Source organism: Cydia fagiglandana, chromosome 4, assembly GCF_963556715.1.
Source record: "Cydia fagiglandana chromosome 4, ilCydFagi1.1, whole genome shotgun sequence".
NCBI classification, from domain to species: domain Eukaryota; kingdom Metazoa; phylum Arthropoda; class Insecta; order Lepidoptera; family Tortricidae; genus Cydia; species Cydia fagiglandana.
Window position 1 is genome coordinate 1725017 of NC_085935.1, and position 61459 is coordinate 1786475.

General features: G+C 38.3%; 4 protein-coding genes across 5 annotated transcripts; 1 reads left to right on the forward strand and 3 right to left on the reverse strand.

Moving 5' to 3' along the window:
• Positions 1–1579: 1579 nt before the first annotated feature.
• Positions 1580–13569, reverse strand: LOC134663430 (sodium/potassium-transporting ATPase subunit beta-2). Its single transcript, XM_063519796.1, has 7 exons — positions 13401–13569; positions 8418–8558; positions 7581–7700; positions 6738–6931; positions 5875–5964; positions 4227–4410; positions 1580–3416 (listed from the first exon to the last, which is right to left on the reverse strand). Exons 1-7 carry the CDS (start codon positions 13531–13533, stop codon positions 3307–3309), a joined length of 972 nt encoding a protein of 323 aa, XP_063375866.1. The 5' UTR covers positions 13534–13569; the 3' UTR covers positions 1580–3306.
• Positions 13570–16631: 3062 nt separating this feature from the next.
• On the reverse strand, positions 16632–17456 carry LOC134663348 (uncharacterized). Its single transcript, XM_063519711.1, has one exon. The coding sequence runs from the start codon at positions 17385–17387 to the stop codon at positions 16632–16634; it is 756 nt and encodes a 251-aa protein (XP_063375781.1). The 5' UTR covers positions 17388–17456.
• A 12765-nt stretch (positions 17457–30221) lies between these two features.
• Positions 30222–38825, forward strand: LOC134663446 (sodium/potassium-transporting ATPase subunit beta-2-like). 2 transcript variants are annotated; one of them, XR_010098143.1, is made up of 7 exons: positions 30222–30381; positions 33597–33851; positions 34146–34225; positions 35576–35791; positions 37032–37200; positions 37748–38528; positions 38563–38825. XR_010098143.1 is itself a non-coding variant. In XM_063519816.1 (6 exons), exons 1-6 carry the CDS (start codon positions 30222–30224, stop codon positions 37849–37851), a joined length of 984 nt encoding a protein of 327 aa, XP_063375886.1. In that variant the 3' UTR covers positions 37852–38825. The 2 variants fall into 2 exon arrangements, 1 of the variants encoding a protein (XP_063375886.1); XM_063519816.1 differs by having other exon boundaries at positions 37748–38825.
• Positions 38826–41998: 3173 nt separating this feature from the next.
• On the reverse strand, positions 41999–58038 carry LOC134663448 (sodium/potassium-transporting ATPase subunit beta-2-like). The gene is made up of 7 exons (XM_063519818.1): positions 57879–58038; positions 49715–49843; positions 46081–46203; positions 45165–45343; positions 44398–44502; positions 42654–42822; positions 41999–42182 (listed from the first exon to the last, which is right to left on the reverse strand). Exons 1-7 carry the CDS (start codon positions 58012–58014, stop codon positions 42073–42075), a joined length of 951 nt encoding a protein of 316 aa, XP_063375888.1. The 5' UTR covers positions 58015–58038; the 3' UTR covers positions 41999–42072.
• Positions 58039–61459: the final 3421 nt, after the last annotated feature.

A 61459-nucleotide genomic window follows, 5' to 3' on the forward strand; every position in this document is an offset into this window, starting at 1 on the left:
TAGATATCAGTGAATGAACATGGATCAAAATGATATAAAAATAATAAAATCATTTATCCATATATATATACATTTTTTGGATTTCATTTTAAGTTTTAGTCGTGTGTCGATAGATGGCAGTAAATTTACTGTGACTACCAAATTTACAATGACAGTACGACTCTATACTATATATATTCTTTTTGGAGGGACGAATAGCTTTGCGATCTTAACGAAATAACGGTACGTATTTTATGTATGAAGTTCCATTTCCGGAGAAAAAATAAAAAATTCCAAATTTTGAAAAAAGGAAAACTTATAAACTAAAAATCATGGAGAATGGAAAATATTTTGAAGTGGAAAATTATTTTCTCCCTTTTGTATGGAGTACTTACATGCTACTATTACCTACTTCCCTTTTAAGGCCCCGTAGCTTCGTGTTCTTCTCTCAAATTATTTATTAACTGTTCTCAAATTAATGATTTATTACGAAATTTTTGGTAATGAAGTTTTGTGTGCCCCTGTATAGTTAGTTTTTTTTTAGCATTAGAAAGAACTTCAAAGAAGGTAAGCGATCTTGACATGTCTTTTAATTGAAAAACGCATTTTTAAAATCAGTAGCTATTACTTATGAAAGCAGAAGAATATAAAGGATCGTATTAGATTCATAATTGTTACATATTTGCCGTAACTTATTTTTAAAATGTGTTTTTCAGTTAAAAGATCTTTAACCCAAAATTTAAAAAAAAATTAAAAGACACATCAAGATTGTTTACCTTATTTCTAATGCTAAAAAAAACGAACTACTTATAGAATTTGGTCGGTTGAGTTACGAGGTTTGCGACTTTAGCCGACGATATGTGATAAACACATAAAAATGCCGATTACGGGATTTGAACCGACCTCCTGCTTTTTAGGCAGGGTCACTACCGACTAGGCTAGGAGGTCAATGAATGATAAATTATTGATAACCGTCACCAGTTTAGCACTGACATAGACGTAACGTAACGTAGGTAACTTACTTTCTATGCATCTCGCTCGTACTGTATCGCATATTAGTACGATCGAGAAGTATAGGGACCGCACGCGTTGGAGAGTCTGCCATCTTGTGGCCTGAATCGGAAACATATGTACACATGTACATTGCCAAAGCAAGTGCTACCATCTACCGTTCTCGTCGGTACGTTTCCTTGTACATAGATAGTAGGTTGCGCCATCTTGTGGGCTACATCGGAAGTATAAACGACACATTTACGCCTCGCGCAAAAAATCTGACGGCTCCTTCCTATGATACACTATGCTATATGTACACATGTACATTGCCAAAGCAAGTGCTACCATCTACCGTTCGTGTCGGTACGTTTCCTTGTGCATACGTAGTAGGTTGCGCCATCTTGTGGGCTACATCGGAAGTATAATCGACACATTTATGCCTCGCGCAAAAAATCTGACGGCTCCTATACTGCCCCCTATTATATAGTTCATGCACGGGCCCTATAGAAAGTAAATTACGTAGACTTTGGCGTACCTAAACATGTCAGTGACTCGTGGTACAGGTACAGGAAGGGTTAGGATTCGAAATAAAACAAGAGAAAACCTAAATTGGAACCAACTATTGCGTGTTTATTGACTGTCCGTCCAGAATTTAAATATTAATAAATATCAATAAAACTTTTATCTTACTTGAAGCGTGACAAACAAACAGAAACGCCCTCTGGCTTATTCTAAAACGAATATAAATAAACGCCAACTATGGCTATTGCTAATAGCGGGCAGCGGCGCTTGGATCTAACCCCCCCTCCCCCCTGTGGCCATCAACCAACCTAAAACCAACAAAACGAGATAAAGAAGTTAAGAAGTTAAGACATTCTGACCAGCCGGCGTATTATGGATAGCTTTATCCATCTTTATCCACGTGATAATACAACTGTCACTTTTTAACACTTTTTAAAGTGACGGACACCGTTTTATCACGCTGTCACGTAGACAAGAACGACCATCATATCCGCACAGCAATTATTTTAAATGTTTTCTTTGTCGTATCCTCATGGCTGTAAGACTGTAGCGACTCTTCATCACCAGTGCTCTCCAAGCCACTCTAACTTGGGTCCGGTTTATGCTAGCCTGTATGTGGCTTTAAAGCTGATTTAGACGGTGCGAGATCTCGCATGCGAGTTTCATTACATTGCGGTATTTGTCAGCTGAATTGGATGCAACCAATAGTCCTCAATTTAACTAAAATCGCATACGAGTTCACGCGCCGTCTAAATCAGCTCTTAGTCTCTGACGTTCTTCTGGCCGGCCAACGCGTATCCATACGTCCATCTTTATGCTTTCTTACCATGCGGACAGTGATCATATACTTTTCCAGACTATCTGGTCCTGTTCTGCTCAGGAGGGCAAGTTTTAAAAGCCTTTAAAGTTTGATAACATTCCTTATCTCATTATGTTGGCCTTACTTCATTAAGAACTGGTTGCTGGAACCACCGCGCACCTGGTTGGTTGCCCGGCGGCCCCAGCAACCCTGGCTTGAATGGCGGACACTAACCAACGTCACTGGCAACCCATTCACAATCCTGCCACCATTTTAAAGATTACATTGGCACGAAAGTGCGCTTAAAATATATCTTAACAATCAATACATTGATTAACATTAAAAGTGGATTAACCATTCATGGCAGTTTTAAGCAAGCTCACCCATAAAAGCTTAACCCATTCAGCGCTCACGTCGTTTCGCCTCTACGAAGGATTTTCGCTACTGGGAAACGCATGTTATCGGCTACAATTGTAGCAGTGAATGAGTTAAAATAGTGGTTCTTAACCTTTTAGTGATTTTGTTTTCTCAGGGATCACCAAAACCTATCTCGAATACAGTCAACAAATGGTTTTCTGTTCATAAATTCGTGGAACACACTGACGTGACTAGTGAGCAAAACGTTCAAGTGAATTAAATGACATCAAATGCAGAAAGTTTGAGCAACCTACGCTAGATGTTTATGGCAAGTCTAGCCAGTCTTCAAGACCACAAAAAGATTGCCGTCTTCGAGACTGGAGGCCATTTTCTAGCCCCATTTTACGTCCATGTCCACTTGACGTCCAGAGAGTATCAGTTAAGAACCACAGTTAAAAGGAGTGGTTAATCAAAACTTCACACCCTTACTCGCAGGCTCCCTGGTGGTAAACAATTGGTGGTAGTTTTGGTATATAATTTGAAGTGTTCCCAGTTAAGAACCACAGTGAAAAGGAGTGGTTAATCCACGAATCACACACTCATTCGCAGTCCTGGTGGCAGGGCCGCGGGGTCGCCGCCTGCGCCGCGCTGGGTGCTTAACCGCGGTCTACCATCAGCTCGAAGTGGACTGAGCCGCGCCGCTCGTAGCGGTCGTAGAATATGTTCTTGGCCCACGCCTTGCATTCGATGTTGATCAGAACGCCCGCTGCAAATTGCAAGGGTTACCTATTATTAAAATGCACGGGAGATAAACAATGTATCTAGAGTTAAACCAAGAAAAGTCTGCAGCGATTTTGATAGCATACGCAGTGGAAGTGTTATTTATACGTCATATTTAATTTCATAGAAGTTTGACGTTTAAAAGAACACCTTGCATTTCGTGTGCTATCAAAATCGTTGCAAACTTGTCTTGAATTGACTCTATCTTTAAAAGAATTTCAGGAGGACCTAATTTCTAGTTGTGGTATGTGGCTCAAAATTGGTCCTGACGTAGATTTTGGTAGTAGGTATCAAAATTGTGGGAATTTTTTATCACCAAGATCTTTTAGGTTCAAAAAAGACAAATAACTACGACCACACCTATTGCATTAGTTCAATGTTTTCCACTTTGGTGGGTTTCTCATCCCATTAAATTAGGTCATTACAAGAATACTTACTCCTTGGCTTCTCAAAAAGCACAGCGACCAGCGGGCTGAGATAGCCATCTTTATTGGTGAAGGGGTAGTAGTATGGGGAACCTGCGCCGTGGGAGGTACTGCATCAGATGTTTCCCACGTCGGTGTGGTTCTCATCCCATTAAATTAGGACATTACAAGAATACTTACTCCTTGGCTTCTTAAAGCGTACAGCGACCAGCGGCTGAGATAGCCAGCCTTATTGGTAAAGGGGTAGTAGAATGCAGGGAACTCGCGCCGGGGAATGTACATACTGCATTAGCTCGATGCTTTCCACGTCAGTGGGGTTCCAATCCTATTAAATTAGGTCAAATTAGGACATCACAAGAATATATACTTACTCCTAGGCTTCTCAAAGAGCACAGCGACCAGCGGGCTGAGATAGCCATCCTTATTGGTGAAGGGGTAGTAGTAGGCAGGGAATCCGCGCCGGGGGATGTACTGGATCGGACCGATGTTCTCCACGTCAGCGGGGTTCTCACCCTCGCAGGACACCCACACCATGTTCGCTTCATTCTTGCCGGACTGAAGAAAAAAGGTATTAATGAGCCTTCTCTATCAGATTTGATCGATTCGTTTCGACGACGAAATCGAGGTTTCGTTGTCGACATTTTCTCCTCCGAAAATTTGACCAATCGTGAAAAAAATTTGGGAATGGAATGAGAAACATCCGGACATACGAAAGCAAAAGCGTGAGTCAAAACGGAGACCTAACCTAACCTAACCTAACGCTCATCATTGGAAATCAGACTCCCTTTGGGCGCGTAGGTTCGGATCCTACCGGAAGCAGTTATAAAGTTGACCCAAAAATTTTTTATTAAGCTATGAGCTTCATCACATATGTTCCTTGAGTAATTCTAAGCATTCAAGCCTGGGAGGCAATAAGAAATGTGTGTCTACTCGGATTTGTAATGGATTCAAACTTTCAACCCCTTTTTAACCCTGTTAGGGGATGAATTTTACAAAACGCTGAAATTACTTTTCCTGTCTTTTAATAATATCTCCAAATACAAAGATTCAAGTCCCGCGTTCGAAAATTTTTTTGATATCCATACAAACTTTCAACTCCTTTTTCACCACCTTAGGGGATGAATTTTCAAAAACGCTGAAATTAGTTTTCTTGTATTTTAATAATATATCGTTTTACGAAGATTCAAATTCCTAGCTTAAAATAAAACTTGAACCCCATACAAACTTTCATCCCCTTTTTAACCCCCTTAGGGGTTGAATTTCTCAAAATCGCTTCTTATCTCTTGTACACTTTATAAATGTAATCTAGTGTGCAAATTTCAACTTTCTATCTTTTGTAGTTTCGGCTCCGCGTAGCAAAAATCTCCAACCAAATTTTTCACCTTTTTACGTTTTTCTTGTAAAATTACTATGAAATTGAAAAAACAAATATCAGCAATGAATTCTACGTCTTTGGTTTATACGAAAATGATACCAAACTTGCCCTAGTACCCACCAGGATCAGAGTAGATTTTTTTTAAAGATGACGGATGGCGGCCGTCTTTGTACCCCACCCTCCCCCCCACTTCAGGCTAGAAATGCTTAGAATTACTCAAATATCAGATGTGATGAAGCTCATAGCTTAATAAACATTTTTTGGGTCATGTATGGCAGCGTTACATAACTGACTCCAGTACGACTGCGCCAAATGATATTTATTTATGTAAAAGGAACACGATGTGACTTCAATGGCGGTTAATCATGGCCACTCGAGCGGCATACCTACATATCTATAACTTATTAGTTATGTCACAGAATAAGTAATAGTATTATCATAGTTATGTCTACCTACATGTAGTATTGTGATATTCTATACGGTCAACAAATGTTTCCTGCAGGTCTCCAAACTTTTTTACGAGGGCCATATATATTGCGCCTCAGAAACACTCGCTTTGGGTGTCGGCGGGCCGGATTGGGCGGATTGGCCCGCAGGCCGGGGTTTGGAGCCCCCTGCTCTTAAGGATAGTGGATGGTACTCACGGTAGATTTGATGTGCTGCTTGAGGTCCTCTGGCATGTTCCCAGGCAGGTCATCGGTGGTATTGTACAGCTTCGGCTTCCAGTTGAAAATCTGAAAGAGACAGTTACTTACATATAACTAGTATTAGGTACTCGAAAAGCAACTTTAAAAGATTAAGGTTTTCAAGGGCAGGTGGACAGTGGGGCTTGATTTTTAAATGAAAGACACATAACCTATCCCAATACGAATGTTAAGTAATATAATAATTCAGTGCCATCTGATGATGGAGTCACAGCAGATTCGGTCTGATTTAAAGTTTAAGATACCTCAGTTAATAGATCTAGAAACGATATGGATTAGATATTAGATATGTCAGTGTCAAATGTGACGTTTCTTCAAACAACTGACACATCTATCCATATCGTTTCTAGATCGATTAATTGACGTATCTTAAAGTTAGAATCGGGCAGAGTATAAGCAAAAAGAATAGATTGTATAGAGGGGTCCTGTCATTGTAAATTTTGTAGTCACAGTACGTTTACTGCCATCTATCGACACACGACTAAAACTCAAAATGAAATCGTATAAAATTATCAAAAAATGTATATATATACATACATGGATAAATGATTTTATTATTTTTATATCATTTTGATCCATGTTCATTCACTGATATCTATGTGTTAAAATTGTTAAATATGAAACGGTGTGGTCACGCCATCTAGCCGAGGATAGGCTAAAGGTGTGTGCGGCATCTATACGAGAATGATTTTTTCTTGATTTCCGAGGCAAGTTTTTTCCTTAGACTTTATTCATCTTATACGAAGTTACATATGTCTTTGGTATAAGGAAGGCGTAAAGAATACACGTGAAACATCCCCTACCTTATTGAGCTTCAAGAACACGCAGGGCGCGCCCTGCTCATAGTTGTACTGGTTGGCAGGGGTGCACGGACTGAAGTCGTCGACGGGCACGTCGCAGACCTGCTTGTCGCCCAGCGGGCCCGAGTTGAAGCTGCAGGCCACGCGGTTCTCCGCGCCGGGGACCTCGCCGCTGCCGCTGCCCTTGCGGCGGTAAGCTGGAAGGTAGGCGGTTTCATTAGTTTACCATCATCACCATCATTTATTTGAGTTAGACTCTGCATATCGGTTCTCTGCCTTCTATTTGATAGCCTGATACGACACGGCGTTGAGCATTTCCTTTACTTGATCTATGTTTGATTTGAGTACATGAGTTTACCACATTATTATCTTATTTACTTTTACGACTTTAATGTGTAATGTACCATCTCAATTATATTTGTTCATAAATAGGTCCGTATCAATTTTTTGTGTCAATTTAGTCTTCTAAATTCATATTTATATATCGGCCGTTGACATACAGAGTAGGTAATTAATTTTTATGGAACGGGGACCGATATTTGAATTTCATTCAATAATATCTCCATTACTACGCATTTAAATTCTACTAATAAAATTAAAAACGAGTGGTCAATAGTGTTCACTAGATTCCCAATTTCTATTGCTCGTATTTCAAAAATTTGCATACACTATTTTCCACCAATTTTCGAGTGACAAAATCGAACGATCGAAATTCGATTTTTGAATTTCGATCGATCGGCCCCCTGCTCACAAAGTTTCACGAGAATCGGTTGAAAAATTCGACCTGTCCAGGAGAATGAAACCGGTTTCACCCGGTCAAAGAAGAATGGGAAGTTGTGTACTCACTATGCAGGAAGTCATCGATGACCTTGGCCCACTTGAGCACGGAGCCCTTGTCGTTGGCCCTGTAGTAGATCAGGGTACTCTCCACGTTGGACGTTTCGGGCATCGGCCGGAATCCGAGACCTGGGGACCAATGGGAAAACACACTTTAAAAAAAATGCTCGAGTTGCTTATAAAAAACACCCCAAATACTATACACGTGCATTAAGGAGTTCCCTCAATTCTCCATGGATCTCATCATCAGAACAGCACCAGATTAATGTGGGACCACCATAAAATAATTGTTCAAATCGGACCACGAGTCTCTAGGTGACTGGTGAACATACATAAGAAAAAAGTTCTTGGGTGAATAACATTGTCCGTGACACATGACGTCAGCGTTACGTGACGCGTTACGCTGAATCGAGTTTATCATTTTTCCCCACCTCAAAACGTGCTCAGCGCCGCAAAAGAAGTTTTCACTTCAAAAACACCAAATCGAATACCGAACCTCCTCCTTCTATGAAATTGAAGTCAGTTAATAACCTTTAACAAAAGGATTTTGACTTCTAATGGTCTTCATCAGCTCAGCAGTTCCACTTTGCCAGAGCTTTCCAAAAGAAATAGCTATAAATTATACCTCCCCAAATCCCTCAATTTCACCAGGATCATAAGGTCCTGACAATGGAACCGTCTTTAAATTCCTGATACAAATATAGTATAAGTGGTTTACAAAGTTCTTCAGCCTGCTGCCTGTCAGCAACCTGTCGAGTAGTTGTCCAGACACCTTGGTGTCCAGAGTCTGACATCCAGCAAATGGCGAGTAGCTACACAAACTTTTTCACTTTAAGCAGTTCTTACCAGGGTTGCTGCCGATGATGGAGCTGTCCAGCTGCCACTTGGGCACCTTCATGTCCAGGGTCTGGTAGAAGACGGCCAGCAGCCCAGCGAAGAAGCCCACTAGGCACGCATAGAAGATCACGTAGAATAGCAGGATTTTAGCTACAGACAAAATAGAGAAGAATTATTAATGTCTTTTCTCAAAGATTCAATTAAAATTAAATGGTGACACTATAAAGGAAAAACGTTTGAAAAGCCTTGACCCAACTACGATTTTATTTTGTAAAAATTCTCCCCCCCTTAATTTTTTTTCGAAATCTTACTATGTTAGCTCAGCACCCATGTCATTAGGATTAGGAATAAACACTACCCACCGGTACAAAAGTGCAAATTGCAAAAAAATTCCAAACCGTTAAAAACTCGGAGTAATTAACAACGGAGACGCCATGTCTAAAATTTTCGGTACAAAATAGTCTGCCGTTTTTTGCGGGGGAGGGGCACATCAAATGTATAGGTACGTCATGTCAGATAAACGTCAGTCCATACATATGGTTGACCATTGGCCGCCTATTTTCGACAGAGGGGAATGCCTGTTAATGGCGGCTCCATTGTTAATTACTCCGAGGTTAAAAATGTTCAAATGAAACAAAGGATACTTTTGTTTAGGAAAAAGAAAATATTCCAATCCCAAAAATATGAGAAGTTTCCAAAATTAAACCATGCGGAAATATCGCAATCGGGAAGTTTCCGACGGCACATCAGGGGCCTAGCCAAAATGACAATCGTTCGCAGAGAAACGAAATGAAACGCATACCTATATCACTCTTCCATATTGGTGCGATAGAGACAGATAGCGTTAACTTGGTACCGGAGTTAGCAAATGAGAGTTTAGTCGAAATGCGGTCAGTTCGATTCATTAGGAAACTCCTAATAACGCCACTTGAGATCAATTTATGAAATCGATCTTGACTATTCTTGACCTTCTTGACCCTTTTTAGGGTTCCGTAAAAAACGGGACCCTATTACTAAGACTCCACTCTCCGTCTGTCTATATATCACCAGGCTGTATCCTGTATCTCATGAACCGTGATAGCTAGACAGTTGAAATTTTCACACATGATGTATTTCTGTTGCCGCTATAACAACCAATTAATACCAAAAAGTAAGGAATCCTCAGTGGGCGAATCCGACTCGCACTTGTCCGGTTTATAAAGATATATCGCTATCTTGATTTAAATTAGACTTCGTATTAAAATTAAATTAGACTCCACATCAAAAAGCACTTTAACATCATCAACCGAAGTTCCATTTTGCCTCGTACATACAGCAACACTTTAACTGTCCATCGGTGGACCTTATGCCTATTGTAATATGGTTTACTAACAGTCAGTTAACAATGTGGGCGATAATACCGCGACTGCATCTTAATTTTAGGCGGTTATTTAGTACATTGACGCGACGTTCACTAATTAAGGGTGCGAACATTGCGAGCTCATTAACGCGGTAATAGGCACGGGGCCGCGCGGCAAGTGACACTCTGGGACCGATAATCTATCCTCTAGCGGCCCACTAAACAAGGAAAATTGCCAATCAAATTTGAATCAATGTAATTAGAAAATAGAGTTGAAGATGTATTGTTTTAAAATCGAAAAAAAAATCACTTTAATTATTTAGAACATTCAGAAGAATTGAAGCAATTGAAAGAGGTTCTTTTTGAAATTGAAAACCTGTATTAAATGATAGTTTGTTAGATAAATTGTTAGGTACTCTAGCTCTAATGTGAGTTCTTGGCATGCGGGTCCAGGCCTGGGACTGGGAATCGAACTCAAATTGGCTAACTAGTTTCCAACTGTACAGTTAATATCATTTTAATCATACGTAACTTCTAGTCATACTAACATTGTACGAACACAGAATTGATCGCACTTGGCATTCTACATAGTAATTATATTGGACGGTTGCCCTAACTAGATTTTAAAATTTTGAGGACGATGTTTAGCAAAAAGGAACCTTCCGCAAAAAATTTAATTTAAAGAATGACTTTTTGACTTAAAGTCCGAAATTCAATGACAGATTTACATAATGTTGTATTTCCCTAAATGACGTCCATTTATCATTTACTACACACGGCATTTTTTTTCTTATAATAATAAGCATTTCCCGCTTTATATGGCGTTTTGCCACTACACCGCGCGTTCAAAGAGTTGAATAGCTTGCATAATATAATATAAATCGATAACTCCGTAAAACCCAATTTCCCTCAAACGCCTGCATTACCTGCACTATAATTACTCTTTTCCAAGGGTGTGTGCTGGGGTAGGTCGCGGCATATGCGCCGTGACATGCGCGGAATGCTATATTGCATTGCATTTTTGAGAGCTTTTAAATGAATTGCGAAATGTGCTGTTGAAAATTTAGTTTTGTAATTTCAACTGTTTTCGGAGTCGAGTAAAATTTTCGGGGGTGATTCGGGAGCAATTTTTTATGATTGTGGGCGAAATATGTAGCGTTGTAGGTGTGCGTAAAATGATGTATTCAATTCCGAAAAAAATGAGATACCTATCTATTTCACTTGTTAAATATTATTAAAATGGGGTATTTACCATGTATGCTATTCTAAAACACAATAGAATATTTATGTACCTACCTTTTGTTGTTTAAATGTGTAGTAAACTGTATTTTGAATTTCTGATAATTATTGTCGAAACGGATTTTAAGACTCATTTCCGTGATATACAACTACGTTAGAATAACAATGATAAGTTGTGAACTTGGCTCTTTCATACACATTTTTTTTTCATATTTATTGTTTATTGTTGTTATATGGAAGAAAAAAATACCTACTAGCAGCGAGGCGGTAGGTTATTTTTTAAATGAATGTAGCTTTATATATGCACATACCAACGGTTTTGGCGTTCTTTAATCAGTTAGATAATAACATCAACAAATCTTTGTGGTCTGTGGTTTTAAAGAACTAAATCAGGTATTCATTTTCCAGTAAATAATAAAACGCTTTACTTAAAATCAGTGTAAGTGGTGTGAAGTGATACAATAAATACTAATGTTTTTCTTGCGGAGTAAGCATGGCATGTCGTTATTTTATGCACCCCTACAGCAGTTAAGACCCACTTTCGTAAATTGTAGCTAATATTTTTTTCATTTCTCATGCTATGAAAGAGGGTCATTGTTGTTCTAAAAGGTGTGCAGAAAATGATACGTTTCTGCACTAGAGCATTTTAGGTTACAAGTACAATTTTTTTTACGATAAGCAGTTGAAATTTGGATATAAATGGATTTGTTATACAATTTCCATTCTGATATTTGACTCCCCATTCCATAAATAACGGTACTTTTGCCTAAATTGTTAATTGATTTTATTTTCCTCGTATTCGAAATGAAAAGTAGACTGTTTAACTCGGGTGAAAGGCATCATTTCATCCCTTGGTTAACAATCTACTATTTCTTGACTGTACATAGGTACAAAATTACTACACAATTTTTAGCCGACTTCGAAAAGGAGGTTCAACTCGCCAGGTATTGTTTGTTTACCAACTTTTGTATGACAAGTCCCGTTTTCGTATGTGTAAAAATTTAATAGTGTAGTAATTACCTAGTGTTTTACCTACATTTTATAAAATTTTCATTCCACAGGAAATAACGTAAGGTGGAATTAATGCTAGAAGGCATTCTCTACCAAATCTACCAATCAATCATCGCGCCAAACAAATTGTGTTTCGATTTGTGCCAAGTTTCAATATTCTTTTTTTTAAGTAGGTGGGTGCGTATGTTCTTTCTTCTTCATCGAGGACTATGTAGATGTACTATTATGAGAAGATCACTTTTTGGAAGGATGATACTTACAAAAATCAATAAGATTGTCTTTAAGAAATTAGGATGTAATCTTCTACTTTCTTCCCTAGGCCAAAAAGGTAATTAACACCCATAAATATCCAGACGTCCTTGGATCGATGGGGCGAAGGACGATGCGCGCGCAGACAGAAACTGACCAATCGGAGCTCAGGAAACCGCCCTAAATCCAAAACGTCGTAAAACTAGAGAGCTACATTCAAAAATGAACCTTGTAACATTCGAGAAACGATTAAAATAAATTGATAAGGTAAGAGAGAGTAGGATATTTTGAGCGTGGATAAACCGTGCATTTTCAGCGGAGAGTCAACCTTATTCGATTAGTGATAAAGTATATTTTTGTTTGAAGGCGAATTGAGATAAGATCTCGCCAAAATGGTTAATTTTCTGTTAATTAATAAATGAAGCAGGTCTCAAATAGTCTCAATTAATGACTAAAGATACACTGTTAACAGTTTAAATTTATAGTCTAGATCTTTACGGATTTCCGAACATTTCCGATGTTTACCGAAAACATACGATTTATTGCCGAACGATAATTTATTAATAGTAACTGATGAATCTTTGTTATAATGGTCATTATGATTTTTTCTGTCCATTGACCTTATGATTAAGCTATAATAAAAATGTTCAAACGAAATTTTTATTGAGACTGACATTTTTTAATAAAATGTAGATACCTATTTCATGATTATGAAATAAACACAGCCAAAGTTAAATGTTTTTGAATAGGTACTACTAAAAACTGTTTAGGACTTAAAATTTCCCCTGAAAACTTTTCTATTATGTAACTCCCAAAAATGGGTCAATATAGTTCCACACAAATCCAGGTAAAATGGGCGCATATTACATAACACCATCCTCAAACTACAAAAAACAAAATCCAGTAGAACCCACTTAATACGATCACGCTTAATACGATTTCCCGCGTAATACGATATTTTACTGGTGCCTGCAACTTATTTTCATACATTTTTCACGGTTAAGACGCAGTTTTGTCGTGGTCCTTTCAGAATCTTAGCGGGTTTTCCTATATCCTATTACGGCTATTACCGATCCTATTAGCGCGCGTTCCAAATTTGAATTTTTAAAACCGATTAACGCGCGCTCAAAGTTCCAAATTTGAAATTTACTTACCCCAGCTCGATCCAGTCCGGCCGAGGAACTGTCCGGTTTCCGAGTTCCATAGGAAGATCCTGAAAGACTCCCATCCTCCTAGGTCGGGCGGCGGCGCATAATACTGCTCAGTAACCTTAGTTTTGTCCGCCATGTTCAAGCTCTAAACCCGACTGCGGTACAGAATCGATTCGCGCTTCGCCCTAGCACTCCCCCCACCCTTACCCTGCTCTCCCCCCCCTCAGACTTACCCCTGCAACCCTCTTACGTAACGATTACGCAAGGGCTGCGCGCGCACGATCAGCCCTAGTTTTTCACCGGCCAGTATCTAAGACCTTTACTTTCTACAATCGCTATCAGATATATCTGAGCGGCCGAGCTGCTCAAAAATTTATGAACACGCACTTTATCGCCTTAACAATAGATACGTGCTCAGATAATTGTGACGTGATTTCCGCTCCGATATATCTGATGGAGACTGTACAACCCTTCAAAGCGTAAGTATAAGGAGAGCTCTACTTAATCTGGTTTTCCTATAGGGTTGCGAAACTACAATTTTAATAATTGCGTTCGCTGTGGACCGTATCACATTGTGTTAAGGTTGGTTTTTGTTAGTGTTTTTAATGGATAGCGTGGTTAGGTTTAGTCTGGTCATTAGGTTAGGTTGTTGCCTGAGGAATTGATTTGGACATTGCGCGCCATGTCTGTGACTAGTTTTTTGCTGCTGTTTTGCTTGTGCTAATTCTATATTTTTAGTTCATGAGTTTCATGTACAGTCAAATACAGTCAACAGCAAATATCTTAGAGAACAAAATGCTCAGAAATACCTACATTAACAGCACTCAATGTGGCTTTCCATAGGGTCCTTTATAAGCTTCATATGCAATAAGGACTTTTTTAACAGAAGTTATATTAGTATTTCAGATGGAAACGCCCTTATTGCATTTGAATCATGACCCTTCTGTGGTGGAAAGCCACCTATTGTTAAGGCATTAGAGTGTGGGTTCACATGTTTTTGCGACCTCTATTCATTAACCCTTTAACCGCCAGAGTCTGATATATAAGACATTACATATCCAGCTCATTTCGCCACAGTCTGATAAATAAGACAAAGATCTGATTTGGTTTTTACAGCACATTTATAACTCCCGTAACTATGCCAACCTTACTCTGCGTGGTACAATTACTGTCGGTGGCGACACGAGCACGCTCGATCTCAAATTGCTGGCGGTTAAAAGGTTAATAGAACCCACCACGTTTTGTTATCAGGTAACAGCCATTCAGGGCCGTCTTTAACTATTTTGGGGCCCCTGGGCACATAAGAAATTGGGGCCCTTTTGGAAAGTAAAGAAAGCTAATTTAACTAACATTTTTCTACTTTGATCTTCTATTTATCATACCTATAAATATACTGTTACTGTTTGTCCTTCGGGGCCCCCTGAGGATGGGGGCCCTGGGCACGGTCCCCGTGTGCCCTTATGGTAAAGACGGTACCTGCAGTCTGGAAAATGCATATGTGCGGATTTTTTATTTTGAAGTCAATTTTTTTTTCGATGAGTTTCTAAAAATTCATACGTTTTCCTAACTCATTGTAATTAATAATATTTTATTATAATTTAGTTAGGTTATATTAAATAATAATAAATAAATAAATAAATATTATAGGACATTCTTACACAGATTGACAAAGTCCCACGGTAAGCTCAAGGAGGCTTGTGTTGTGGGTACTCAGACAACGATATATATAATATACAAATACTTAAATACATAGAAAACACCCATGACTCAGGAACTAATATCTGTATCATCATACAAATAAATGCCCTTACTGGGATTCGAACCCAGGACCATCGGCTTCGCAGGCAGGGTCACTACCCACTAGGCCAGACCGGTCGTCTATATTGAAACCTAACTAAAACAAACTAAACATTTTTAAATAAGTGTTCCGTGAACAAAGTTTTGTACGGAACACTAAAAATCTGAATATCGCTCTTTGATATGAGATGTAACTAAGAGCGTCATTCAGATTTTTATCATTTGTTATTGATTTGATATTCTTATTCTCCCATTGCAATATATATTTAGGAAAAAATAAAATAGATACATGTATCGACTGTTCCTAATTTTAACAAAATTGCATTTGATCAAATTAAATATAAATTAACAAGTGGAAAATGTTTCTTTGCTACAGAAGGGAAATAATAAATGACAGATTTCAATTAGGTAACTTATTTTATTCGAAAATTAAATAAATAAAACTTAGAAATAATTGAATAAATAGCGTATGTAACTAAGTACAGTTTGATCAGGAATTTAAAAAATGCATTTAAAAAAAACCCCTGACCGGCTAGCATGACTTGCGCTATCACGCGCGACTCCATTCCATACTTGAAGTCGAGCTAGAGATGTATGGAGTCGCAGTCTTGCTAGCCGTCCTGAGATTGAGATCTTGTAAACAAAGAAATTATTGACTGAATCATAGACTAATTAATAAACGAGACGCCTAAATTGGTGCAAATTTACAGCGGCATATTTGACATGAGATAGATGCTTGTTCCGTACGGTGCCATACATTTTGTGGTTATTAGATTATCAAGACCATTATGGCATAATATAACTAGAATCGTATAGCGCCATTTACTTCGACTGTCTACATTGGGCATACAATTATGTAATTTATAGCGCCTCAATATTCCTCCGTCTATTACAGCCGTCGGCAACCTGCGGCCCGCGGGCCGCATGCGGCTCGTGAACCTATCATTTGCGGCCCGAGAGCCGCCTTGGCTATTTTGTATGTAATAGTGACAAACGACAATGTCTCATAAAGTCATAAATATTAACAAAGTACGGCCCGCGTCACCTCCGTTAACTACTATTTGGCCCTTAGCTGCTAAAAGGTTGCCGACCGCTGGTCTATTAGGTGAAGTATTTATGAATAGTTAGAAAAGTTAAACGTAAAACTTTAACGTCTATTTTGGGATAAAACAGAGCTCACGTAGGCCTAGTATGTGTTCTGTTCTCCTATTACTTGTAATATAATAATAATAATATACCTATGTTAACCGAAAATCCATCAGACATGATACATTGTAAAATACAAACGATTTTTATCTAACACTTTTGATTTGCTACAATTGTATGTATAGTGAAATTAGCTTAGTATATTAACAGTACTCATTTCTTGTTTTATAAATGCACACAAATAATCCTAAAATTCAACTACGGGCAATACGTGCTAACAAAACTTTGCTATTACATTCTAACAGGCACTTCATTCACTTCTGTGTTCTCAGTTTTTTCCAAAGGTCCTGTCTCACCCTTCGTCGCATTAGGCTTGGTCCAGGCCTGGCACACGCACGCGGGTCCCTGGTTCCCAGTGTGACCTCCTGTCACCTGGAAACCAGTGGTTTGACTGCCTGTACTTTGGACTGCTTGAAATTGTCCGGTACTGACTTCTTGACCAGTATATTGCCCTTGAGTTTGCCCTTGGAACTGCCCAGCTTGATTAGGATATTGGTTTCCATTCTGGAATCCAGTTTGCGCTTGCCCTTGATACTGTCCTTGCTGATTTTGCCCTTGATAATGTCCTTGCTGATTTTGCCCTTGATACTGTCCTTGCTGATTCTGACCTTGATACCCGTTTTGATACTGATACTGACCTTGTGCTTGGGTCTGTCCATTTTGGACAGGGTATTGTGGGTAAGTAGGTTGAGGTTGAGGATATACTGGAGCGTTATTCTGAGGATATGTCCCTTGGGTTGGTCCTGGGTAGAATTGTCCCTGATTTTGACCTTGAACTTGGCTTTGCTGCCCTTGTCCTTGGTACTGCCCTTGGTACTGGCCTTGGTGATTCCCTGGCTGGTAGTACTGTGGGTACTGTGGCTGGTACTGCTGGTTCTGCGCTGGTTGGTACTGTTGGCCAGGCTTGTTCTTGTGGTTGTTGACGATGTCTATCACGCCGAGAATCTTCTCTGGTATGTGGAGCGAGGTTCTGGGTTCCATCATCATGTGGGAGGTGGAGAAGTTCAGTGTTGACACTAGGATTAACTGAAAATAAAATATCTAGTTGATTATGATTCTAAACTAAATGATGCGTTTTGTAGCAAAGAATAATTTTTCATTTTGAACTTTCTCATAAATTACTAAATGGAAGTAAGTTCATTATTTCTCTTATTAAAAATATATAATCTGTACTGATTTGTGAAAAGAACAAACCTAAAATATGATTAGGTACATTTGTATATTGACATAGATTTATATGCACATGCTCAATTTTTATTTTATGTACATATAAACAGTTACTTTTCGCCACATTTTAAGAAAGTACCGATAAATGGGTACTTTCTTAAAATATAATATAACTCTAACTCTAAAATAAAAAGACTATAGGTAAGTATTGCAAAAGTTACGAAATTAATGATGAAATAATACAATCAAATCATTAATACGATAGAAAAATTGCAAATAATGAGTTATGTACATATTATACATCTCTACCAACTAACTTAATATGTATAAAAAAAATACAATTATGTAGACACTTACAAGAACTGAGATCTTCCTTAGCACCTCCATCATGTCTAATGTATGTCAGTCCTCAGATGCGTCAGCCGCAGTCACAAGTCTGCCGAAATCGCGGTTGTATGTCAGTTACCGGCTGTGTCAGTTGCAGTCTGAAGTGCGATTGCCGAAAATGCATCGGAGGCCCACTTTATATCGTCCTCGGAACAGGGGTGTCACAAGAAATTACATTCATGTCGCCTGTCAGACGAGGTGGCACGCAGGGTTGGCAATTGGCGAACTCTCAAAAAATTCAAAAGATTAAATTTGCATGTAGGTTAAAAAATTAAAATAAAGTGCAATAAAGATTCAAAATACAAATACAAATGTTTATTTCTTAGAATATGGTAGAACAATGATGGTCAAATTACAATAAGTGCGTCATATTCTGCCCCTATCGGCGTAGAAATATTACAGTAAAATTGCTATACCTATGTGATTATTAATGCTAACATGCATATATTATATATATTATAGTATTTACATGTCCATTCGATAAATAAGTGTATTTGTTATAGAGATGCCACGAATATTCGGCAACTATTCGGTATTCGGCCGAATGTTGCTTACTATTCGGCTGAATACCGAATATCTGTTGCACCTACCTAAAAAGAAAAATTACACAAAAAAATACCAAAAACTAGCTATATTTAATATTTAAAATGTATTAACTATTGGAAAGTAGTTAAATACAAAGACACGTTTTTGAGCATTTGTTGATTGCAAAATATTTAATTTTTATCATGGGGCTGATTTGACTGACTCTAACTACATTCAATAATTCTGTTCAATCAACATAAAAATATATCTTAGCAACCGTTGTACTTTGTTGGCGAACAATTTTCATAATAATTGTGACTCAAAATGTTCGCATGTCATGCCGAATATTCGGTATTCGGCCGAGAGAGGGGCCGAATATTCGTTATTCGGCCAAATTCACTATTCGGGGCATCCCTAATTTGTTACGCAAGTTTACGCGAAACTAGTTAGTTTAAATATAATATTGGTCACCGCGATACAGGCGTGCCTAGTGCGGTTACCAATGTTTATCAACTTTGTAATTTACTTTTTGCTGAATAAATATTTTTAATTTTTTTTTTTCATAATTATTGTGCTACGGGATTTAATTTAATACAAGCAACTCTTTACCCCTTTTTTTGAAATTTAGACCATCGTCTCACGTCTCGTGTAATTTAGTTAAGATGAATGGATGGATTTTTAATAACTGCAGTTAGAGTTAGACCAAAAAAAGTCTGCAGCGATTTTGATAGCCCACGCACTGCAAGTGTTATTTACACGTCATCATTTCATAGAAGTTTGACGTTTAAAATAACACTTGCACTGCGTGTGCTGTCAAAATCGTTGCAGACTTTTCTTGGTGTAACTTTAGACAACTGCCAATCTAGAAAAAATTACATCGCTATCGCTACGACAACGAAACGCTATGTGTACCTATCACTCTTACATATTAGTGCCACAGTGACAGTAGCGTTTCAATCGCTACGAAGCGTAAGCGATTGGCATGTTGGCTACGCGGTCTGGAAACTAGAGGGCGATAAGAAAATTATAACAGTTTAATTAATTTTGTAGATCAAGATAGAAACATTTCAATACATTCAATATGTCCGAGTAGGTACTAGCGGAAGCAGTTATAAAGTTGACCCAAAAATTTTTTATTAAGCTATGAGCTTCATCACATATGTTCCTTGAGTAATTCTAAGCATTTCAAGCCTGGGAGGCAATAAGAAATGTGTGTCTACTCGGATTTGTAATGGATTCAAACTTTCAACCCCTTTTTAACCCTGTTAGGGGATGAATTTTACAAAACGCTGAAATTACTTTTCCTGTCTTTTAATAATATCCCCAAATACAAAGATTCAAGTCCCGCGTTCGAAAAATTTTTTGATATCCATACAAACTTTCAACCCCTTTTTCACCACCTTAGGGGATGAATTTTCAAAAACGCTGAAATTAGTTTTCTTTTATTTTAATAATATATCGTTTTACGAAGTTTCTAATTCCTAGCTTAAAATAAAACTTGAACCCCATACAAACTTTCATCCCCTTTTTAACCCCCTTAGGGGTTGAATTTCTCAAAATCGCTTCTTATCTCTTGTACACTTTATAAATGTAATCTAGTGTGCAAATTTCAACTTTCTATCATTTGTAGTTTCGGCTCCGGGTAGCAAAAATCTCCAACCAAATTTTTCACCTTTTTACGTTTTTCTTGTAAAATTACTATGAAACTGAAAAAAAACAAATATCAGCAATGAATTCTACGTCTTTGGTTTATACGAAAATGATACCAAACTTGCCCTAGTATCCACCAAGATCAGAATAGATTTTTTTTAAAGATGACGGGTGGCGGCCGTCTTTGTACCCCACCCTCCCCCCCCACCCTAGGCTAGAAATGCTTAGAATTACTCAAATATCAGATGTGATGAAGCTCATAGCTTAATAAAAAATGTTTGGGTCATGTATGGCAGCGTTACATAACTGACTCCAGTATACCGTATTATACCTATTATATTCATTTAAAAACTATTTGCTGTCTGCTTGTTTTTTTTTTTTTTATTATGAATGGGCTTACTCATGGCCACAGACTAGCCGAGGCGTAGACGTGGCCTACGATGGAGCGAGCTCGCCCAGAAGGTGCCTGTTCACTCTTGATTTGAAGGTTGCCGGGTTATAAGAACACGGAAATATTTGTATATTTAATTTGTATATTATAATAAATAAACTATTCGTTTATAATAATATTAAAATTAATGTATAATTTTTTTTAGGTACGTGTTGTTCAAACTTTTTTTAATTCTCTTACTTAAGTGACAACCCTACATAGGATGCGCGTGCGCGTGTGATGGAGGGCCGCGAGATATCTCGCCCTTTGACAGGGCCCGCTATCCCGGGGCTTAGCGGGACTCGCGATTATCGCTGCTGACTTCGATTCGAACTCGGTTACCAATGGAATTTTAACCGATAGCAATAATAGCTTTTAATCACGCATTATTCTGTTATTATTGCGATAACTAGAGAAAAATATATATAATTCATAAAAAATATAGACGTTCACTGGTGGCAGAATGCTATATTTTAACCCACTTCTTAAAAAGAAGAGAACCCCTTCCTTACTCACTACGAAACAAAACCGCGATTAATAGCGCCACCTACAACAATTTAGCATTCATGATTATATATATTATTAAATTTATATAGGTATACGACGCTCTCACTATACCCAATAAAATTATAAATGTAAAACGTAAGAGGGATTTTATTTTTTTTATTCAGCAAATAACGTGGTTAACTCTTAATGATACCTATATACAATCCTAATAAAATAACTTAAAAGTATCCAAATTAATCAATCAACGTAAATAGTACGAGTATTTTATACAATCGTGCTATAATAGAGAGCTTTTCAGTCGAGTACCGTGTTTCGAAAAGTTTCTCAGTCGAATTTCTCCGGCTTGACCCGCGCTGTCAGCGGACGATCGAAGACGCACACGCACCGTGCGAATTGTGCGCCAACTTTTGTTTATTTTTGGTTAAGGGGCCTTTGAGTGTTTTACAAAAATAACGTTTTGAATTTGAATACCTATGTATGTATAATAAAATTATTAAACACAAACAGTTCGTGGATAATAAAATAATTATTACATTTACATTTAAATTATAATATATTCGCTAAAAAAAAAAATATTTGAGTCAAACTTATCAAAGAACCTAATAGTACTAAACAGTGTTTAGTATTGAGTTTATAAAATACATATTAATGTCAGATGACAAGCAAAAGTCACTAATTACTAAAAAAAATTAAACAAAAATCGATCTTCTGTTAGTACTAATATGGTTCACTATGGATATGAACTTGTGGTGGTACTTAGTGACTTTTGCTTACCACCCGACGTTATGAATGTTAGTCTGTAAGGTATTTGTAATAATGGCCTTGTTAAATAAATAATACTTTTATAAAAAAAAAAGTTATTAAAATTATGTATGAAAACATGGATGGGGTCTTCCATATATAAGTAAATTAAGTATTTTTTGTCTTTAGCCTTACCAGTAATTGTCAGAGGACGCTGTTATTCTCATGTATAAGCTGACAGTTCAGTATATGTAGTATGAAAAAATTTGTTCCTGTAAAATTCCGCAACATGGCGCGTGATCATCCTTGACTCTAAGACGACACAAAGTAAAAAATGTGACTTGAGTTGATTTTTTTGCTCGTTAGTGTAGTGTGAGTCTTAGTTTGGACGGATTCTATCTCCACTCCGATTTCATGCGAGGAAAGATGCATCGGTACGCCCCCTTAACCAACCTATCACCATCCTCAGTAATCGAATCGCCGTGTTTCTCGGAAGCGATCCGTTTACCCGCGAATTTATTTTAATCGATGCTGTACGCCTTTATCGTATTGTTCACTGATGGATGATGCCCTAAACCTCCGTGTATTTTTAGGGTTCTGTACCTCAAAAGGAAAAAACGGGGGCCTTATAGGACCACTTTGTTGTCCGTCCGTCTGACAAGACCTTTTTATCTCGGGAACGCGTGCAGGTATCGTGTTGAAATTAGGTAAAACCTTATATACTCAGGTCTACGGTCCCTAGAAGCAGTGAAAAAATATATAAGCATGAGCTCATAAAGTCAACATAAAAAAAGATTTTTATTTTTATTTTATTTTATTTTATTTATTTCCACACTTACAACTATCTTTACAGGTGCTAAACCTAAGACAATAGTGCAACTATTAACATATATAATTATATATCTATCTAACATATGTATATCTCTAATTGATGTTATGTCACATATAACATAATATGAACAATGTGGACTTAGTGAATTCAGTCAGAGAACACCAAAACAAATCAATGTTCTCGGCGACTAGGTTAAGGGTCCGCACCGCGCGCGTCAGCGGCGCCTTCCCGAGCAGGTTGGTGCGCCCGCGCCGCTCGGCCAGCAGCCGCGGCCGGAGCCGCCGCCACACGTACCTGTCGGGCACGTACAGGCTCACACAGCTCAACACAACACTGTTGTAGGCTTTCCCCCGCAGCAATCGGAACAAGTATGTCGCCAGACACAGCTCTCTGCGCACCTGCAACTCGTTGTATCCCACCATGCCCAGGACAAACAACGTGGGATACATAAGAGGGTAAAAAGGATATACTCCATATTGTCGTAAATACAGAAAACGAATAAATTTATTTTGTATACGTTCGATCATTAACTGGTATTTCGCCTCATGCGGAGCCCAGATTACTGCATTACATTCGAGATTGCTGCGGACGAGAGCATTATATAAAGCCGCAACTGCTCCAATGTTCGTAAAGCTGTGAGACCGACGCAGTACAACACAGTAGTACAGTACAATATGCTATATATCAACACAAAAGTTTATGCCGCAATAAATGTATATTTCCACAGTATTAATTATTCTTTGATTTCGACACTCTCGAGGGAATAAAAAAAAGACTAGAACTAGGTATGAAATTTGGCAAATAATTTCGTCTCTACAAATACAGGGAAAGTTCAAAAAATAAGATAAATTTGTACGGAACCCTCGGTGGGCGACTTCAACTCGCACTTGCCTGGTTTTTTCAACTCTATTGCCTTGGTAATAAGGGTGATAGCTGGTAGCCTTACCTACCAGAAACAAATGAGTGTAACAGCCATTGAAAAATCATTTTGAATTTGGAATCTGTTGCGTGGGAATAGAGTAGATAATTTAATGAATTTGTAGGGTAGTTAAGATTGATATTTGTGGGAAGGACGATTAACTGTTGTTTTTGTAATTTCTCTCTTTAGAGATTATCACGCCTCGCCTGTGAGTTTACGATGACCATTATTGCTTAAAGATTTGCCCCCTCGTTCATAAAATTTTACAAGCCACAATTAATTTATATTTTATCCCTTTCCTACAAATACATAAGTCTAAATGACAGAGTAAGACAAACGATTCATAGCTAATTAGGCTTTTAGCGCGTTTATGATTAGATTTTTATCGTCGTGAGCTACAAATTAACTCGATAAACAAGAAACCAGTCTTTTTAGGGTCCGTACTCCGTACCCAAAGGGTCAAAACGGGACCCTATTAGACTTCACTGTCCATTTGTATGTCACCAGGCTGTATCTCATGAACCGTGATAGCTAGACAGTTGAAATTTTTTTGATGTATTATTTCAGTTGCCGCTATAACAAAAATTCTAAAAATAAAATAAATATTTAAGTGGGGCTCCCATACAATGAACGTGATTTTTTTGTTTATTGCGTAATGGTACGGAGACCTTCGTACGCGAGTCCGACTCGTACTTGGCCAGTTTTTTTTTATAATTTTACGCAATTATATTATCCTCACGGAACCCTAAAATAAGGAGTGTCCTAAATAGTGCTTGATTTATCCAGTTTCCACGGGAGATAGTGAGGAAACGAATACAAATGTAGCAATCAGCATTTCCTCTAAACGACCACGTCATTCGAATGTAGGTAAGTATCTACTTAGTAGTGTCTTTGTGTGGGAGACTACCTATGTGTACCTATAGAATTGAATAACTAAAAAAAACTAATAGCTAAAAAAATTAAATTAAATGAAAAAGTACCTAGCTATAGGTATTTACCTACATTACTTAACTTTTAAATAAATTATTTATTTATTAAATTTTACATATTATGTATGTATAAAACTTAACAAACTAAAACCCGTTCTGAGCCATGCCGGGTCCAAAGGTCCCCATTACTTAACTATTATACTTAACTTTTACCAAAAAATTACTTCACGTATATAGCCGTTTATAAATGCCATTACAATCAATTAAGTGCACTGTTAAAATATGATTAATGAATGTACGATCTACATGAGGTATCGCGCTTCATCAAATCTCATTCATTTACAACAAAATGACTATATAGATTTGCCTATAAACAATATATATATACATACATATTTTCTTAACTGGTCCGGCCGTCTTCGAAAAATCAGGGAACATCTACATAAAAAAGCAAAAAAAAAATTATTAAGATCGCGATGAATGATGAATCACCTCTCTAGTTAAATACCAACATAATACCTAAATACCAAAATTAATCTGGAGCCTATATTAGTAATTACATTATTCAAACCAAATTTAGAATGGAACAACGAATATAAATTGAAATTATAAATAGTTATAAGTTCCCGTATATTTAATAGCACGATATGTAAAGGTTATTTGCAAATCACGAGTGCCTATTTAGGTACTTTTATGTAACAGTAATTCGAATGATTCTCGGTCAGGTACTGCGTGCGAGGGGGCAGCGGATGGCACTATGCAAGATAGGGATACAGATTTAATATCTGTTACCTGTTACTATCGTAATCCTGAATTGTTGTTCAACCGAGTGATATATCAGCATCAGCTATAGTGAAGGGAGATGCACTGAGACTAATGTCAGAACAAAGTCAAAGTTTTAAATGCCAGCGCTCTTGTTAATTTTTTTAAATACCTAATCAATAACTTTTGACAGCTGACTATACGTAATAAGTGATTAACTGGATGATAATGGGATCAGCTGTAAAATTGAGCCTTACAAACAAAACAAAAAGATTTGGTCAAGAGATACATCAGTGTTATTGAATCTAATATTCGTACTGTAACTTTAAGAACCAGAGTTGAGGTCACTCACACAACAACATTCCATCTAAGCTAACTACACATACACCGACTTTAACATAACAGAATCTGGAAGTGAGCTTATATTTTCTTAGAAATTTGACGTTTATGATGACACTCCGCACTCTGTCATTGCCAACTTCAGTTAGTTTAATATCAGTTTAAAATAAATCACGGCGCTGGTTCCGTTCAACATCGCCCGTCCTATTATCCTGCCCCGCGCTGTCGTCTGCGCGCGCGCAGTCGCGCCGCAGCTGCCCGCAGGATCTCACACTAAGGACTAGGTCAGTATCTACACACTCTACACTCTGCTCTTCTATACTCTACTCTAGGGTCTCTAGGTAGTACTATACATTCTAGTGACCCCATAAAAGTATTTTTTTTAGTTTTAACTTTTCAAACTAAGTAGCGCCTCGCAACTCGCAAAATACACCTACACTCCAAATTTTATTGAAATACAGACTGGATGACCATATTTTTGCCTGTTGCCAAAAGTTAAAGACTACGAGGGTCGCACTGAAATATTCGGGAATGGGACACTTAGAAATAACATAATAGAAAGAGGCATATAATTTATAAAAATGTAACTCTTTATAAAACTTTTAAGGTATATTCCATTTGGTTGTCATTTGTATTTAAGAATTACTGGCAATTTGAAAATTGTATGTCGAACATTATTTGAATTTTTGACCAAGTGATTTTTCGGATCATATTTTTAAACGGTTTTCAATATGCCCTCAGCGAACAAATAAAAGTTACAAAGGGCTTCTCTTATTTTTTTATGAACTAGAGTTCATCGTACGCTCGTTTGCAGTTAAAATTAAATATGAAAGTCACTTTCATTTTATCCCATGGGTGATCTTAAAGAAGCATGTCATTCCAAAGCGACGTCAAAAATTAAAATCGCATTTGTGCTGTTAATTAAAAAGACTGCCAAAAAAGTTGCATGTCGGCAGATTTCGACATTCCTAAATATTCATATGACAACAGTAAAAAAATCTTTTATATACATATATATGTAAAAAAAACTTCAATTCCGTTGGCTACTCCACGAATTTCATACAAAACCACTAAGGCCCCAAAATCGCCATACAAAAAGGACTTTGGGATTATGAGCCGTGTGCATTACAGAATGATTACTTTCAAAAGAAAATTTATATGCGTGGTCAGTTTGAGTTTAAGTATGCATTAAAATAAAGATTGACTGTCTAGATGCGACAGTTTTCTCTATTCCCGACATTTTCAGTGCAACCCTCGTATCTAGATTAATTTCCTGATTAAACCTTTATCCGTATAACGGGGGTCATTTTCCATCCACTTATTTGCACACGGTTTAACTATTATTGATCACAATACAAGTGTGTCAATCATGTTATAGCATAAAGAGGTACGTTTATATTTATAAGGGTGCGTATTCACAAAAAGAATAGAAAGTATAGGCTCCTAGTGAGTATTAGATTCTTTGATAGAGGGGTCCTGTCATTGTAAATTTTGTAGCCACAGTACATTTACCGCCATCTATCGACACACGACTAAAACTCAAAATGAAAACGTGTAAAATTATCAAAAAAATTTATATATATGGATAAATGATTTTATTATTTTTATATCATTTTGATCCATGTTTATTCACTGATATCTATGTGTTAAAATTGTTAAATATGAAACGGTGTCGTCACGCCATCTAGCCGAGCATAGGCTAAAGGTGTGTGCGGCATCTATCCGAGAAAGACTTTTTCTTGATTTCCGAGGCACGTTTTTTCCTTAGACTTTATTCATATAAACAATGTTTGAGATTACACTGCACCCGTACCTTGAGTCACTGACAGTGTCAAAACTGACATATACGCCAACGTCTACGTAATTTACTTTCAATACATCTCGCACTAATATGCGAGTATTACGAGTAAGATACATAGAAAGTAAGTTACGTTCTCGATTAATCTCTATAGAGTTTATGTCAGTACCAAACTGGTGGTAACCACATTGTTTGAGAAACACTAAGTATGCAGATGTTTATAGAAACAATGATTCAGCTCACATATTTAGTATGGACGGTCTGAGATACAATTAATTGACGATAAACAATATCTAGTGTTTACTGCAACTGTTACTGTGTTTCGGAAACGTGTGAATTTCTGTTTCTGAAACCGTTTCTAAACAAAATGTTTATAGTGAATACGCGGCTTAAGGGGCTACCCGAGGTTTTCAACGATTTTTGACAAGTTTTGAATCGTACCTATCTTCTTTTTTTGCACTACAGATAGAATTATAAGGCAAACGGTTATCGGTTCTTCAATCTTTTATCTCCGGTTTTGTCCACCGTATTTTGAAAAAAATTAATACTTATTTATTTATGAATTTTTTAAACAAAGTCTACTAAAACACTTTTTTCGTATCTAGTTTGCAGTGTACGATCTTACACGTACGAAATCCACATATTTGGGTTCGTGTTTGAAGTCTCAAAAATCGTGTCCAAGGTTTTAATTTTAAACTAATTAACACAAAAGTTATGGCCAGAAAACCAGTTTTTTAGCCTAAAATTGTTCAAATTTGATGCTAAATATCTCGAAGACAATGAACTTTAAAGTAAATGGGTCAAACAGATCACTGTGTTACGTTCTTTCCTGTGGACATACACAAAGTTAAGGGCTATAAAGATTAATTTTCTTATTTAACCCTTATCCACGTAAAAAGGTCCTCCTTTTATTTACAGAACTATGATAAAATCATTACTTACATGCCCACAAGCTGTTAACTATTGCCCACAGGAGAGAAAACTAGCGTGTTCGCGCGAACTGTACATTTTTCTCCCCTGTGGGCAATAGTTAACAGCTTGTGGCCATGTAAGTAAAGATTTTATCATAGTTCTGTAAATAAAAGGAGGACCTTTTTAGGTGGGTTAGGGTTAAATAAGAAAATTAACCTTTATAGCCCTTAACTTTGTGTATGTCCACAGGAAAGAACGTAACACAGTGATCTGTTTGACCCAAATATGGGATACTATATTGCTTAAAGCCGTTGCTGTTAATATGATAAGCTACAAAAAACATTAGAAAACTAAGGGATTCAGAACGAAGGTCATTGGCGTGGGGGGACCCCCTTAAGTGTATCAAATCAGAGACTGCAACATTGGCAATTGATGGCGCGATAGAGGCCATTCGACGTTAAATTAATTCTGCAAATGTTCAGACAATCAGAGCAATAATCACGACTATCAACAAACGATACAATTGATATAAGAAGGACTAGAATTTTATGATAACAACTATTATTCTAACTTAATCACTAAGCCCATGTTCAGGCAAATACATATCATCGACTACAAAAACAAATAACACAGTAGTTACCTGAAGCTTATTTTTTGATTTGATGGAAGCCGACTCCAGTTTCTGGATTCTGATATCAATCAATCAATCAATCAATCAATCAATCAATCAATCAATCAATCAATCAAACTATATATGAGATATATGAGAAGACTTAAAAAAATCTAAGTGGCCAGTCCAGGAATTTTCAGTATGCCCCAAGTAGTTAATATATATGTACCTACATGGTAGAGGATGAGACTACGCACTAAAAGTATCATACTTTTAGTGGTAGTGGTCACCTGGTGACCTGGTGCTGTACTAGCAATGCACGCACGAGAACTTTCCAAAGTTGCGAAACTTTCCACATGAGAAATTCTCGGTAACTTCTGAGAATGTTGTCGAGAACGAGAATTTATTTATTTATCGTAGTTTATACCATGAATATTCACGATAGTTTAGGTGTAGTCCTTACCCCCAGAAAATTCCGACTTTTGGTCGTCCGCTTCCGGTCAGAAAAATGTATGACGGCCCGGCCAAACGGTCAGACTTAGGTGGGGGGTGCTCGACCAAATGTCATAGAGGGACCCTGGCAGTTTTTGACGCCGCCATTTTTTTTCAATATGGCCTACATTTTTTTTAACTTTTTTAATTTTGTCCTAGCGCGCTGAAATTTTGGTCACGGAACCTCGGGGTCCCCTAGATACTTATGAAAATTTTTTTTTTTGAAAAATGCTACAATTGCGGAAAAACTGGCCACTTTTATTTTGTATGACAACTTTTAAACGGTGCGTGATAGGTGGGGGGTGCTCGACCAAATGTTATAGAGGGCCCCGAGACAAAACAATCTGCATTAAAAAAAACAAAAAGGCTGACTTTTTTTTTAATTTTTTTCAAGTTGGTCCGAGCGCGCTGAGATTTGGCATGGCGGGAGATAGAGGCCTCTAGATTCTAATGAAACAAAAAAAAATTTTGGAAAATATTGTCGAAAGTCGAAATGTTCTCTGATATACTGTGAGAATTTAAGCAACTTATTGGTAAATTTATCACATCAACAAAATAGCTAACTGTAATAGACAATAATATATGCATAATAACATTAAGTTTTAAGTTATGCCTATTTAAACTTTTTTTCAAGTATATTCTCTTGTTTAAACAATAATTTCCATGTTGCAGGAATGTTCTGAGAACATTCTCGAGAACGTTTCCGCTTTTTGGGAATGTTATGCAATTTGTACATTGCTATGCTGTACTGACCAGGGGGCCACGTTTAAACGTTGTACTCTAATACTTTTCTCTTGTAACAGGACGGACCAAAAGCCAAGATGACGGTGAAGAAGCGTCCGTCAGACCTGAACAGCCTGGAGCGGTTCAACTTGTACTACAAGGAAAAGGAGCCCAAGCTGACTACGGGGCAGAAAGTCAAGAGGTACATCTGGAACCCGAAAACGAGGCAGTTCTGCGGCAGGACTGCGGGCAGTTGGTGTGAGTTAACATCCTTGTTAAAAGTTTTTATTTAGGTACATGTCTGTCCCTTTGTCTGGCAGATGCCGCGCCAAGAGGCGCACCTACACGCGAGTTTCGGGAACTCGGTCTTTAAATATAGAAAAATAGTATCTAAATGCGAAGGCCGAAGGCCGCGAGCTCCGAGCAGGGTCGAAGGCCCGAAGCATTCGTCTGCTTCGTCTGGGCTAACGAGGTCCTTGGAATTTCCCCACGTATTTTAAATGTGAAGGCTGAGCTTCGTGAGAGCTGACCTACCGCGGCTCGGCCTTCGGCCTCGCATGGCAGAAGACATGAAACCTCTTGGACAAATCGGGCTTTTGACCGTATGGAGAGCTTATGGCTTCCGGCTTTCGCAATTAAGAAACTTCGGGAAGTTGCCTGCAGCACGCACCTGACAGAGGCTACGGGCCTTCAGCCCTACGCGGAGCTTCGGTCTTCACATTCAGGAATATAACTTATACTAAGTATTGTTCTGTGTTTGAGCAGATGAGCACTAATCTCCCGCTATAATAAGCCTTTGGTCTCGTCTGGAGGCGCACCTCTCTCGGGCACTTTGAGCGTCAGCTAGGCGCTCAGGGAATGTCAAATAGAAAGAAAAAGGTTGCTCAACCTATTTGCCACTTTAAGTGGTTATAGTAACAGCACCAGTCATGGGACATTTAAGAGGAAATTTGGAGTATTTATGATATTTCCCTTATACATGTAAATGGTCTACCGCTTAGCGTGTTAAAAGATGAAAGTCCTATCCGTCTTTCATGTTTTAGGCGTGTTGTATCAAAGATACTGCAATTAGTTTCCACATACTTAACAAATTAAAACTATGTTTTTTTTCTCCAGTCATGGACACCAAAGCTCCAGTAATGGGCCCCCCAGTAATGGACACTGCTCTATCAGTATAAAATATTGAAATAGGTCATCAGATCTGGTCCATGTTATCATAATATTGCATTATCATCCGATTTGCATATTTAATTACGAATACAAAATTTCAACTCAATCGGAAAACGGGAAAGTGGCTCAAACTCGGCTACCAAGATTTGACCCACACTAAAAAACGATATTAATCTATCCGAAGTCCGAGCATACCTCCTGGTTGACATATTTCGTAACTACATTTTACTTCTGTATTGTTTAAACATGAAATGATGGCATGGCAAGCATCATTATGTAAATTTCCCATTATAGGAGGTATGCAGTTTTACAGCTCCTATAATGGGATTGGGCCAAATACCACTATTTTTTTTACATCTGTGGACTCACAACATAGTATGTTGAATACCTTATCTCATGGTAAATGCAATTAACAAAACACATTTTAGTTTTCATCAAGTATTAATTAATTATAATTTAATAAATTAACTCACCTCTCTTAGCGAAGTTGTTAAGAATTCGTAGTGGTATTTTTTTTCAGTGACACGACAACTTTTGGGTTGACGCCAATTTCTTAAAAAACAACCAAATTTAATAAAAATTCAAACTGAAACAGCTCTAGGACTCTTATTTATGATAATATACAGGCAGTGTTTATAAACTACTTTTAGACACTTATTTTACAGGATTTGTGGTTTTTTGTCCCATTACTGGTTCCACGCCCATCATAGGGTACACTACTAGGTATATATAGTTAGTTGCCCGATCACGCACTTCCCACATCATTTTTAAAATCTACCTAAAAACCCGATCTAATAAACTCTCGACTACAATAGATGGGTACATAATATGTATTAGGTCAAGCCAGTAGAATCTGGGCAACTACACTTGAATGCCCCCTGTGGAGTGAATGACTCCTAGTTTTTGTCACTATATAGTAACCGTGCTGGCAATATCTGGCCTTGACCAGACATCCAGTGATTTATCCTGCCTAGCAGCACAACAGCCGTAACGATCATTGGGAAACTCAATTCATTACCTACCGTATTCTCGAGCAGTAAAGTTCAAATTCAAACTGATTATTCAATGGCTGTTAAGTCTGTAATGCTTTGTGGGGTAGTATTATATCTTGAAATTACCAGTTAAATAGGATCGTAATAAGCTGAATGAGGGTCTCCCCAAATATATCGACGCGCATTCGGCAAAAGCCGATAGGAAAAAGCTTTATGTCCGCGCAATAAGAGCGAAAAAGTCGTCGTTCGGCTCGGCTCGCATCGGCCGGCGCCGACCGACGCGTCGTCGGCTTCTTCGCTCTTATTGCGTGGACATAAAGCTTTTTCCTATCGGCTTTTGCCGAATGCGCGTCGATATATTTGGGGAGACCCTGAACGTTCAAGAGCAAAATACGCGATTTTGGTCTAATTTTGGCAACATTATAATTAATCAAAAGCTTAGTGTGGGTCCATATATTTGCCACTAAAACGCAAGAAGAAATAGTATATGCATTTACCTATAGACCTTATTTACTGGGTACTTAAACTTAACATTCCTCCACTTACTTGACCGTTGGAAGAGAATAACTTAAACAATATTCGTAATCAAACAGTCCATTTAATATCTTAGATTAAGACAAGGTTCAGGGAATCTTAGAATCTCCAAATCCTTGAGGTAAAGTGGCGCACGCGCCGGACGCTGCGCAATTGGACCAATGAGCTCTTCCTGCCCAGACAAGCGCTACGTTTCATTCCGTGACGTATTGTTGCTTTTTGGACATGCATGTTCATATGGCGGCCATTTTATTTAAACTTCTTTTAGTGAAAACTCTGTTATTTCTGCTCTGAATCACAAGCTCTTTCGATCTTAATAGGAGAAAAAAAACTGCCTCAAAATATCCATACATTTTTTGCTCCGTCCATTCCGTTACCGTCATACAAAGTCACAGACAATCTATCAATTTAAAAGTATTCATTTAATTTTGTTAACCTTGACCGCATACCGCATTAGAGTTTTAAATGTATGACCATACTTACTCACAATTAAAAATAGTCAAAGGCTGCCAAAAGACTGCCCATAATGTTCGCGTCATTCCTGCGTTGAATAGTTATGGAGACCCTTACCTTGCCACCAGATACGACTAAGAACAGGAGGCTTTTAATTCATTTAGGGGAGGTAGGTGTCCAATGGGTAGTCGGAAGGCTCGGGTGCCTTGTAATAAACCAGGACGATGTACAAGAGGGTGCCTGAGCTTCCCGGCTGCCCAATGGTCCCCTACTTACTTCCTTTTGTAGAGGTACTGTTTACACTTTACATTTTCTTTTCCACAGCAAAGATAGCCCTATTCTACTTCATCTTCTACTCAGCCCTCGCCATCCTGGTGGCCATCTGCATGTGGACGTTCCTCCAGCTCCTGGACGCGAGGCAGCCCATGTGGCAGCTGGAGAAGAGCATCATTGGCACCAACCCTGGGCTGGGCTTCAGGCCCACACCCTCGGATGTGGCTAGCAGCGTCATCTGGTACAAGGGGAACGATGTGGGCAGTCAGCAGTTCTGGGTTAAAGAGCTGAAGAGGTTTTTGGAAGGTAAGTTTTGCAGACTAGGTTTTATATTTGATTTATGGAAGTCACCGCTTCTTCTGCTCTGTATTTCTAAACGTAGTATAGTCGCACCAAACAAAGTCTGCAGCGGATTTGATAGCCCACGCAGTGTAAGTGTTATGTATACGTCATAATGACTTATTTGTAGTAGAGATAGGTAACAGGTAACAGACACGAAAATAGCAAATTGAGAAAATTTATATGTTATAAATTATTCTACTTATCTTTTTTATAATACCGAGATGCCATATTTAAGTGAAATAATCTTTTGTTTTTCAGCTTACAAACGAGACAACAAGAAAGTGGGAGCGGGACGCAACACACACACGTGCGACAAACAACCACCTCCACCAGGAAAGGTAAACTTTTAGGAATTATGATTTTTTTTTTTGAACTGAAAACTGAGAACTTAAACACTAGGTAGTTCACATGCAATCTCAATAATTGGCATAAGCAGAAGCACGAGCGACATGTCATCTGCCCGTCCAACCCAGACGGGAAAGGTTTTCTTGTTGGGATTAGTCTGGTTTTCCGTTCCGTCCAGTAAAGCGATTGATGATATTTCGTAACTAGGGGGCTATTCATAAATTACGTCATTTTAAATTAGGGGGGGGGGGGGAGTCTGGACATCGGATGACGGTAGCATGAAGTAGGAGGAAATGGGGTCATTTGAAGCATGATTTTTGGATGATTATAGGGGGGGGGGGGGTCAAAAATCGTCAAAAATCGATCGACGTAATTTATGGACAGCCCCTAGGTACATATTTTTTAAGTTCCAATAAACTCAATGGTGTGAACCGTGTGCCGTGACCTTTCGTTTGAAAGTCGGAGGCCTTATGGCTCCTCTACACGTTGGCCCAACCTATTGGTCCAATATGTTGGGACAACGTGTAGAGGATATTGGCGCGCGGGATGGCGATGAGTTGGCCGCGGTGTCGGTTTTTCGGCCGCACATCAAAGGGATTGGCCAAGCGATTGCGGTACGCATCTACACGTGGCCCAATCGACAGTGCGTGCTCGGACGCGGTCGAGGGTGGACGTTCATGCTTTTTGTGTTGTTTTAAATTAAAAATGACGAATACGTGGCCACGTGTAGTAGCGTTCCGACCAAGGCACGGCCAACTCATGGGCCAAGCGTTGGCGGAGCGTTTAGCCAACGTGTAGAGGAGCCATTACATCTCGTTTCAACCACCATCGAAACACCGACAAAAACTCATCAGTCTTTCCAAAAAGACAAGATTGTATAAGAATAATAACCTTGAATAGAACCATATATCCGAGTACCGTAAAACGGGGTGAGTAGGTTTCGCGGGGAGAGGTGGGTTATGAATAGGGAGAGAAGGTTTGAGAGGGGGGTGAGAAGGGATTTTAAGGTTACTGCTACAAAAATAATGTATTCCAATTTAAAATGGAGATATAGTAATACGCATAATAAAAAAAAATCGATCCAACAATCTTCCAAAATCACCTTTGTATGAAAACCCCTCTCACCCCAAATACGAGGCACTACGGGGTGAGGTGGGTTTTCCTCTTTATCGTCAAAGTTATGAAATCTACCCAAAATAAAATAACAACTAAAATACAAACCTCCGGAACACTTATTATATACACCATTCAGTTTTCATATTAAAAATAAAATGTTATCGAGGTTTGAATTTCAGTTTTGCCCCTACTCACCCCATTTTACGGTATTTAATTTATATTTGCAGGTGTGCGACGTGGACATAAACGCCCCAGCCTGGTTTCCCTGCGTGGAGTCAAACAGCTTCGCCTACAACAAGTCGACACCCTGCGTGTTCCTCAAGCTAAACAAGATCTACGGCTGGAAGCCACACTACTACAACAGTTCTGATCATCTGCCCAAAGACATGCCCGAGGATCTGAAGAGCCATGTCAGGAATATGACGGCGTTTGATAAACAAAATGTAAGTAATTAACTACAAGTCCTTTTTTTTCGTTGACGGACTGGAAGAATGCGTTACGCATTCCCCCCCCCCCCCCCCTGGGGAGCCATGGGGGATATGAGGGACTCCCTCCTGCAACCGCCCTCTCCTGTTGAGAGAGGGAGGGTAGGTATACCGACTAAAAGCCACTCCGGCGTCACCCTTCTTACCGTTTTGAAGGAGCCATGGGATAATTACCTACAAGTCCTACAACAACACACAACACGATATTCCAGAAGCCACTATTTGAACAAAAAAATAAGGTGCGATGAGGGAAGATGAAAGATCGCTGGTAGTGCTTCGGCATACGGACGATTTTTTGTCTTAGCCCTCATGAAAAACCCTTACAATCTTACCCCAATCCACAAACAAACCTACAAACATTGCTGGATAGCCTAATTTGTATTTTCGGAGAAGATAGGTATAGTGAAACCGTGAAAGTTATAGGTATATTCAAGCGGAAGTTGGAATTATAAGGACGAGAAGATTCGAAGCCCAGACGCGTTGTTATAACCATCTTTCACGAGATCGATGTGAGAGCAACTCGCTCTCATGAAAGATGATTTGATAACGAGCCTGATGTTCGTCTTGCTGGCGGAATCCGGATGAACCCAGAGAAAGTCAGTTAAAACTAGATACAACTTAGTAGAAGTTTGAATCATTACATGAAGCAGACTTGCGTGGGAAGGCAGACAACAGTGCTTTTCACTTGACGTCGAAAAGGAAGTCTTCAACCTGACTGCAAAATTAGATTAAGTATAAATGGTTGAGTTTTGAGTTTGATTTGTAAGAGAACTGAGTAGTATGGTAGAGGATGACTCACGTTAGACCGGGCCGTGTCCGGGCCGAAGCTTCCGGCGCATCGTTTTCTATGGAAAGCATCACGTGATCGCCTATCACGTCGTAGAAAATTAAGCTCCGCAAGCTCCAGCCCGGACACGGCCCTGTCTAAAGTGAGTCATCCTTTTATGCGTCGTTACAAATTTTACTTCACATTTACGTACCTGTAGTACCTACTTAATACCCCGTTTTCCAAGACTAGGACGCATGAATTCGTCAGAGCTTTTTGAAGATCGAGTAGTGATACAATATATGCACAAATCATGAAGGTTTTTGAGGCCATAAACTGCAGTGGATCACATTTGTTGCGTTTAATATTCTAACTACTACAACAGCGTCTTCATAAGCTTACATTTCTGAAACATCTCATTGTTTTTCACAGCTCAACATGGTGTGGGTGTCATGCCAGGGCGAGAACCCAGCCGACCGGGAGAACATCGGTCCCATCCAGTACCTGCCCAAACGAGGGTTCCCGGGATACTACTTCCCGTACACCAACCAGGATGGATACCTCAGCCCGCTGGTTGCTGTGCATTTCATGAGGCCTAAGAGTTAGTGTTCTGAGGTTTTGTTACTCTAAGGCTCACTTGCACCATTCCACTAGCCCGGGGTTAACCGGTTAAACCTGGAGTTACCATGGTTACCTACCAGTACAATTTGGTAATAGGTTTAAGGTAAAACCGCTTAACCCCGGGTTTGTGGGATGGCGCAAGTGGCGCTAAAGTAGGTTTGAATTCATAATAAGACCATCGTCTCCGCTGGCTTGGCCATCTCGAAAGAATGGGTGAAGATCGGGCAGCCAAAAGGGCCTACTTGGATCGACCAACTGGGCGCCATCCTGTTGGTTGTCCTAAATACCGTTGGGCAGATAGAGTGGAGGCAGATCTCCGTGCGCTCGGCGTTGGCGAAAGCTGGCGGGATACCGCTCTGGACCGATCAAAGTGGCGTGCTCTTGTGTTGGTGGCCAAGACTCAGTAAGTAAGTAAGTAAGTAAGTACCTATTCATAAAGCGCTGTACGTGCCCATTGGTCGAATCACTTCTCTGAAATTATCCAAAAAAATATCCAGTATTTGTAGAAAATGCATTATTTGTTGCAGCTGGCACGCTGATCAACGTGGAGTGCCGTGCGTGGGCGCACAACATAAAATACGACCGCCACGAGGGCATGGGCTCCGTGCATATCGAGATCATGATCGAATAACTTCACATTTCTACAACTAAACATCAAGAAAATCTAAATAAAGTAGTTAAAACAACACTAAGTAAACCAAACACAGTAAGTAGTTATTTAACCACAGAGTGGGAGGTTCACGAGTCTAGCCGGCAGGCCTCGTCGGTGATGGCGGGATAACTTGGACTCCTTAAGAGGCTGGCCAGATATAGCACTAAACAGAGACGAGTGGATGAAGAGGGGGAGGCCTTTGTCCAGCAGTGGGACACAGTGGGCTCTGAATAATAACAATAATAAAACAATACAACAAGACTTCAACTAACGTCTCAAAGTCATGGGCACCATGCATATGAACATGATTGAATTTACTGACGTCGCACAATAATTTTCTTACAGACAGCTGCGACCGATTATTAAGGCAGGAAGATGTGTATTTGATGTTATTTTAAAATAAACGTGTTCATTGAAATAAGTTGCTGAATGGTTACTATTGTGATTGTTTTGAAATAACTACCTAATATGTATGTAAAATAAATGTTATAGCTTTTGAATGAATATTAAAGTCACGACGTTTTGATTGAAAAATATCGAGCCATGACGAATTATTTATGATGTTATATGTACAAATGTGGTACATAATTATTTTCCATCGTATTTTCACGGAAACTTACGAAGTACGAACGTGTCTTTTTTGCTATTTTCAGTCAGTCTTGGTACAAAAAGTACTGAGGTTGACTGAAGTAGTATGACAAATATATGCACGTTTCCGAGAAAATACGACGGAAAACAATTTTGCACTGTATTTAGGTAGGTAATTACATTTGTAGGTATAGATACCCATTTATAGAATTTTACAAATTAACGTCGTGGTTTAAACTGTAACTTCTAGTCTTTACAAATTCTTTCAATCCAAAGAATTTCCTCCGTTAAAACCAAACGTAGAGTGTGATTATAATAAAGTTTATGATGTAAATTATTGAATTAAAATTAGTTAATGAGTTTGATTTCCTTTATTTTATTTATTACCAGGTTATTTTGCCACATCTTGTGGTTTTTGAGATATCCCCGTGACTTTATAATAAGTGCGTACTTACCAAGATGGAGTAACAATTGAATGAATGAATGAATTTTTTTTAATTTGCGGAATACGGGTTACATAGTGTTGGTATAAATATAGTATTTACAAGTTCTCCATATTCTACTTAGACAAGCATGCAAAAAATAATCTGTATGTTTGGTGGATTGTTATTAAATTAAAGATCCAACAAGATACAGAGACTTAGCCTATTGCATCTCCCGAGAATCGAAATGCTACAGAGATAAAACATAAACATGCTTAAGGTTGACTCACGCCTCACACTAGACCGGGCCGTGCCCGGGCCGACGTCCGACACGTCATATGACGGCTGATTTACGTCCGCACATCAAAGGTAGTGGGCCAGCGATGGTGTGTACGTATCTACACGTGGCCCATACCATAGCGCGTGCTCTCAACCATCGCATAGCTATTTTGCTAATCCAGCGCGGGCCCATCGTGTTGAGGAGCCATAACCATCGCATGGTCATCATCTCGCTGGCCCAACGCTGAGCCATCCTGTAGAGGAGCCATTATTGCCATCTCGCTTTAGTTATGATTATGACTGCCTCTCGTCATTCAGGACTGCAAAAAGAGCAACTACCGCGAGCATCGATCACTCGTATATCCTCTAGCCGCCCAGAGACCTATAAAAAGTCTCCTGTTCCATTCTAATTTGAACTTTGTGTTGACAATATAAAATTTCATTTTGCTTGGCCAGGTTTGACGTATGGGCGGCTAGAGGATATACAAGAGCGATAGAGGGGCAGAGAACCGTGAATTTTTCGAGTGATTATTTATATATTACAAGGTTGTAAATTGGTGTAATAAAACAACAATTTTTATAGTTCCTATATTTTCATATCTACCATATATTAACAAAAGTTTTACGATCTAACATCATTACAACATCAACATAATAAATAGATACACCTTTGGTCAAAAATAAAATTTCAAATCGTATATAGTTTAGAAAGTTGTGTATACTTCATATAAACATTATAATTAGGAAAAGTAATCTGACAGCACAGCAGTTGATTAGGCACATTTATGTAGAGTCAAATAATTAAATTTGCGACCCATTTCGTACCTTGTCACAGTGACAATCAATATGAAGGTCGCTAGAGAGACCTCATACTATTATAGATTTTTTTGTGTGTTTTGTATCTGTATTTTGTATGTAATTCGACATTAAGCGACCATATACATCTCTTAGTAATTGTAATACGTTAGATTGAATTGTTAGTTTTATTTTATAAAATTGTTGATGTTATTATTTTTGCTTGTGTAAATTCAATGTTGACGTGTAAAAGTGCCCTTGTGGCCTATTAGCTGAATAAATGTTGATGTTTGATGTTGATATCACTGTGACAAAGTATAAAATGGGTAGGCAAAAAGGTAGGCAAAATGAAAATTATAATGTGTGTGTTAATTATTTGCCTGTACCTAGGAAAAAATATTGAACAAAAATAAAATGTGACTTCAATGCATAAAAAACGTTTACCCAAAATTCTGTTTAGGTAGGTACCTATTTTACCTTTCTGATTCTGTACCTACTAATCTGATTCCCAGATTATTAAGTTACCCCTGCCTTTAAAAAAGTACATTCGCAAATAAGTACATAAGTGTAAAACTGTCAAGAAAACATGTTTAAATATCTCCAAAAATATTTGGCCCCTTAGAGGATGAAATTAGTAAAAATCTTGTAAAATTATTTTTCTGACTATCATGCACCGCCTTATAAGCAATATTTCTAGTTTAGGATATGTAAATGTTTTACCAACCTATTTATCTGCCGATCATCTAGACATTTAGCCTTGTTTTTATATAACAGGTATAAACATGATTTTTCTAAATTAATTCCAACCAATTCAATTCAATTAATTTCAATTCAATCAGCCATTGGTTTCAATTCTATCAATCTGTTTACCCAACCAAACTGTCATATTGGTACAGTAAAAGAATTTAATTTATGTGCCATTTCATACCTTGACAATCAATATTAAAATCCCCAAATCATCATCTTATTGATCTGACAGGCCAATGATGACATGATACTGATGACATGATACGAAATGATACTGAAATTAAATTGATGAAATGATTGGATGGTACGTAGTAAATAGCCAATCAAAATGTCATTTTAGTATGGAATATAAAAACGTAGTTTATACATAAGTACAAGTAGTACAACAAATATAACACCAATTTTATTCGATGCTCAACTAGGTAGGGTGACTGGTATTATAGTTATTGGCCACTATACAATACATAGAAATTTGTCCATAAATCAGAAAGAAACAAGCCACTTGAAGTTTTATTGTTAAGAGTGGCCAATTATTATGTAGTGGTCAATAACTATTGCAGTCACCCTACTTGACATAGAGAAAGTGCCATGAGATCCAAAATTTAAATTCAGCCTTAATAGGCTCTGGCACCTTTAGTAACTACACATCCTAAAAGGATCTATGTCCTTTTTTGACAATTTTATAAAAGCAAGGCACATAATGGAACACACATTTATTTTTAGCATCGGAAACGCCATCAGAAATTGACTTGGTGATTTTTAAAAGCTATTTAGTATTATTGTCTTCGTGGAATGGCCTTGTTCACAATATCATACATACTAAATAGCTTTAAAAAATACTATTTTCTTATAACTGACCTCAATTATTCTTTTTCATTTCCATAAAATCTCACGCTAATGATTCCCGCTTTAGATTAAAATGCAATTTCCGGAAGCCAACATCGAAAATTCGGAAAACGTTATTTTCCTCTCGGTCGCTCGAATATGCAAGAGTGATAGAGGGGCAGATAACGATTCTAGATTTTACAAGTTTACAATCATGGCGGTAGGCCAATTTCTCAGGGAACCATTAGAGTAGGGAAACGCACGATCGGTTGTCTTGGAGGTTTAAATCCAGCAGTTAACGACTTTCAGTCGATATGATGATGATCAGTGGCGTAGGTAGGCGTGGGCAAATGGTGGTCTTCGCCCACGGCCTCGCACTTACGGCGGCCTCGCAAAACCAACTTTTTATTAAGTTAACCTTCGGAAAACACATTGAAAAGGGCCTCGCAGATGTGATTTTCGCCCACAGCTAGATGATGCTACACCACTGATGATGATATAATTTGTTGACGTCTCCGATGACATCGTATAGCTATCCAGGGTCTCAGTCGATCATGATCTCGAGATGAGTGGAGCCGAGACGCTCCTTCAGGCTCTCGGTGAACTGTATGTTGTGGGCCCAGGCCCGGCAGCGGATGTTGATGATCTGGTTCACTGGAAAAATAACATTACTTATTAGTTATTACTACCCTCTGCCCGCAACTTCTGCGTGAAATGATGATGATTGTTTAAAAACTATCCTATGCCCTTCCCCGGGCAAACTATCTCCCAAACAAATTTCATCTTGGTTTACCGGTAACAGACAGACGTGGCAAAACTTCAAACTTCAACATTTATTCAGCAAATACTTTTACACGTCAACATTGAATTTACATACATAAGCAAAAATAATAATAAAACAATGCCGGGATAAAGCGAGGAAGAAGGAAGAAGGAGACAGACAGAAATTTATATTAGCCGGGGTAGTATGGATTATGGCCTCAGTGGCGAGCGATCTGCGGCCTATGCGGTTTTTTTCTGACGTTTTATTTCTGATCAACACAACCGAGGTTTCACCCACGATTTTTAGCGATATACGAATGTAACGTTATCACGCCAGAGGCCCTCAAAAATTCCTACACATACATTTCGGCTTAAGAAGTTGCACGGCCACCAGCGGGCTGAGATATCCAGGTGTATTGTCATACGGGAAGAAGGTCTCGTCCAGGCCTGGGTACGGGAAGTAACGGAGTGGACCCAAAGCTTCGACGTCCGCCGGCCGCTCGCCTTTGCACGAAACCCATACTCTGCGACGCTGGAAGAAGTTTAAAACAATACGATATCAGAATTTGAAATATTGAACCATACATAATACGAACAGCAACACTTTTAGCTGTATATTGGTAGACCTTATTACAAAATGCATAAGGTCCACCGATGGACAGGTTAACAGTGTAGGCCACAGACCTATATCGAGGTGTAGGCGATGTTACGATAAAATAACTTTTTAAACCGGTTTGTTTCTTCTCAGAACGGAAGCTCGGTAGGTAATCATAATCAAACAATTTTTCTTTAAACTGTCATCTACTTTATTTTTATTTTATTTTATTTATTAAGTACAACCACATCGTATGTATTACATATGTTGCATTACAATAGAACCAAAGTACTTCACCTGATACAGTACGACAATTATGGAGTACATAGCGTTGTCTAAGTAATATTGGGAACGAATTTAAACTATAAAAACATAAAAAACATTAAATTTTAAATAATTAACTAATACCTATATACATTATTTACAATTTTGCGACAATCCTTAAACAAATAATTACAAATACTAATAATTTAATACAGATTATACCTATTTCTTGGAACTAAATATTATTTTTGGCAATATCTTAGATTTAAATGTGGGTAGACGGTCATGAAAGATGTCAATGGAACTTTTGTGAATGGTAAGACTGTTGTAACTCGAGCATATTCGTACCACGGGGGCCTGCAGACCAATATTTGTCCTGGTAACCGGTATAGAAAAGGGTTTAGCTATAGGCCGCCGCGGGTAGTTGTGGGGAGTGGTGAACGATATTTTTTCGAGTAGTTTGCTGCAATTTAGCTTTCCGTTGACTACCTTGTGTAGGAAGCACAAGTCTAGCATTCGGCGCCGATCACGTAAGCTGTGCATTTTGTATCTAGCAAGCCGGCAGTCATAGGTATTTCTGTGTGAAAATCCAGGTGTGTGAAATGCAAGATGTCTTGTGAATGCTCTCTGTATACTTTCAATACGCTGTGAGTGAACATGATAGTAGGGGCTCCATACTATTGAGGCGGATTCTAGGTGGCTACGTACAAGGGTGTTATATAAAATAATTTTAGTTTGTTCCTGTCTAAAACCACTAGAGTTTCTCCTTATAAAGCCAAGCATTTGTGCAGCCTTTTTAACTGCTGCGTCAATGTGTGCATTGAATTTCAATTCACTGTCAAGTGTAACTCCAAGGTCTCTAATTTCAGCAACTTCCGTTAGCTCGACGCCACCGATTTCTACTATACTACTATCTACTTCTCATCAAGGCTAGTTAAATAAATCAGGTGGAATTCAGCATTAAATCAGGCTCGAAGTCATGTCAGCATAATCTTACAGCATTGTCACCGGTTAAACATAAGTGGTCGAAAACTGCTCTGAAGACCGTGGTAAGGTAAACGTACTGGTGCTCGACGCGGTCCCAGTACCTACATGTCATCTTGAAACTTAAGTCATTGTCAATAGAGGTAGTAAGGTGTCATCTATTGAACTACTACGTTCACCTTAGTCAATTTGTTTAAGAACGTCCTATAATGATTTATTATTTATTTATCATATTTTTAAAGAAGACCAGTAAAAGTGGCTTACTTCTCGAGGAGAGGTAGTGGAGTTGATATAGTTCGTGATATCAGGAGGCATGTCTGGCGGCAGCTCATTGGGGTCATCGAAGAACTCGGGGTTCCAGTTGTATATCTGCATGCAAAATACATGCTTCAGTTCTAGAAGAACCATGGAATCCTTCACAAAAGGCATGTAAAGATTTTAACCTCTAGCCGCCCAGAGACCTATAAAAAGGTCTCCTGTTCCATTCTAATTTGAACTTTGTGTTGACAAAATAAAATTTAATTTTGCTTGGCACGGTTTGACGTATGGGCGGCTGGAGGTTAAGGGTAGGCAACTCTTGGCCACTCTGGAGTTACACGCGTTCGTGGATAGAGTGAACGCTTGCAGAAGCGGTGAAACTTACTTTCAGAAGTAACTAAGAGTCAGACCAAAACAAGTCTGCAACGATTTTGATTGCATAAGCAGTACAAGTGTTAATTTAAACGTCAAACTTCTATGAAATTATGACGTATAACGTATAAATAACACTTGGTTGCGTGTGGTGTTCAAATTGTACATACATGTACTACGCTCTTGTTTTATTCAGGAAATTAATTACATACAACTATCCTAACTATAGGTAGTTAGGATAGATTTGGAACGCCTCACCGCAGAAATGTTTGAAAAAAAACACCGCCTAGTGCAAGACTTGAAATCGCGATTCTGCGAACAATGATCTTTTGTGGTTTCATTAGCAGACGTTGCTGTTCACCACATTACCTACATTATTTTTTGCTGATAGTTTTACACACCCTATTAAGTTTGATGATGAGGCACGGCATCCTATTGCTGTACCCGAATCCATTCGCAGCAGAGCAGTCTCCGAGCTGATCGGTGCTGAAGGAGCAGACTTCGGCCCGAGGAGGCTTTACGGTCCCACAGTCTATCTGGTTTACTCCGCCGTTGGCGAGGAGAGATTTGTTCTCGTATGCTGGAATTAGAATATTTCGTCGTCAAGGGTAGGTACATTAGGTATCGGTATGCAGGAATAAGTGGTGGTGGGTAAAAGTAAAAACGCCTGTTGAGCAGGATGTAGCTAATGACCTGTTTTTTCTCAGATATGTACCTAGAGAATAAAGAACTATTTTTTTATCGATTGCAAGCCGGTAAGAATCGAGTTCGATGGACACACTGCCTCTATTGAGTGTTCGTTTTATTTCTTCAGATCTCAGGTATGAACTGAACTGACTGTAGTAAAAGACTCCGGGCGTATTACGGATGGTTTTATCCACGTGATAAAATAACTGTCACTTTTTAACACTGCGGGATAGAAAGTGACGGACACCGTTTTATCACGCTGTCACGTAGACAAGAACGACCATCATATCCGTCTGGAAGGATAGAATGACAGATGTCCGCTAGCGATAGGTGCCTACGTTCTTCCTTCTAATATAAAATTACGACGATAGTTTGGATCCACAAAATTGAAAGATAGGCAGAGGTAGGGTAAGTATAAATATATTTCGTATTTACACAATTTACTCGTATTTACCCGAGACACCCACATCGAAACGCAACTGCGTACCGATCGAAACGCAACTGTCACTGTCGCACTAATAAGGAAGAGTGATAGAGAGACACAAAGTATTTCGTTGTCGAAGCGATACCGATTGTCATCTTGGCTAGGCCGGCAGCTCTGTCTGTCAACTGCGGGGAACAAAAACTTACGTGCGAGAAACTCGTTGATGTTATCGACGTATCTCTTGATCTGCGTGTCATTGTCGGCATCGTACCAGATGAGAGCCCCTTCCTCGTACAGCAGCGGACGATGTCCCATGCCGGGGTTGGCTCCTGGAAAATAGAATCTGATTGGTGATTGATGTGGCGGAATTAGAATTGGGAATACGTGATCTGATTAGTAGAAGCCGATTAAAGGCTCATCGAAACAATTCCAATGTCTTCTTGGAATAGGTATGACCTGAATGGCCAGTTTCCAGTGTAACGTTTAGCGGGGCGGCAAGCGGCAAAGTGCAGACAGCATAGACTCAGGACACTTTTGTATATGTTTTACATGAACCTCAAACAAAAGTATATTTGCGGCATTTGCAGCCGAAACTCTGGGACCGTGGTGCCCAGGGGCCCATAAACTAGTTCGGCAACTTTCCAAAAAAATATTTGAGGTCACCGGGGACCGTAGGGCTGGTTCGTTCCTCGCCCAACGGATCGGCATAGTCATCCAAAGGGGGAACGCAGCCAGCCTTATGGGAACCCTTCCACAGGGTTCGGACCTGGGTGATCTAGCCTAATATATACATATTCGGCTAGATCACCCACATTATGTTATATATATTTTTTTTTAGGTATTAGTTTTAGTTTTTTAGGTAGTTTTATAATTTTAGGTTAATTTTATTCTAAGTTTGTTTTTAATTATGTTTATGGTTTTATAAAATAAAAAACAAAAGTTATGTAAAGGATGACTCACGTTAGACCGGGCCTGACCGGGCAGTGTCCGGGCCGGAGCTTCAGGCGCATCTTTTTCTATGGAAAGCGTCACGTGATCACCTGTCATGTCATAGAAAAAGTAAACTCCCCAAGCTCCGGCCCGGACACTGCCCGGTCTAACGTGAGTCATCCTTTAGTGTAAGTCTAAGTTTTTTTTTTTGCAATAATCATTTTTATTTCGCCAAATCCATCATAGCAAGATCTTTTTTTTATGTTTTCTTTTTAATTTCTAAACCATGATTGTACATCTATCTATCTATCTATATATATAAACGCAAGTGTCCTGACTGACTGACTGACTGATTCATCAACGCAGAGCCGAAACTACAAAAGCCAGAAAGTTGAAATTTGCACACCAGATTGCATTTATAAAGTGTACAAGAGATAAGAAGCGATTTTGAGAAATTCAACCCCTAAGGGGGTTAAAAAGGGGATGAAAGTTTGTATGGGGTTAAAGTTTTCTTTTAAGCTAGGAATTTGAAACTTCGTAAAAAGATATATTATTCAAATACAAGAAAACTAATTTCAGCGTTTTTGAAAATTCATCCCCTAAGGTGGTGAAAAAGGGGTTGAAAGTTTGTATGGATATCGAAAAAATTTTCAAGTGGTGGACTTGAATCTTTGTATTTAGGGATATTATTAGAAGACAGGAAAAGTAATTTCAGCGTTTTGTAAAATTCATCCCCTAACAGGGTTAAAAAGGGGTTGAAAATTTTAATCCATTACAAATGCTTTGAAACTTCGTAGAAAGGCAAAATAGCCGATTACAAAAAAAGTGATTGCAACGTTTTTGGAAATTCAACCCCTAAGGGGGTTAAAAAGGGGATGAAAGTTCGTCTTCGGGTGCAAATTTTATTTTAAGCTAGGAACTTGCAACTTTGTAAAAAAGTATCAAATTCAAATACAAGAAAACACTTTCAGCGTTTTAGAAAATTCATCCCCCAAGGTGGTGAAAAAGGGGTTGAAAGTTTGTATTAATATCAAAAAAAATTTCGAGCGCGGGACTTGAATCTTTGTATTTAGGGATATTATTAGAAGACAGGAAAAGTAATTTCAGCGTTTTGTAAAATTCATCCCCTAACAGGGTTAAAAAGGGGTTGAAAATTTTAATCCATTACAAATGCTTTGAAACTTCGTAGAAAGGCAAAATAGCCGATTACAAAAAAAGTGATTGCAACGTTTTTGGAAATTCAACCCCTAAGGGGGTTAAAAAGGGGATGAAAGTTCGTCTTCGGGTGCAAATTTTATTTTAAGCTAGGAACTTGAAACTTTGTAAAAAAGTATCAAATTCAAATACAAGAAAACACTTTCAGCGTTTTAGAAAATTCATCCCCCAAGGTGGTGAAAAAGGGGTTGAAAGTTTGTATTAATATCAAAAAAAATTTCGAGCGCGGGATTTGAATCTTTGTATTTGGGGATATTATTAGAAGACAATAAAAGTAATTTCAGCGTTTTGTAAAATTCATCCCCTAACAGGGTTAAAAAGGGGATGAAAGTTTGTATGGGGTTAAAGTTTTCTTTTGAGCTAGGAATTTGAAACTTCGTAAAAAGATATATCATTAAAATACAAGAAAACTAATTTAAGCGTTTTTGAAAATTCAACCCCTAAAGTAGTGAAAAAGGGGTGGAAAGTTTGTATGGATATCAAACATTTTTTCGAGCGCGGGACTTGAATCTTTGTATTTAGAGATATTATTAGAAGACAATAAAAGTAATTTCAGCGTTTTGTAAAATTCATCCCCTAATAGGGTTAAAAAGGGGATGAAAGTTTGTATGGGGTTAAAGTTTTTTTTTGAGCTACGAATTTGAAACTTCGTTAAATGATATATTATTCAAAAACAAGAAAACTAATTTCAGCGTTTTAGAAAATTCATCCCTCAAGGTGGTGAAAAAGAGGTTGAAAGTTTGTATGGATATCAAAAATTTTTACGAGCGCGGGACCTGAATCTTTGTATTTGGGGATATTATTAGAAGACAATAAAAGTAATTTCAGCGTTTTGTAAAATTCATCCCCTATGGTGGTGAAAACGGGGTTGAAAGTTTGTATGGATATCATAAATTTTTTCGAGCGCGGGATTTGAATCTTTATATTTGGGGATATTATTAGATGATAATAAAAGTGATTTCAGCGATTTCTAAAATTCATCCCCTAGCAGGGTTAAAATGGGGTTCAAAGTTTGAATCCATTACAAATACTTTGAAACTTCTTAGAAAGACATATTAGCCGATTACAAGAAAAGTAATTGCAACAATTTTGGAAATTCAAGCCCTAAGGGGTTTAAAAAGGGGATGAAAATTCGTCTTGGGGTGTAAATTTAATTTTAAGCTAGGAACTTGAACTTTTTGCAAAAAAAAGGTATTAAATTAAAAAACATGAAAACTAATTCAAGCATTTTTGAAAATCATCCCCCAAGGTGGTGAGAAAGGGGTTGAAAGTTTGTATGGAGATCAGAAATTTTGTGAGTGCAGAATGCGGAACTTGAATCTTTGTATAAGGGCATAGGTACCTATTATGAGAATACAAAAAAAGTAATTTCAGCAACCAACATCAAAATCCAGTTGACTTAAAACTTCATACAACTTGCTAAAAAAGAAAAGTACTTAATTTCAACATTGCTTGGATATGAAAATTATAGGTACTATAAAGATGTAAAATGTTGAAGATAAGATTCCACGCGGACGAAGTCGCGGGCAACAGCTAGTTTATAATATATTTAAGTAAAAGTAACTATTCAAGCGTGTTATGATTGTTTTAATTTTTTGGATATTTTTCAATAAAATGAATCTCTTCTCTTTCAATCTATCTTATCTTATCATATCATATCTTATAGCCCCCCTTTTATGTAAAGCTCCAAGTTACCTATGATGGAGTCAGCGAGCTGGAAGTAAGGCTCACGCTCGTCCATGGTGGCCAGCAGCCCGCACATGCAGATGGAGAAGAAGATGATGATGCAGATGTACATCACCAGGTAGATCAGCCCGATTACACCTGGAAATTAAAAAATCACTAGGTCCTTAATTGCTCGTTCATATATACTAAATCTGTGTATGGTCCTTTTTAATTTTGTATGAATTCTGAAAAAAATGATATAGTTACAGCGAGTTGCAAAAGTGGGTACCTACACAGCTGGAACAGTGTATTTTTTTCAGCTGTGTTTACAGTCGCCATCAGAAAGATCGGAGCGGCTAAGGCGTTCACAAATACTGAACACGCCTCTATTGTCAAGGCGTAAGAGTGCGTGCGTGTTCAGATATTATGAACACCGTGGCCGCTCCAATATATACGATGGCGACTGTACCTATTCAGATTCAAACAGTAACAGCAACATCTCCACACCAATTCTATGGAGGTTTTGTTTTATTTTTTTAAACTTTAATACCTTATCGCTAGATTCTAGGCTACCTACACTAGGTATAGTAGCGCAACCGAAATAGAAAACCAACATCTTTCCTGCGCGGCCTCGCTGATTTTTTTACATAAACAAATATAATACGCGATAAACAAACAAAACTCTAGTGTAAATCATATCGTTGGCGGCGTTTAAATATAATTTACAAACCTGCGATTTATTTACACTGCCGACTTTTACAAATAGCAACATGAAACAACATTTTATGAACTCCTAAAACTGTTCTATGTAACTATTTTATTACCTTAGAGTACTTATCTTGCCGAGTAAATCGTTGAATTTGATCTGCATCTGATAAAACTTTTGATGAAACTTTTTGGGCAATTGTGCAATTGACTGTTAAGCAGGCCACTGACGAGCCTTCCAAATGGATGCCGTTACAATGGTTGAGGTCGCCGGAAGACGCTGGATGCGGGTCGCTTCCAACCGGCACGTATGGAGGGCCAAGGGGGAGGCCTATGTTCAGCAGTGGACGTCTTATGGCTGAGATGATGATGATGACAATGGATTCATCCAAATGGACGGCATCCTAATATTAAACATTGTACGTTTTTGACATTCTCGGACTGATTTTGGATTGCAGCTACCCTATTTGGACTGTTGGAAGGCTCGTCAGTGGCCACCTTTAAACTTGCGTACGAAGAAAGGACACTTTCAAAATCACTCTCATTATTACGGCATGTGTGCGTGTGCCGATATTGCCGATAGATAGATCGGTATTATAGGTATCGAAGAGAATGAAACACTACGTTAAACCCTGTAAACGGAGATAAATATTCAGAGGGCCTATCGCGAACCACGTTCGATGTGTTGTCTCTCTGTTTCACTTGTAAATTCGTACGTAAGCGTGACAGGGAGGTAACACGTCGAACGTGGTAGGCCCTCAGGTGTGGCAAGTAATTGAAACCAAAGTACCTACATCGTACTATAGCTCGAATCTATAGATTTGTGTAGGCAAAGTAAACAGTGTCGGTAAGACCATAACTATTTCAGTTTATTGGGGCTACAGCTATTGTCGATATCTCGATAATCGATATTGTACGATCTTCATCTCGGTTAACAATCGTAGAATAACTACATCGATACGCCAACGAACAGAAAAAATGTATCTGAATGACAATTGCTATAGTTAGTTCTTTTACCATTAGAAATAAGGTAAACCATCTTGATGTGTCTTTTAATTGAAAATAAGTTACGTTAAATATGTAACAATTATGAATCTAATACGATCATTTATATTCTTCTGCTTTCATAATAAGTAATCGTTTTTGATTTTTAAAAAGCGTTTTTCAGTTAAATGACATGTCAAGATCGTTTACCTTCTTGCAACTTCTTTCTAATGCTAATAAAACGAACTATAAGTCACGATTGTTTTCATATTATTGTCGTTTTCTATCAACGATTGTCATCAGACCCCTAAGGGCTAATAAGGGCCACTTGCACCATTCACTAACCCAGGGTTAACCGATTAAACCTGTAGTTACAGTTACCATGGCTACCAGTACAATTTGACACTGGGTTAACGGTTTAACCGGTTAACCCCGGGTTAGTGGGATGGTGCTAACTGTGGCGTTTAAAGTACGAGTTCCTAATTGAAACCGAACTACATCGAGCTATAGATTCGCGCGGCAAAGTAAACAGTCCGACTCTATTTCAGTTTGGGATATCGATTGCGGTCACTGGTGGGTTTATTGCTGGGCGTTAAGTTGATGGAAGGTCGAGGTCGAGAGGTATGGAAAACTAACTATTGGCACATCACATCTATGAAGCTTTGGTATACCTATTTAATATTATAAATGCGAAAGTAGGTAACTCTTCTTGTCTTAAAAACTATAGATAGGAAGCATTATTTTACTTCCTAGTTTTAACCCATTAGATTGTGCCTTAATGACTGCTTGAACAGGCACTGAGTGAAATACCACTGGCATAACTTTGTGAATACAAATCAAAATGTTCAGGGGCCTTATTCGACATGTACAACTGTCGAACTTTGCGTAAACTTCAATTCAACAGTTGAAGTTCATCAAGTGCGGATAGTTCATTTGGTACAACCAATAATTTAACAAAAAACAACTTTGTTTTATTATTACTTTAAGTGTGGATTGCTAATGTCAAATTTTGACAAGTAATGATTCATTCAACGGAAGTTCAACATGCGACGTCAAAAGTGGCATGTCGAATAAGGCCCCAGTTTTCAGTTTTTACGGTTCTACTTTCAAGTCCATTCATACTAATGAGTACTGTAAACAGCGTTTTTGTCGTATTATTAGGGTACAAAGCCTTGTCGACTATTTAGCATCACTTTACGTGTTTCCTGATAATTCATAATAATGTACACATTATCACACGGGTATAAATGGTATAATGTATCGTTGTGTAGTGATAAGTGGTGTCGTGGTGGGGCGGTAAGTTAGACTATTTGTGGAAAGAGTCGGGTTTGATTCTTGTTACATTTTATTAATTATTTGACAAAGTCTTTTTAGGTATACATAGCAATGCACGCACGAGAACTTTCCAAAGTTGCGAAACTTTCCACATGAGAATTTCTCGGTAACTTCTGAGAATGTTCTCGAGAACGAGAATTTATTTATTTATCGTAGTTTATACCATGTATATTCACGATAGTTTAGGTGTAGTCCTTACCGCCAGAAAATTCCGACTTTTGGTCGTCCGCTTCCGGTCAGAAAAATGTATGACGGCCCGGCCAAACGGTCAGACTTAGTTGGGGGGTGCTCGACCAAATGTCATAGAGGGACCCTGGCAGTTTGTGACGCCGCCATTTTTATTCAATATGGCCGACTTTTTTTTTTTTTTTTTTTAATGTTGTCCTAGCGCGCTGAAATTTTGGTCACGGAATCTTGGGGTCCCCTAGATACCTATGAAAAAATTATTTTTGGAAAAATGCTACATTTGCGGGAAAACTGGCCACTTTTATTTTGTATGGCAACTTTTAAACGGTGCGTGATAGGTGGGGGGTGCTCGACCAAATGTCATAGAGGGCCCCGAGACAAAACAAACTGCATTAAAAAAAATCAAAATGGCCGACTTTTTTTTTAATTTTTTTCAAGTTGGTCCGAGCGCGCTGAGATTTGGCATGGCGGGAGATAGAGGCCTCTAGATTCTAATAAAGAAAAAAAAATTTTTTTGGAAAAAATTGTCGAAAGTCGAAATGTTCTCTGAAATACAGTGAGAATTTAAGCAATTTATTGGTAAACTTATCACATCAACAAAATAGCTAACTGTAATAGACAATAATATATGCATAATAACATTTAGTTTTAAGTTATGCCTATTTAAACTTTATTTCAAGTATATTCTCTTGTTTAAACAATAATTTCCATGTTGCAGGAATGTTCTGAGAACATTCTCGAGAACATTTCCGCTTTTTGGGAATGTTCTGCAATTTGTACATTGCTAGGTATACATACATAAATTATAAATAGATGGATAGATAGATAATTTCTTTATTCATACCCACAACATACACGGCATTGAAAAAGTACAAGACAAGAACATGCAAAACAACTTAATTACTAAAAACTATTAACTATTACACTAAAAAATTATGAAGCCAAGTGTCGTGGCACAGAAAAGGCGCTGGCTCAACATTGTGATGCGGCAAGCCACATCGCTGGTATTCTGCCAATACCTTAATTATAGTACAAGCACCTTACCCTCTGAAATCAAATTGGCTCATACCTCATATGGCTCCTCTACCATGATGACCCAGCGCTGGACCAGCGAGATGGTTATGCATTGGTTATCGCTCCTCTACTCTACACGATGGACCAGCGAAATAGCCATGATATGTTAGAGAGCACGCACTATGGAATGAGTCACTTGTAACTGCGTACGCACCATTGCTAGCCCACTTCCTTTGATGTGCAGACAGTAAAGCGATACCGTGGCCATCCCATCGCCATCCCGCCGCGCAATAAGCCATCTGACACCACTATTACCCTCTCTACATGCTGGCCCATCGCGTAGAGGAGCCATAAACTTAGTAACTTCTACTGTGGATTGTGGGCATAATGATTCAGTAATATCACAGAAAATCAGGTATAACATGGAATCGACTGGGACTATAGTTTGATCCTTCATACATCTAGATCACTTACGCTACACCCAATAGGTGACAATCGACATTGTGACAGCATGGTGTCAAATATTGCATGGACATAACTTAAGTACCTATTTTCTACGTGATACGTGAGTGACCCGTTCTTAATATATGTAATTATTTAATAACTTAAAAGCACGTAGAGCACTGAGACGTTTACCTTATAAGTAGTATGCAAAATGGAATTCTCCTCCCTAGGGCGGAAGCAGCACGTATTTATGATTATATGTATGAAGTATGAAACTATTGCGAGGTCGCCACTATTTGTGGAAGACGTAAACTCGTGACGCACTTCTGTAGGTACTCCAAACTAATGGAACCGTACAAACGGTGGTTTTACTACCAATAATGCTGGGCTATTTTGAATTAGGTAGTTTATTTCGATTTCGAACACTGTGCGACAATCGGTAACCATGCCAATGCTACTAAAAATGTGCCTAATGTTTCAAAAGTTTCCTAATTTTATCTGCATGTGAAGCCGATGGTCCTGGGTTCAAATCCCGGGCTTTTATTTGTGTGATGAACACAGATATTTGTTCCTGAGTCATGGATGTTTTCTATGTATTTAAGTATTTGTACCTATATTATATTTATCGTTGTCTGAGTACCCACAACACAAGCCTTCTTGAGCTTAATACCGTGGTACTTAGTCAATTTGTATAACAATGTTGATATAATATTTATTTATTTATCTTCAGAACCTATCCAATAATTAAATCCTAATTTACTTAATGATAATGACATTGGGATGAAATAACTGGAAGTAGGTATGCTGTTTTATTTTTAACAAAAAAGTCACTGAAAGGTACTGTAAGTATAATAGAACCATATTTTGAGCCGTTGCAAATATTTCAGTGCTTTCAGCAGTAAATCCATCTTAGCTATGATCTGGTTGAAGTCCAAAATAACCCGCTTTGCGTGATTCATGTAAATCCTATACACAATCCATTACTGACTCATGTACCTACCTAGGTAAGTAGGTATGTACATTTTATTATACACGGATGATGTGTTTAAAAATGTGTAAAAGCAATTGATTTACAGTACCTAAGCTGCGAAATTGCATGGAGACATTGGAGACATTATGAATGAATTGATAAAGTCGCCATGCAGCTTTAAGGGGCCCACTGATTAACAGTCCGCCGGACGGTATCGGCATGTCAGTTGTTCGAAACTGTCAAAATTTTGTTCTAACTGACAGGCCGATACCGTCCGGCGGACTGTTAATCAGTGGGCCCCTTTACGACTGATATAGGTTCCTACAAGCTTAAGAACCGCTTTTAACAAGATATAAAAGTACATATTACCACGGAATTTCGTCAGCAACAGAAGTTCAAAGCGAATGGTTGACGTCAAAGATTAATGTTTGTCTAAATTTTTCGCCGTATTGCAAAAGACGCAAAAGAGCAGTATTAGCGCTCGACTTCGTCAATCAAAGATCTGTGGAAAACAGTGAAATCCTATTACTTATTGAAGTACGAGCAATAGAAATTGGGAATCTAGTGGTATTGACCACTCGTTTTCAATTATATTAGTAGAATTGTAATGTCTAATAGAAGGTAGTGGAAATAGTATCGATCGAAATTAAAAATTCTAATTCTAAATTCTAATATCAACTTCGCCATACATTTACTATGACGTATATATATAAGTACTTGATCTAAGAAAAGCGGACAGACTAGTCTACACATCATCATATCAGCCTTTTACCGCCCACTGCTGAGCATATTAGGCCTCTCTTCGAGTACGCCACTTATCCCGGTCCCGAGCCAATCTCATCCAGAATCCAGAAGTGACCCGCAATCTTCCGAATGTCGTCGCCGTATACACATAGGTAATCGCTTTCCAATTGTTTACTTCTTCTTCTTCTTAGTCGGATACTCTTGTCAGAGCAGTCGTGGTCATTGAGGTCGTTGTACGGCCTTTTTTGTCGTTTCCGCCATGTTCTCTATTTATTGCATTCCGCACGCACAGATTTAAAGGTGATCCGATGAGAGCTTTAACTTGGATTGTTTACTTGCAAGTACCTTAATATAGGTACCTTCATATTCGCCTGCTTTATACCAACCACAAGCCAACTCTTGACTTTAATGGCGTCGTTAACGTTAAACTAAAACTAATTGACTGCCGAAAGTGCTGAATAAATGGACGTTTTTATTAGTACATTTAGTTACAGTAGATATTTGTGGGTTTGACAGGCAACCAAGGGCGATGGAAAATCCCTACGTTGTATTTTCCAAAGAAAACGCGAAAACACCTGTAAAACAATTAAACCGCTGCCGCTTGTGATGTTATATTTGAAAATCCTTAATATCATTATAAACTAATACACCTTAAAATGATTATAAATAACCCTGTTTTATAATAGGTTATTAAAGTATGTAGATACCAAATGCAATTTAAAACAGCTATATTTGTGAAAGCTTGAAAGTGATGCGCTGAAAATGTAAGACTCTGTGTGGTACCGCCGAACCAGCTGATTCCGGCTTGCGGTTTGCTGCATCGAGGCGCTATATGTCACGCGGGTCACGCCTGCAACACCGCCACGGCTGCTAAAGTGGTGGAGTATGTACACCAGAAGACCGGCTACACGTTGAGGGTGTTCCAGCTTCGATCGCGCCACTACGGGCACTTCAACTCTTTTGTGGGGCGCGTGCCGCGACCACGACCGTTCGATGTTACACAAAATTTTGTCTTATTTATCAGACCGCGGCGAAATGAGGCTGATTTTATGTATCTTACAGCGGTTAAAAGGTTAAAATGCCGTACGATTCTTTGCGTGGGCGCGTTATATGGCTCCTCTACACGATGGGCCAACGCCGGCCACTCCAAGGGACGCATTTATGCGTTAGAGGGACCAAGTGATATTGTTATTTCATTCTACCGCATGGCTGCGTCCCTTGGAGTGGCCGGCGTTGGCCCATCGTGTAGAGGAACCAATAGCGGTCATTTAACTGTGAGGTTTTTCTTCCCAAAGCTATTCGACCCCGATTGGTTTAAAATAGGCAAGCCTGTGAGAATCAAGTTCTGCATCCCATCATAATTCATTTTAGTCACTAAGGGCGACTTGCACCATTCACTAATCTAGGGTTAACCGGTTAAACATAGAGTTACCGTGGTTACCACTTTACCAGTACAGTTAGACACCGGGTTAGTGGGAAACTGCAAGTGTTTAGTCACTTAGCGTCACTTGCACTGCCAGACTATCCCGGGGGTTAACCGGATAAACCGTTAACCCAGTGTCGAATTGTACTGTACTTAAACCATGGTAATTCCAGGTTTAGTAGTAGTAATCACTTTCTGGTACACAACACAGGTTTACAAAAATAAATTACAGTAATTGAAGTACAATGACGAACTTACCCTATAAAGGATCTTTTCCAGCTAACCTTCGAGTAGATTTAACCGTGGGTGCAAGGGTGAGTGGGTTTAACCGGTTAACCCCTGGTGGGGTGGTGCAAGTGGTGCTTAGTTTCATTTAAAGCTAAACTTACCCCATCTGTGCGGCGTGCGACCCAAAAAGGTACCTTCCTCAGGGTTCCATATAGCGTACTGCAATTTCTGCAACAGAGGGCGCTGCGGCGGTCTCCTACAGTAATTGGCCACACCATTAGGCCTGTCTGCACCCATGGTTAAACTAACTTAACTCGTAAACCATAAAAGTTGTGACAAGTCTATTATAATATTTTTTTATAGTCTATGCCGGCCTCAGTGAGGCTTGAGCGCGTCCATCGCGGCTCGCTTGCGGATTGCGAGTGAAGACGGTACTTGTTGCAGTAATTGGCATAGATGTGAGTAGATGGATTGGACGGGTTTGTGCCTACGAGCTGCGTGCCTCTGTGAGGCAAGAATATTGGTTATCATAGATTTAAAGTGTGTGTAGGTGGGTAGAACGTTATTTGTTTTATACGACACAATAATTATTTTATTTTAATTGCTTTCTTGTTATTTAATTGACCGGTACCTAAGTGGATTGATTAATAATCATTTTTGTTAGGACTGGTTATTTCTGAAACGCTTTTATTATTACCTACTCTTTTACGAAGGAACGATTACCTTAGTACGTAAGAGTAAAAGTGGAAGTACTATACTTTACCATCGAATGTTAGCTGTCATTTCATACTGTATACCAATTGGTTCTTCCTATAGTCGCAATTATGGTACGCCTACGGAAAGCTTCCAACATTAAAAAGTTCTTGAATTTTATAGGGTACGAAAATCTCCATTTAAAAAATTAATAAAATATATATGTACCTACCTCTCAAAAACACCCCAACACTCGTAGGTACAAACCACCAATGCCTCTGTCCCGTATATTCTTAGCATAAACCGCCCAGAACCGCTCGCGACCGCCCGCCCAGCCTTACCAATTAGCCCAAGCCATCTCATACAACCACACCCGCACTGTACATAAAAAACAAGTGAACACGATACTGAGCACCAAAAGGGCTTAATTCTATAGAACTGTCGCGTCTGTTACGTTACTTGCTCGTGTAGTGAAAAATAACTTTGAGCGTTATTCGAAAGTGAGCCCTATTTGTAATGCGTTTAGGTTGAATTTAGAACGGGATTGGTTGGAGATATAGGCTATTAATAAAGGCGCTGCTTAGTAAGGGAGTATCTTAGAAAGCGGTGGTGTTTTTAGAAAGTGAACCTTAAGTATAGGGAAATTAAGTGTAATTTAGAAGTAAATTCTGAAGGGACTTAGGTTGTTTTAAAAGATTGCTTAGTATCTAGTTCCATTATTTCAGTCCTTGACCACGTGATGTCAAGTTGAAGGTAAGTGCTTAATTGTGTAAAATTGATTGTAAAATGTATAACAATGTTGATTAAACATACAAATTGTAAACTAAAAAAATTAACATACATATGTACTTACATACATACCCACATATGTACATACCGGTCAATATCATAACCCTCCTTTTGCGTTGCCGTAGTCGGGTAATAAGCTTAAGAATGAGTAAATTTGTTATGTTATTTTTACATAAAATTTTATAGTTATTTTATACAAGGAAGCTAAGTTGTTGATTAGCTTTATAATTAAAGCAAAAGATTCCAAACCTTCGTTACGCTCGTGGTACATAAAGTGGAATCTGAGCATTGCGAGGATTTCATGTTTAGATACCACTTAAAATCGGCAATTATTCGGTATTAGGTACACGTGTGAAGTAATAAAAAACAGTTATAAATTTAATAAGTTTATTTTACAAAATAAGCTTTTATGTACAATTACTAAATACAAAAAAAAACTTTGTACTATTACAGGCACATTATCACTAAGGAATCTAATAATATGTATTTAAAATAAATCACTTACAATAAATCGTCAATTATAAATCCCAGTGAAGGAATTTCATTACTGTGTCTCTTCGTACCTACTTTGACGTTGTCAATTTTAATATACTTGGTCAAGCAGATCTTGTCAGTAGAAAAAGGCGGCAAATTTGAAAAATGTAGGCGCGAAGGGATAGCGTCTCATAGAAAATTGAATTTCGCGCCTTTTTCTACTGACAATGACAAGATTTGCTTGACCATCTATAATTAATGAGATTCCAAGCGGTTTTCATACCGTAGAATGTGTCTATTGTGCTCCAGAATTTACTCTTTTATTTTTACTGTGACAAGGTACTTAGTGGCACAAAAATCGGAAATCAAATTCCAAAATCCAGGAGATTTTAACTATAAAACTCACGTGAGACTCAAACATATTAAAATTATTTTAAACGGGGCACTTCGTAAATTGGATCGAAACATGCCGAGCTATTCGACTAAATATTACTTGATAATACGTGAGTGCACCGTTTAAAAAAATGTAATACCAGGAGATTGATAATTGAAAAGCCAAAGGAAATTATTTTTAGCAATATCCTCCAGCCGCCCATACATCAAACCTTGCCAAGCAAAATTAAATTTTATTTTGTCAACACAAAGTTCAAATTAGAATGGAACAGGAGACCTTTTTATAGGTCTCTGGGCGGCTAGGTGTTAAGTCCTGCAGGTTCTACAGGTACCTACCTAATTTACCTACTTAGATTTATAAGTTTTTGTAACATATTAGTGGTATTGCTAATTTGAAAAGTAGCATAACGAAATACTTAAAGTTGGTTTGCTAATAAATCGAATTAAAACAATAACAGACAGCCTTAAAATAAATAGCGGTGTATGGTGGGAATCGGATACCTAATTGACAATTTGCTTTGTTTATTATTTCATTTTTATTTTATACTTATATCTTTTTTTTGACCGAACGTTAGCGAAGGTCTCCCTTTCAGCTAGGGCAAAATGCTTTCATATGTTCGGATACTCCCCACTACTCTAAAAATATTTCATAAAATAAATTGATTTGTTCCCTAGTTGTATTGGTATTCTCATCTCGAGTTGGAGTTTACATGCGTTTACCCCGTCGATTCTTCGAGATTCTTTTATAGATCTATTAGGTAGTGTATAAGTATCCCCATCTTGAGTAGGAGTTTACATGTTAACTGGTGTAAATGGTAGCTATAAGCCTGCTCTGTAGTGTGACCGTTTGGTAAGGTTCCGCTTATGTTTATATCGAGATGCGTTTACTGCGTTCTTCGAGATTCTTTTATAGGTATAAGTATTCCCATCTTGAGTAGGAATCCTACTGTAGAAATTTACATGTTTACAGAGCTTACGTTTACATAACCTCCCATACAACCATTTCCAGTCGCCGTTACGACGCGGTGTAGACACATCTTGTGTCGACACCGTCTGTTTCGGTCACAATTCCAGTCGCAGAGTCGTCGCCGTGTCGACACAGTTACCAGAAATGGGGAAGGGTCGACACATGACACAAAGTGACATAAAGTGTGGTCGCCGTGTGCACACATTGTTACTAGTTTGCGACTACTTTATGCCAAAATCATTCGTTCATTCGTTCATTTTGTTCCTGTCAAATGGAAACTGTCAGATGGAAAAATAGTTAAATAAAAATAAGTGACATTAATACGCAATCTCTAAAACGGATTACAAGACGTAATTATATATTGTTTGCATTTATATTACAATAGGACTTAAATTATTATGGGGAATTAAACTGCTCGAGTGATTT

What these genes read in the sequence shown, in the direction of transcription:
- LOC134663448 (XM_063519818.1), bottom strand. Translation starts at nt 58,014, where the DNA reads ATGGGTGCAGACAGGCCTAATGGTGTGGCCAATTACTGTAGGAGACCG. An exon ending in TCATCATCAAACTTAATAGG is followed by an intron (nt 44,503 to 45,164) that starts GTGTGTAAAACT and finishes TTTTGCATGCAG; the next exon opens with ATATACAACTGGAACCCCGA. An exon ending in CCACTACCTCTCCTCGAGAA is followed by an intron (nt 42,823 to 44,397) that starts GTAAGCCACTTT and finishes AACTTCTTCCAG; the next exon opens with CGTCGCAGAGTATGGGTTTC.
- LOC134663348 (XM_063519711.1), bottom strand. Translation starts at nt 17,387, where the DNA reads ATGATGATGGAACCCAGAACCTCGCTCCACATACCAGAGAAGATTCTC.
- LOC134663446 (XM_063519816.1), top strand. Translation starts at nt 30,222, where the DNA reads ATGACGGTGAAGAAGCGTCCGTCAGACCTGAACAGCCTGGAGCGGTTC. An exon ending in CAGGACTGCGGGCAGTTGGT is followed by an intron (nt 30,382 to 33,596) that starts GTGAGTTAACAT and finishes TCTTTTCCACAG; the next exon opens with CAAAGATAGCCCTATTCTAC. An exon ending in AACCACCTCCACCAGGAAAG is followed by an intron (nt 34,226 to 35,575) that starts GTAAACTTTTAG and finishes TTATATTTGCAG; the next exon opens with GTGTGCGACGTGGACATAAA.
- LOC134663430 (XM_063519796.1), bottom strand. Translation starts at nt 13,533, where the DNA reads ATGGCGGACAAAACTAAGGTTACTGAGCAGTATTATGCGCCGCCGCCC. An exon ending in CATCATCGGCAGCAACCCTG is followed by an intron (nt 7,701 to 8,417) that starts GTAAGAACTGCT and finishes ATTGGTCCCCAG; the next exon opens with GTCTCGGATTCCGGCCGATG. An exon ending in TGTTCTTGAAGCTCAATAAG is followed by an intron (nt 5,965 to 6,737) that starts GTAGGGGATGTT and finishes TGTCTCTTTCAG; the next exon opens with ATTTTCAACTGGAAGCCGAA.